The 60,633-nt window shown below is 56.3% G+C and overlaps 1 protein-coding gene across 1 annotated transcript; it reads left to right on the plus strand.

The window, feature by feature from the left end:
• The first annotated feature begins 8,068 nt into the window (after positions 1 to 8,068).
• Positions 8,069 to 31,515, plus strand: LOC131088499 (Krueppel-like factor 5). The gene is made up of 5 exons (XM_058032619.1): positions 8,069 to 8,212; positions 19,342 to 19,389; positions 23,170 to 24,073; positions 26,896 to 26,955; positions 31,337 to 31,515. The coding sequence occupies exons 1-5, from the start codon at positions 8,069 to 8,071 to the stop codon at positions 31,513 to 31,515; spliced, it is 1,335 nt and encodes a 444-aa protein (XP_057888602.1).
• The last annotated feature ends 29,118 nt before the right edge of the window (positions 31,516 to 60,633 follow it).

Below are 60,633 nucleotides of genomic sequence, written 5' to 3' on the forward strand. Positions count from 1 at the left end.
CAGCTCCCAGACTCCCTCTGAGCTGGTGGGGACGGGGGAACTGGTGTGAGGAAAGGCTGGGGGGCACTTCAGGGACCTGTGGTCCCTGAAAACAGCTCACAGCTGCTTGGGAAAGTGCTTTTCCTCCTTGCCACCCACCAGCCAGGTGTGGCCTGGGCAGAGCTTGTCCCTGGCCTGAGGTGGTTCCTGATGCCATGGCCTGAGGGAGAGTCTGGCTGGGCACAGGTGAAGTGCTGGCACTGCCCCTGGCACAGGTGAAGTGCTGGCACTGCCCCTGGGCACAGGTGAAGTGCTGGGACTGCTCCTGGGCACAGGTGAAGTGCTGGCACTGCCCCTGGGCACAGGTGAAGTGCTGGGACTGCTCCTGGGCACAGGTGAAGTGCTGGCACTGCCCCTGGCACAGGTGAAGTGCTGGCACTGCCCCTGGGCACAGGTGAAGTGCTGGCACTGCCCCTGGCACAGCCACCCACCCTGCAGGGCTGGGCTGCACAGCTGCCAGCTGGGCAATGCCTGTTCAAACCTACTGATGGCAAGAGGCACTGTAGGAATAGCATGGATTGGCCTGGTTGGGGTGGGGATGTCACCTCCCACAGGGGACAGGGACAAGGCAGAGCTGTTCAAGGCACTCTGTGTGCAGAGGATGGACCAAGGGGGTCCCAGTGTCCTGAGCTGGACGAGCAGGACTGCAGGAATGATCTTGAATGAACTTGTGCAGGATCTCCTGCTCCAGCTGGATCCCTCCATATCCCTTTGGGACCTGGTGGGATTCATCTGAGAATGCTCCAAGAGTTGCTGATGCCATCACAAAGCCTCTCTTGATGATTTTGAATGGTTTGGGACTCAAAGGGGTCCCAGCTGGCTGGAAACTGGGGACTGTTGTCCTGATTTTCCAGAAGGGCAAGAAGGAGGACCCTGGAACCCCCAGGGCTGTCAGTGTCACTTCAGTGCCCAGAAAAATCATGGAAAAGATGATTCTGGGAAGTATTGGAAGAAAACACAGTCATTGGTTCAGCTCCATGAGGGGAAAGTGCTGCTTGTCCAGCCTGATTTCCTGCCACAACAGGGTGTCTGTCCCACCTGGCTGAGCAAGGACAGCCAGGAGATGGAATCTTCTTGGACTCCAGCAAAGCTTTTGATCCTGACTCTCCCAGGGTCCTTCTGGACAAAATGTCCAGGCTGCAGCTGGATAAACGCATGGGATGGGCTCCTGGGTTGGGCACCGAGGATGGCACAGTGGGGTGACACCAGCCTGGCACCTATCATTGCTGGGGTGCCACAGGGCTCCAGCCCCATCCCAGTTCTCTTCATTGTCCTGATGAACAACCCAGATACAGGACTCTAAGGAGTACTAAGGAAAAAAATCTCTAAATTCTTCAACTGAAGCTTTTTGGGAATTTTGTATGAAAGATGTCCCCTTCCAGGGAGAAAAATTACAAAGAAAATGAAAAAATCCTACTTTTGGAGGATTTGGGAATTCTGTCACCTTTTGAAGAGCCTCGTGGCGCCACCTGGGCTCGGCCGAGGGTGGAGCTTCTGAAAGGGCCCGGCCAGGCCCCACCCACAGCACGGCCAGAGGGACCGAGGGACAACGGGGGGACAAACGGGACCCCCAACCCCACCCGGGACACGCGTGGGGCCCCCGGCATGAGGTGCCACGGGGACCCCCTGCCCAAACCGGCTCCTTGTCACCCCCGGGGCTCCCCTGTGGGCACCCTGGGGGTGTCACTGGGGGTGCTGTGGGCACGCTCAGCCAGAGCCCGGGGGTCCCTTAGGGGCACAGGGTGCTGGCAGTGTGTGTCAGGGTTTCCTCTGGGGGCACGGGGGGGCTCTCGGGAGGTGCCCTTTGGGGGACAGGGCGCTCTTTGGGGGTGCTGTCACCCTATGTGAAGGTTCAGGGTGGCACTTTGGGACGTTAGGCTCTGTGCTCGCCCTTTTTGGGGTGCTGGTAGGCAAAGCCATGCTCGGAGGGACCCTCCTCGTTCATTGCCCAGGTTGGTCCTGGGGTGCCCCCCGCTCCTGAGCACCCCCAGCGCCCCGCAGTCCGTGTGTGGGGCTGGGACCCCGGCGGTGCCTGGGGCTGCTGGGGCTGTCCCGGTGGGCGCTGCTCGCACCCCAAACCCGGCCGGGCGCTGCTGGCACCCGCTGGCAGCGCTCGGGCACCCGGTGGCGCCAGCGGCCCGCGCTGAGCCACGGCCGGAGGAGGAGCCGAGGGATCCCCGTGCTCCGGGAGCTTCCCCGAGCGCCCGGGGCCGCCGTGGCACCGCTGAGCCCCCGGTGCTTCCCCGGCACGGGTGAGGAGCCCCAAAAATGCCGTGGGAACGCTGCACCTCGGAGTTGTGCAAGCACGGGGACATCAAACCCTTCCCGTGCTCGGGCTGCAGCTGCCCCGCTCCGAGCGCCTTGGCAGGGATGCTGGCACAGGGGAATGGGGGACAGCCCCCAGGTCCCGGGAGGAGCTGCGGAGGTTTGGGGGTCACAAAGCGACAGCGGTGTGTGGGTCTTGCCACACAAGAGCAGGTGCCACCCACTCTCCAGGGCCTGGCCCCGCCATCCCGGGGGTCCGGGCTGTGCTTCCTTCCAGCCTCCTCTCCTGGGTGAGGCCCTGAGGGATTTTAATTGCTCTGAGCGGCCCCCCTTGAGATCCCCACCCACATCCCTGGGCCCGTTTAAGCTCAGCCTTAACAGGGGCCTCCAGCTGCTCCCTGTGCTGTGCTGGAGCTGTCTGAGCCCTGTTCACAGCCACTTTCCTCCCTGGCTGTCACCTTGACCTGCCTCATCCCTGTCACCTGGGCCTATCCTGCAGCGCATGCCCAGGGCAGGGTGACCCCCAGGGAGGGCTGTGCCACCCCTGTCTGGGCACAGATGGTCCCTGAGCCTCAGCAAAGACCTGTGGCATGAGGGGCACATCCAGCTCCACATCCCCTGGGAATTCTCCAGTGCCTGGGGTTGTGCCTGGTGGGAGCCCAGAAAACCCTCCTGGTTGTTTTCCAGGCTTGGCGAAGGTCCAAGGCTGAGTTTTGGGGGGAAAAAAAGGCCAATATCATTTTCCTTGCACCTCAGCCTCAGGCCCTTCCTCCTCACCTCCCTTCTCCTCTCTCAGGAACGCCTGGAGGAGCTGCTCCATCTCCCAGTGCTCCCCCACTGCCTGACTGGGGGTACTGGGGGCCTCCCCATCTCCTTTGGGCTCTTTCCCATCCCCTGCCTGCACTTTTCCATGGCTGGCAGAAGAATTTACTGGGGGTACTGGTGGGTACGGGGGCCTCCCCATCTCCTTTGGGCTCTTTCCCATCCCCTGCCTGCACTTTTCCATGGCTGGCAGAAGAATTTACTGGGGGTACTGGTGGGTACAGGGGCCTCCCCATCTCCTCTGAGCTCTTTCCCATCCCCTGCCTGCACTTTTCCATGGCTGGCAGAAGAATTTAGCAATCCCCAACTGCTTCCCTGCCGAAGGAGCAGTGACTGGGAGGGCTCTGCAGCCCTCAGGGGGGTCCTGCCGGCTGGTGGCCCCCCGTGTGACAGTGGGGTGGCGGTGCCCTGGCTCTGGGATCCCTGCGGACGGTTCCGTGTCCCTGTCCCTGTCGGGGGTGCCGGGGCCTCTCCGCCCGCCCGCCCGCCCGGCACTGCTCAGACTGGTTTAGCAAGTGGATGGGACGGGGCGGCCGCTTTTCCTTTGAAGGGCTCCCGGGAAGCATTTGATGGCTGCAAACCTCCCGAGGAGGAGAAAGGAAAAGACAAAAATAGGTGGTTTTGGGTTTCGCTGGGGGAGCGGGGGAGGCGCGGGGCTGCTCCGGCAGCTCTGCAGAGCTTTGTGTGCCGGCCGTGGGGACAGGAGAGCGGGGCCTGGCCACGGGAGCCCGCGGTGGCCTCGGCCCAGGGAGGCACAGCCAGAGCGGCCTGGTGATGTCCAGCACGGCCCCGACACAGGTGGGTGCTCCGGGGTGCCTGGGGGGGCTCGGGGCACAGCAGGGAGGGAGGAGCTGCTCCAAGAGGGAAAATGGGCCAGGGACCCCCAGGCAGGGCCGGGACCCTTCCCCAGCTCCCCTTCCTGAGTGGGACCTGAGTGGGGCTCTCGGGGGTCCCCTGGGATCCAGAGCCCAGTGCTGAGGTGTGAGGGTGGGACCTGAGTGGGTCACTCAGGGGTCCCCTGGGAGCCAGCCCAGTGCTGAGGTGTGAGGGTGGGCCCTGAGTGGGGCTCCCGGGGGTCCCCTGGGAGCCAGCCCAGTGCTGAAGTGTGAGGGTGGGACCTGAGTGGGGCTCTCGGGGGTCCCCTGGGAGCCAGCCCAGTGCTGAGGTGTGAGGGTGGGACCTGAGTGGGGGCTCTGAGGGATCCCTTGGGAGCCAGCCCAGTGCTGAGGTGTGAGGGTGGGACCTGAGTGGGGCTCTCGGGGGTCCCCTGGGAGCCAGCCCAGTGCTGAGGTGTGAGGGTGGGACCTGAGTGGGGGCTCTGAGGGATCCCTTGGGAGCCAGCCCAGTGCTGAGGTGTGAGGGTGGGACCTGAGTGGGGCTCTCGGGGGTCCCCTGGGAGCCAGCCCAGTGCTGAGGTGTGAGGGTGGGACCTGAGTGGGGGCTCTGAGGGATCCCTTGGGAGCCAGCCCAGTGCTGAGGTGTGAGGGTGGGACCTCAGTGGGGGCTCTTGGGGGTCCCCTGGGAGCCAGCCCAGTGCTGAGGTGTGAGGGTGGCTGTGGGGATGCTGGGGACAGGCTGGAGCGGCCTCTGCCTGGGCTCATTTGGGGAGTGGGAGCTGAGGTTTGCTTCCCAGCCTGATCCGGGTTTCCTCAAAATTCGGTGCTTTTCTTGCCTTTTAGCTCAAGTCCCTGTAATCCGGGGCTTCACCTGCCTCCCGATCTCTTGTGAGAGGAGGGAGGGCCTGGCTGTCCTTCCTCTCTATTCCCATGGACCCGGAGCGCCGGGTCCGGGGCTGGCTCCCAGTTCTCCCCTGGGTTGGGACCCCCTCTCAGCTCCATCCCTCCCTGCACAGGATCTCCCTTCCCAAACCCCCTCCTGCCTCTCGGTGTCGGCTTTTCAGAGGGGAATTCTGCGTGCGATGAGGGAGGAAACGTGAGCAAGGTGGGGAGGGAGCGCGTTGGTCACGGGGAGCCGCCCTTATCTCTGCGCCATCGCGGGCGGCACGTGGGGACACAACGGGAGCGGCGGCGCCCCGGGCAAAGGGCCGGGGCACGGAGGGACCCGAGGCCGCTCTCCCGGGGCACATAGGGGCTCTGCCTGCCTTGGGCCCGTCCCTGCAAGGAGGGGCAGCTCCGCCTGGGGAAATCGGGGATTGCTCCTGGGCAGGAGCAGCCTGCAGTGAGCCCTGCTCCTGGGATTCACCCGGCTGCGCGTGGGATGGAGAGAAAGGGAACACTTTTGGTTTTGTAATGGAATCATGGAATGGTTTGGGCTGACAGGACCTTAAAGCTCATCCCATCCCACCCCTGCCATGGCAGGGACACCTTCCACTGTCCCACCTAATCTTCTTCGACCAATTTTCAAGCCCATCCTTCCTAGGAATCCCACTAATCCTCATCTCAATAACATTCCCAGCTCTCTTACCACCCTCCCTAGACAATCGATGAATTACTTACCAGCTCTCAACCCTCCAGCTATGATTTATCAACCTAGTCACAAAACAATTAATATTACCCCTAGACAAAAAAGGACACAAATAAGTCCTAATTTTAACATCCCTCATAATCTTCCTGCTCCAAACCTCAATGTCCAGCCTGGCCTTGGGCACTGCCAGGGATGCAGGGGCAGCCACAGCTGCTCCGGGCACCCTCATCACCCTCACTACAAACTTCCTCCTGTCCCTGTGTGGTGCTGCAGTGCTGGTGACACATTCCCCTGTCCCTGGGAGCCCTGGTGAGAGTTCAGCAGCAACACAGCGTCCCTGGAAAACAAAACCCTGCAAGGCTGGGGCTGTTCCTGTGTTTGCTCTCCCAAGGGCTCACAAGTTCTGCTCTCTGGGATGCTCAGCCTCCCCAGCTGATGGTTTTGGTCCCTGGTGTGGGGTGGCAGCTGTGACACCAAACCTCTGCTGTGGGTCCTGCTCAGAGCGGTCACAGGTCCCTTGTGAGGGCCCTGGAGTGGCAGGAATGCCATGGATCAGGCACTGCCCTGCCCTGGCAGCACTGCACTGCTCTCCCTTTGCCCAGGGGGGCAGAGCAGCCTCGGCCCCCCCAGTTCCTTCCCCTGCTCCTGTGGTCCCCTGGAGCTGCTGGGGTGTCCCTAAGGTGGTGACAGCAGCATCCCTGCCTGGGTGGGATCCTGCCTGGGACACACAGGGGAATCTGGGGCTGATTTGGGATGGGTGAACACAGTGAGGGGGAGGATCCAGGCTCTTCCTTGGGGAGGGGCTCAGGACCATCAGAGCTGGATTATCTGGAGCAGAATGGCTTTTTTTTTTTTTTTTTTTTTTTTTTTTTTTTTTTTTCTCCCAGTAATTTCTATTCCCCTTATCTCTGGATCTTTACTCTCCTTCCTTTCCAGAAATGAAACCCAAACACAGTTGCCTGGTGTCTCCATAGAACCCTGTGCCCTCCTACCTGTCTGTGCTTTTCCAACTTTTGCTTTTATTTTCCTTCAGGGTTTGTCCCTTTTATTTTTGAACCTTCCCCTTTATTTTTGATCCTTCACTTTTTCTCCCTGGGAATGAGAAGTGTGAGCAAACAGGATTATCCTCTCAAAAGTAGTTTTGATGAAAAATTGACCCATTCATGCAAAAATGGCATTTTCTCATTGAAAAGTATCCATGTCTGTAAAAAACTGGAATATCCCCCTTGTTTCAGTGCAGGGGACTCAGTCTGGGGACAATGGCCCAGCTGGGGGTGTTCCAAGCCTTGGGGTTGGGGCTGATCCCTTCATCCTGGTGGTGCTGGAGCTGGCTGGGGCCTGTGGAAGGGCTCAGGGATTGGGTTTGGGATTGAATTCTGGAGTGCTGGAATTTCCTGAGTTCTCTGTGGGAGCAGGGCTGGTGCCAGAGTTTGGGATTGGGGATGCAATGCTGGGGTGTGGGATCGTGCTGAGCTCCGAGTGGGAGCACGGCTGGTGACAGAGCTCCTGGCCACCCACCTGGGGTTGGGATTGGGGTTAAATCCTGGGGTTTCCTGAGCACTCTGTTGGAGCATAGCTGGTGATGGAGCTTGGGTTTGTGTTGTAGTATGTTTTTTATTTGGCATGTTTACTGCGGCAGGTTTGGGATTGGCGATCGAATCCTGGAGTGCTGGAACTTCCTGAGCTCTGTGTGGGATCACGGCTAGTGACAGAGCTTGGGGTTGGGGATCAAATCCAGGGGTGTGGGATCGTCCTGAGTGCCTTGTGGGGTCATGGCTGGTGACAGAGCTTGGAGTCGGGATCGGGGATCAAATCCTGGGGTGTGGGATCATGGCTGGTGACAGAGCTCCTGGCTACCTGCTTGGGGTTCGGATTGGGATTGAATCCCGGAGTGTGAGATCTTCCTGAGCTCCCTGCCAGAGCATGGCTGGTGACAGAGCTTGACATTTCAGTCCTGGTGTGCTGTAGCTTCCCAAGCACGTTGTGGGGTCACGGCTGGTGACAGAGCTCCCGGCCACCTGCTCAGGGTTGGGATCGGGATTGAATCCCGGGGTGTGGGATCTTCCTGAGCTCTGTGTGGGGTCACGGCTGGTGACAGAGCTCCCGGCCACCCGTTCAGGGTTAGGATCGGGACTGAATCCCGGTGTGTGGGATCTTCCTGAGCTCCCTGCCGGAGCCCACCCGGTGCCAGAACTCCTGGGCTGTGTTCGGGGTGCTGCAGCTACCCGGGCTCGCTGCCGGGGCTCCCTCGCCCTTTTATGAGCGCTGTCCCGGCGGGGCCGGCGCCGGGAGCCTGATTGGCTCCGCATCACCGCCCGCTCCGGGGCCGCTTCCTCCTCCCGCGGCCAGGTAGAGCCTTCCCGCGGCCAGGTACAGCCTTCCCGGCCTCCCACCCGCGCAGCTCGCTCCGCCTCGCCTCAGGGGGTTCTTTCCCTTCCCCTCCCTTGTTTCTCCCCCTTTTTTCCCCCTTTCCCCGTTTCCCGGGCCTGGTTCCCTGTCCCGTGCGGGGCGCGGGGGGATGAGCAGCGGGCTGGTGGACGCGGCGGTGTTGGCACCGCTCAAACCCGTCAGCATGTCCGGGGAGCCCAGCGAGGACACCCCGGTCTTCGAGGACATCAAAGGCCCCTCACGGCCCCTGGAGACCCCTCCCGAACTGGCGCAGGTAAGCGCTGGGAGGGAAGGGGCCGCTCCCGCCCGCTTAGGTGCCGCCGGCTTTGGGCTCAATTCTGCTTTGTTTCTCCCGTCGTGGCTGCGACACCTCCGTGCCTCTGTGGGCTCCCGCTTCCCCCTGCGCTGGCTTTTCTCCTGGGCGTGTTGCGTTTCGTTCGGGAATTTTGGTTTGGGTTTTTTTTTGCCTTCAGAACTCCCCGGCAAAGTCCGTGTGGGCTTTGCTCCCGCTCCAGGGTTCAGTCCCTGTGCCCTGGGCTTGGCAGGCCAGGGGTGTCCAGGAGCTCTCCCACCCGGAAAGGTTTTGGGATCGGGATTGCTGTGCCTGCGTGTGCCGGACGGGACACGGGACCTTATTTTCGATTTTATTTGATTCTCTGTACTTTTCCACCTCCGCCGTGGGGAAGGAATGCTCCTCGAAATTCCCTGGCAGCATTCCCCCCAGATAAAGGCCGGGATGAGGCTTTGGGGTGTTCCCGCAGGCCCACCCCTCTCCTGGGCCCCGCTGCCCACCCCATGTGGGGGACCGGGCTCCGTGTGCTACCCCCAGAGCTCCGGCCTCCCTTCCTGCTGCCGGGCGGGTGCGGCAGGCCGGGCCCCACCCTGGAGCCGAGGTTTCCCCTTTTCCCGCTCCGTGGGGCGCGGGGTGCCCGGGGTAATGATTAACCCCAACCCCACGGCCCCAGCGCCATTTTGAGCGGGGCGGGGGCGCTCCGGGCCCGGCTCCGGGGCCACGCAGGGTCCCCCAACCCGCTGCTGCTCCTGCAGAGACCCCCGGGAGGCCACCCCAGCCTGGGTGGCACCAGGCAGGCTCGGGGCCATGTCCCCAGTGCCCCTGCTCTGCTCCCCACGTCACCGGAGTGCCCAGGGCCATTTTGGGGCTGTGCCCCGCAGAGGGAGGTGAAGGCCGTGGCTCCATCCCTGGATTTCCTGGAGCTCTGGGATCCACAGGGGCTGTCAGTGGTGCTTGTGGGTGTGGGGTCAAACAGGGAGCCATTCCTCCCTCCCCTGTGGGGTTTGGGGATCATCTGGATCAGAGCTGGGTGGTGGCTCTTGGAAAGCTGGGATTGTCCCCAGGGCCTTTCCTGGGGGTAAAAGCTGACAGCTCCCTCCAAACCCCCTCAAAATGGGTTTTGAGAGGGTGAGCTTGGCTTCTTGCCTTTTTCTGTCTGGGTGGGATGAGGCAGTGTGACTATGGCTGGCCATGAGCCACCTCTTGTTCCCCTCATGGAGCCACCCATGGCTGGGGACACCTTCACTCTACGCTATCCCTGCTGTGCTTCCAGCGGAAAGGTGAAATTTCTCCTCCCAGTTTGGTCCCAGATTGCTCTGGGGCAGTGGCAGCTCAGGGGTGGCCTTGGAGGTGTCACCCTTTGCCACTGACCCTCCTGTGTCCCTCCTGGGCGGTGGGATCCTGGCACAGCAGCTGCGGAGCTGGGCAGGTCCCATGGACGCCATGGATCCCCAAAGCCACGCAGGGAGCAGAGCTGTGCTGGGACACCCCGAGAGCCCCAGGCTGGACCCCACAGCCCCAGGCAGGAGATTCCGTGGCCTGGTCCCTTTCTCCCAGAGGCTGTGGTGCTGTGGGAGCCCTGCCTGGAGGCAGGAGGAGCTGGAAGCCGCAGGGCTGGAGAGCCTTTGCTCCAGAGGGTTTTTATCAGCTTGACAAGGCAGGTGCCAAAGGCTGTGACCTGTCAGGCTCCAGCTCGGGGCAGTTCCCGTGCTCTGGCTGCCTGAGCTTGGGAAGAGGCAGGAGCAAATTATCCCTGTGATTTCAAAGTCCCATTGCCATATATCCCCCTCAAATTGCTTTACAGGTGAGAGCTCTTGGCTGTTGAAAATTTTATTGGATCGGGCTCAGGATGGAAACAGATACTTTGTGGAATTTCCAATCAAATTTTCCTTTTCATTGGTTTTTCCAACCCAAAAAAAAAAAAAAAAAAAAAAAAAACCAACAGAGAAAAGAGGAGGGAAAAGGGCTAGTGAGAGTAAAGGATTATTTAATCCTGATTTGGGTCACATCAGCCAGAAAAAGCATTTTCTTCTTTAAATCTCCAGTGGCTGATGCTGGAGGGAATAATAACAATAATTAATAATAAAAGTAAGGATAAATAATAATAATAATAATAATAATAATAATAATAATAATAATAATAATAATAATAATAATAATATAGTAAAGCAAAAGTGATGTCCAGGGAACATTTCAGGAGAGGAGGAGCTCATCCCTTTGTGTGGCTATTGGGTGCCCTGGATGAGTGAGGGTCTTGGGGGATTTATCCTTGCTCCCACCTGGCTGCCACAGCATTCCTGGGCCCCTGGGGCTGCAGAAGCATCCCGGGATCACCCAGGACAGGAACTGGCTCCTCCAGGCTCCCCTGTGGCTGTGGGGAGGTGGCTCTGCCACCCGCTGTCCTTGAGGGTTTGGGAAGGCAGTCCCTGTGTCCCTGGCTCCAGCTGGGAATTCTGCTGTTGGAGGATCCAGAGCTGTTGAGAGAGGGCAGGATCTGCTGGGAAGAGACAGAAGGACAAACCCCTGACCCTGTCCCTCGGTCTAACCCCTTCCTGCCTGTGCCAGGCCCCAGGGCAGTTGTGCTGGGGCTGGTGAGCTCCCGGTGGGGTTGAGGCTGTGGTGGGAAACAAGGAAGATGCTGAGGAGTGTGGAAAGGGATTTTCCTTGGCTGCAGGCTGAGGAACAGCAGCAAAGGGCTCCCTCTGTGTGCCCTGATCCCAGTTCCTGCCCCATAGCACTTCCCCACCCTGTCCTTGGCTCTCTCTGGGCTGGGGGGGTGCTCAGGAGGAATAAAACATTTCCAGCATCTGGGGGGTGCTTGGACACATGAGATGGGATGAGGAAAGTGCTGTTCCCAGAGCTTTTCCTGGCACTTCACCTCCTCAGTGCTGGGATGGCACTGGCAGACCCTTCCAGCAGTGTGGATCAACTGTGGAACAGGGTGCCAGTGCTGTGCTGCTCCTCTGGCTTCATCTTGGCAGGGATTTTGCGCCTGGATCACAGGAGAAGCTGGATCCAGCATTTTTAGGAATGCTCCAGCTTTCAGGAGCTGTTTTAATCCTGCCCTGTCCCTCTGTCCCTGTCCCTTGTCATGAGTGTGGCTGTGGTGGCTTGAGGGTGGCTGTCCCTTGGAGCAGGGATGGCTTTTCCAGTGCCTGGGAACCAGGGTGGTGGGTCCTGGTCAGAGCCAGGAGAGTCCTGCCTCCCATAAATAAAGCTCCTTTACTTTTTAGGAGAGATGTTGGAGTGCCCAGCACAGCTCCCAGGGGATGATTCATTGCCTTGGAATCTCAGGAGCTGCAGGCGGGGAATAAATTTGGCTTTTCTGCAGGGAAAGGGGAGATGGCTGCTTTGGAATTTTGCTGTGGACCTGGAATGAGATGCCTAGGGGGAATTCCCTCCCTTGAGGATCCTCCTGGCTTTGGAGAAGGGTTCAGAAATTCCATGCAAAATCCATTTCCAAAGGGTGCTGGCTCCAGGGAGTGCAGGAATGGAGTGGCAGAGATGGGAAGGTAAATCTTGCCAAGGAGGAATGGGAACACCTGATCCCTGTGGCACGAGGATGGGTTTGGGAGCTGGTGGAGCCTTGCATGAGGGATCTCCAGAGGGAGAGATCCGATCCTTCCCTCTGTTTTGCTTCGGGATCAGCTGATCCCAGTGTTTTTGGGACCAGCCCATGGATTTGCAAGTCTGCTTGGCTTTGTGCCTGGCAGGTGTCTGCAGGGCCACAGGGAGCTGGGACAGATTCCCAGAAATGATCCATTTATCCCTCTGATTTTGCTGGAAGACCCTCAGGAGAATCCCCAGCCCAGGGTGTGCCAGGGGTTGGTCTCATGGCAGAGCAGCTCTGCAGGAAGCCCTGGGTAAAACCAGTGAGCCCAAACCCAGCACATGCCTGGCCTTCATCCACAATGTTCATTACTGGAGTTCTCTGGAGGCCCCAAACCCCTCTGAGCTCCCTGGGCAGGGGCAGGAGGGAGAGAGGGGCAGGATGGAAGGAACAGGATGGAAAGAGGGGCAGGAGGAGCACCAGGATGGAGGGAGCAGGATGGAAGGAGGGGAAGGATGGAAGGAACAGGATGGAAGGAGGGGCAGGAGGAGCACCAGGATGGAGGGAGCAGGATGGAAGGAAGGGAAGGATGGAGGGAGGAGCAGGATAGGAGGGGCAGGATGGAAGGAGCAGCAGGATGGAAGGAGAAGGATGGAAAGGGCAGCAGGATGGAAGGAACAGGATGGAAGGAGGGGAAGGATGGAAGGAGCAGCAGGATGGAAGGAACAGGATGGAAGGAGGGGAAGGATGGAAGGAGCAGCAGGATGGAAGGAACAGGATGGAAGGAACAGGATGGAAGGAGGGGAAGGATGGAAGGAGCAGCAGGATGGAAGGAGCAGCAGGATGGAAGGAACAGGATGGAAGGAGCGGCTCCACGGAACAGCTCAGCCCAACTGTGAGCCGCGGAGCTGCGGCTCTGTCCCGGTGGGACAAAGGCTGAGTGTTCTGCTTGGGAAGGGGACGAGGATTCCAGGTTCGTCCTCCTCCCCGCGACCTGCCATCCGCTCCGATTAGCTGGGAAAGCGCCTGGTGGTTGGCGTTTTGTCATTTTTGGAAAGCTGGGAAAGGAGGGAAGGAGCGGGGCGCTCCGGATTTCCCTCCAGCTCCTCCTGAGCGCTGTGCGGGAGGCAAATCCCGTCGGCCGAACCCGCTGCCCGGCTCTGGGGAATGCATTTCTGGCCCGTGCATCACCGCCCGGGAGCTTTCCCCCTCTCAAACCTGTTCGGTCACCTCCCGGCGCTGTTTTGTTCTCCTTCCCTGCTCCAGTGAGTTCTTTTATCCAACCCATCCACTGCAAATAATCGCACTTACGAGCGTCTTGTGAGCTCGATTACAGTGTTTGCTTTGCTCGTGCTCCATTGGCGAATTCCCGCAGTCACAGGGCCCGGCCGGGCTCCGGGGATTGGAGAGCTCGTGTTTACAATTCAGATGTTCTCAGAACTTGAGCTAGCATGAAAACCCTCCAAAAAAACCCCCACGGGCTGTTTACCACATCAAAGAGCTTCAGCCCCGTTCAAGCTCGGCTTGAAACTCAAACAAAGATTCTTTCATTGAGTTCAGAAATGCTGCGAGAATTCTTGGAAAATTATTGTTTTCTCAGCGTGATGGGGAGGGACCTTAAGTTCCCACCCAGAGCAGGATTTGTGAGTATTAAAATGCATTTCAGGACCTCGCTCCTGGTAGGATTTTCAGTGCAAGCAGGAGAAGGGAACGGCAAGGAATTCATTGCAGTGTAGCTGCTCTAAAAACACAGGTTTATCCCAAAAAGCAGGGTTTTATGCCAAAAAGCAGGGTTTTATCAATCCCTTATCAGATCCCTCACACCTGAGGTTATTTATCTCATGGATCTGAACCCTTCGTGGAGAGGCCAGGGGATGTGGATGTTCTCCAGCCCATCCAGCCATGGGGTTTTTTGTTGTGTATTTATTTACCCCAAATATTTTGATGTTGTCTCTACAAAATCGTAATTTTGCTGCTCCTCAGGGACATTTCAGGGAGCTAAACACAGGAATGGCTGGATATATTACAATTCCCCACAATGAGCAGGTTTGATCTTCTCTAAACTGTGGAAGAGCCCCAAATTTGTTGGGAAAATTAGGGTGACTCCCCAGCTGCTCATCCAAAACATTTCTGAATGCTTTGTTCTGGGCAGCTTCCAATATTTGGGGTTTTTGTGGTTCTGCGGTGTGGGAGGAGCTCAGCTCCATTAATTTGGGGTTTGCCATCCCCTCAGTCCTTGTGTTTCCCAGGGCTGGCAGTGCCCAGATTCCAAATGCTCCCTCTGGGGTTTCTCCAGGGCTCAGAGCTTCCCCTTGGAGCTGTTACTGGCCTGTGCCATAATGAGCTTCCCTTAATTAACAGCAACTGGGGATTCCTTTATACACAGGGAAAGTGTGGAAAGGGAGGGTTTGGATCCCTGGATCCAGGAGTGCCCTGGATCTGGAGGAAACTCCAGATTTCTGCTGCCACCACCACACCAGAAGCACAGAGGGCCCTGCTCATGGCAGGAGGTCAGTGAGGTGATGGTTGAGGTCCCTTCCAAGCAAAACCATTCCATGATTCCATGAAATACTCAGCACAGGGCATGTGGCAGGAGTGGATGTGCTCCAGTGTCCCCTCAGTCCCTGTTCTGGCAGATTTGGCTTGGAGGAAGGGTTGGCCCAACCCAAGGCAGCCTCGGGCTCTGTTTTGTTTCCCCAACTGCTCTGGGAGGAAACTGGGGCTGCAGGGATGGGGGGGATTTGCTGTCTGCACGTGAAACCTGACCTTGCCTGGGCTCTGCCCCGTGGTTTGCCTGGGAAGAACAGGATTTGTGGCCTCTTTGGTGGGATCTGGGTGCCAGGAGGGCTCCACAAGCCCGGGCAAGCAGCCAGTGACTCATTCCATTGTCAGCCCCTGGGAGCTGCCTCAGGGGCTGGGACAGGCAGAGTCAACCCCACCAGTTGGGGATGATCCTGGAGCCCCAAACCTCTCCCACAGCACCTTCAGGACCCAGGGCGGGGATGTGGAACTGGGGGCACTGGAAGGTCAAAGACAAACCCAGTGTCCTGTGGGCAGGAACAGGTGGATAAATCTGCCCAGGTAATCCTGGGGGTTGTGGCCTCCAGGAGTCAGGGAGAGGCAGTTCTGGGATGGACCTGAGTCCAGAAGGAGCAGCAGAGCTGCAGGGGGCCCCTGCTCCTGGCTAATTCCAAATCCAGAGCTGATTTGTGCCCGTGTAGCCCAGGGTTCCTTGAGTGTTTTGGCTGAGGCTGGAGCAGCTCCAAGCCTCTCGATCTTCCAGGAGTTGAAATGACATTAAATCATTTCATTTGTCCCAAAAACCCCTCCAAGGGGCTGTAGCAGCTCACACCAGGAATCAGCCCAGAGTGACCTCCAGGAGCTTTGATGGAAAACCTCCATTGCCTTCAGGGGCTTCACCTCAGCCTTTGCTGAGCAGGAGCAGCTCAGAAATCACGGAATGGGAATATCCTGAAAGCTGTGGAGCTCCAGCTCCCTTAAACCCTCATGTCCTCCCTTGCCACCCTTTGAGAGTTGTCCTCACACCGTGTACAGCAATGGGAGAGGGAGAGGCCATCCCTGATTCCCACCTCCCTTCCAGCTCCATCCAGGGCTGAGGTGGCTTTGGTGGTCCTGCAGAAGTGGGATCTACCCCAAAAATGTGGATCCGCCCCAAAGTCACCATGGGACCCCCATGGAACCCCCTCCACCCTCACATCTGGAGATGCTCCTGTGTCATTCCCTGCCCACTCCCTGTCTCCAAGGGTTTGTTATTTTTCACTCCATTTATGGCTCTGTTGTTTTTGGGAAGGTTTCTGCTTGCTGCTGGAGCCTGGCTGTTCCCAGCTGCTCCTCCTGCAGCCCCTTGACCTTGGAGTTGGATGAGGCTGTTTTCCCTGGCTCCCTTGGCCTGTGGGATTGTGGCATGATCCCGGTGATAAATTCCTGAGCTGGATTGTCTTTGAGGGAGCCTTTATCAGCTGCTGGAGGGAAGGAACTGCAAACACAGCCAGCAGCTCTGGGAGTGAGGCTGTCTGCATGGAGATTCCCAGCTTCCCTGGCTCTGGGAACTCATCATCTGCTCAGGGAGTTCCAACACGTGGGCAGGAAAGAGCACTGGGATAACCCTGCCCATCTCCTGGGCCAGCCATGGGCACAAACCTGGAGAATGAATGAAATTCCGTGAATGGTTTGGGAGCAGCACCTCATCAGGAGTGTTCTGAACACCCAGCTTGGGGCAGGATGGGGTCTGACATCTTTGTCTGGCAGGGACAGGAAGAGGGGAAATGTTTGGGGTGGATGATGTCAACCTTGGGCTTGGTCACCTTGGAGGTGTTTTCCAACCCAAATAATCCACAAATGCCTCGAGGGCAGCCCCTCACCCTGGAGTGCTCAGAGCCCATCCAGGGCCTCCCTGGGCCCAGCACATTCCCATGGGAGCTCAGATTCCATCTGGGACAGGCTTTGTTGTTTACAGCAGCCAAACGTTGGGCACTTGAAAGGAAGAGTCCCGGGGCTTTCTTTGCTAATCCCGTTTTACAGAGAGTTCCAGGAGACGTGAGGAACAAACAGAAAATAACGTCGATGCAGGTCGGTATCAAACCCAAATGATCAGAGGATCAAATATTTACCCAGGTCAATATTTAACCAGGAGACAATAAATGCTGATATTGAACCAAATCTGGATATAAATACAGGCTATTTATAAAGTGAGCCTGCAAAGGGGCACTGCCAGGGCCGTGCCAGGGGGTTGATTGATGATTATCCTGCCCATTGTTTGCTGATTCCCTTGGAGGCTGCAGTTTCGTGCAGGTGCACGGAGAGGAGGAGCCGGGGCTGGGTGGTGGCACCACGGCCGTTGTGCCACACCTGTGCCCAAGTCCCTCATGCTGGGACAGCCCCCCTTCCTGCTGGAGCCACCTCCTGCTGCTCCCCCATTGCTGGAACCCCCAGGTCAGGGAATCATCCAGTCAGGGACTGGTTTGTGCTGGGGGACATTGGAGATCACCCAGCCTGACACCTCCCACTGCCCCAGGCTGCTCCAAATCCCAGTGTCCAGCCTGGCCTTGGGCACTGCCAGGGATCCAGGGTGGGCACCTGTGCCAGGGCCTGCCCACCCTGCCAGGGAACAATTCCCAATTCCCAATATCCCATCCATCCCTGCCCTCTGGCACTGGGAGCCATTCCCTGTGTCCTGTCCCTCCATCCTTGTCCCCAGTCCCTCCCCAGCTCTCCTGGAGCCCCTTCAGGCCCTGGCAGGGCTCTGGGCTCTCCCTGGAGCTGCTCCTGTCCAGGTGAGCACCCCCAGCTCTGCCAGCCCGGCTCCAGAGGGGCTCCAGCCCTGCAGCAGCTCCGTGGCCTCCTCTGGATTTCCTCCAGCAGTTCCACATCCCTGTGATGCTGGGCCTCAGGGCTGGATGCTGTTGCCTGCCCAGCATGGACACAGGTGACATTTACCTTTTCCCTATCCCCAGAGCTCTTTGCAGCCCCACGCTGGGGTCTGGCTGTGAGCAGGAGCCTGGATCCAGCTGAGAGGGAATCTCCCAGCTGGGAGAAGGGCTGGGAGCTGTGCCCAGGCAGGAGTGGGCGCAGGGCTGTGAAACACCCCCATGTCCCCCCCCGTGCCACCCTCAGAGCTCTGGTGCCTGTTTAGCAAACACCGATTCCCCCCTGGTCCCCTGGCGCTGCCGGGAGGTGACAACACCTGATGTTCCTCCTGGGGCCGTTTGTCATTTATCACCTGCAGATTAGGAGGTGTTTGATCAGGGGACAGCCTGTCCCACCCCAGCCCCAGCCCAGCTCTCCGTGCTCGTGGTGAATCCGGGTTTATCTGGGGCCTGCCAAGAAGTGTTTGTGTTGGACTCTGCTTGAATCGATCTCTGTGCTGATAACAGCTCCCCCAGGCTGGGACACCTGATCCAGGGATAAATCCCAGGCTCCTGCAGGATTTCTGGGAACTGCCAGGGCTGGAGGGGCTCATGTCCACCCCTGTGAACCACTGGAAAATCCCCACTGGAGAGGTGGGATGGCACTGCTGTCTTCACTGAGCCACTGGTGTTACTGGGGCCGGGGGATTCACACCTGCAGCTCTCCCAGGGGCTGCTCCTGAGGTTATCCCATCCTCCAGGGAATTTTGGTCTCCAGGTTTGGGTGTGCTGAGTGTAACACTGCTGGTCCAGAGACACAGACTGCTGTCCTTTCTGGTGTGGACAAAGTGCTGCTTTGCGCCTTCTCCTCACTTTTATTTTGGTTTTCTTTCTCTGCCAAGTTGAGATGCTTCTCCAGAGTCAAACTTGGGTGACTTTGGGGGGGAAAACCCCCTGGAATTCAGTGCTTTGGCTGTGAGAAGAGTTTCTTGTTGGCTTTGCCTTCCTGAACAGCTGCAAATCAAAGAGGGTGGGTTTAGGTGGGGTTTTGGGAAGGAATTCCTGGCTGGGAGGGTGGGCAGGCCCTGGATCCCTGGCAGTGCCCAAGGCCAGGCTGGACAGGGCTTGGAGCAGCCTGGGACAGTGGAATGGAATGAGCCTTGAGGTCCCTTCCAGGTCAAGCCATTGTGGGGCTCTGTGATGGATCGCAGTCCCTCTGGCCTCCCAGAAGGTTTGTTGGTGTTTCCCCTTTCCCTGAGCTGCTAGTCCCTGACTCGTGGTGCTGCTGGAGCTGTGGCCATGCAGTCAGGGCTGTCTGGTGCCTCCTGCCCTCATCCTGGTCCCCAGGGATGGCCATGACTGTGAGGGACACTGGGCCCGTGACCCCACTGAGAACCTGCTGGCTCTTCATCTGCAAGGCTCTGAGGCCTTTCCCCATGAGCCCACATCACTGTGGGGATGAGCTGAGCACCCTGTGTATGGGATAAATTCAGTCCTGCCCAAAAAGAGCCAGGAAATGGCTCCTTCCTGCAGGGGAGCTGGGCTGAGCATCCCAGGTCACTGCTGTCCATAAGAGGGGACAGGCACAGGAGGTGGGGGCTCCAGCTCTGAGATCTGCAACTCTCCTGACAGTGAGCAGGAGAATGGTGTGGGATGAGAAGGAGCCCACAGGAGCCTGGCAAATACTGGTTTGGGATTTGGAGGAATCCCAGATATCTTCCCCTGTTCTTGGTGCTGGAGGGCTGTGGCCTGTTTGGGACACTGACCTTGGAGAAAGGATCTGGGTCTGAGGGATCTGGGAGAGGCAGGAGAAGGGAGAGGTGCAGGACATTTGTGAGCTCACTGTCATCTGAGTGGGGGTGATAAAGGGATCTAAGGTGCCGTGCCTCAGTCTCCTTGGAGAGCTTGGTACTTCCCATTTGTCTCTTCTTTCCAAAGAGTCTTCCCTGTTCCTCCTTGGACAGGCTCCAACCATGGTGGGCAACCATCAACACATGGTGGGCAACCACCAGCTGCTTCCATGGTGTGGGATGTGGGGTGGGAGGAGACACCATTGGCATGGGGGATACCTGGAGACCTGGGGGGCTCTTGGAGGCTCTGGGGGATGCTGGCCTCCTTGGCCAGGGGATTTGGGGGGTCTTTGGGGTGGCCAAGGCAAGGAGGACACCCCACTAACCCAGCCCTGCCTCCCACAGCTGCACCCCATGAGGATGGACCAGCGGATGCCACCGCTCATCCTGGAGGTGAGCAGCACCTTCCCTCATCCCTTCCCCTGCATCCTCCTGCTCCTGCTGGGAAGAGCAAACACAGGAGTCCCCAAGAGACCGAGCTGGGACATTCCCCACTCCCCGTTCCCACTCCCTCCTTCCATCCCTGCTTCCAGCTGGGACACATCCCTCCCTCTCTGCCAGTCCCCTGTGTGTGTGTCACTGTCACCTGCACGGGCTGTGGGACACAGGAGTGACAGCCAGGAGCACCTGAGTGCTTGAGTGGCACTTGGTCACCTCAGTTGTGCTGCTCTGAGCTGAGGACTTTGTAGGATCATGGAATTGTTTTATTTGGAGAAGCCCTCTCAGACCATCAGCTCCAACCATTCCCCAGCACTGCCAAGGCCACCACTGACCCATGTCCCCAAGTGTCACATCCACATGGCTGTTAAATCCCTCCAGCAATAGGGACTCTAGTCAGGGCCAGAAAATCTTTTTGGGGAAGATTTTCCCAATATCCATTCTGACCTCCCCTGGCCCAGCCTGAGGCCGTTCCCTCTCCTCCTGTCCCTGTTCCCTGGAGCACAGCCCGACCCCCCGGCTGTCCCCTCCTGTCAGGAGCTGTGCAGAGCCACAAGGGCCCCCTGAGCCTCCTTTGCTCCAGGTGAGCCCCTTCCCAGCTCCTCTCCAGCCTCAGCCCCTTCCCAGCTCCCTCAGCCCCTTCCCAGCTCCCTCAGCCCCTTCCCAGCTCCTCTCCAGCCTCAGCCCCTTCCCAGCTCCCCTGCCTGGTGACAGCCACTGCTGTCCCTTACCACCCCTTTCTCCAGGAGCCTGAAGGGGAATTGCTGTGGTTTTTGAAATGGAAAGAACAGGAAATGACAGTGCTCTGCAGGGAGGGGTGGTTCTGGAGGAAGGGAAGGTTGGGTGACACCACACGAGGGCCCTTCCAATTCAGGCCCTTGATGCCTGGTGAAGGCTGCCCTAGAACAGAGGTTAGGAGGACCTAAAGAATAAAGCAGGGATTTATAAAAAGGCCTCAATGGATCCACCTTGGGCAGCACAAGAGACCAGCCAGGGCTGCACCCAAGATGAACCAAAATGGTCACAAAAATCCCTGACTGCTCACGGGGTCTCTCATTTTGATCAGTTCTGCTCCATTTCCATGTTGCAGTTCATTGTCCAGTTCCAGCTTTAGCCCCTGCAGTCCCACCCTGCTTGTTTTCCTCTCTCCAGCCCACGGTGTTTGTGCTCTTGGATCTGAGATTTGGATCATTTGTCCTTGGTCCCCAGCTGAGGCAGGAATTGTTTTGTCTCCCTGCTCTGTGCACAGAGCTCACCATCCCCTCGTGTGAAGCCCTGATCCACACTATAAAGCAGCACAGAATCTGAAAAATAGAAAAGCTAAACCCTGAGGCATCACCCTCCATGGAAATTCGGCCCCTCCTTTAGTTTGGAAAGACCTTTTGAGCTCCACACTTTTCCCCATTTCTCTCCTGCCTGGTCACCTGGGCAGAAGGACCTTCCCTTGGGAACTGGAGGTGAGAAAGTGAAATGCCAGAGATAAGGGAAGTGTGAAGGAAATGGCAGCCAGCACTCAGCCTGCCCTGCTCCTGCCAAGTGGGGCCGTTCATGGCTCAGGAATGTGTGGCATCCTGAGCTGCCTCGGGCGAGCTGATTCCCAAGGGAACCTGGCCGTGCCAGCCCAAGTGCCAGGAGTGCCCAGGGCTGGGCTCCAGGGCTGGGCCGTGTTCTCCCGTGGCAGGAACCCGCCCAGCCCCAGCAGGGAGGGGTTGGAGCTCTCCATTGGTATGGAGTGGAGCTGCAGCTCTCCCAGTCCCTTCCCTTCCCTTCCCTTCCCTTCCCTTCCCTTCCCTTCCCTTCCCTTCCCTTCCCTTCCCTTCCCTTCCCTTCCCTTCCCTTCCCTTCCCTTCCCTTCCCTTCCCTTCCCTTCCCTTCCCTTCCCTTCCCTTCCCTTCCCTTCCCTTCCCTTCCCTTCCCTTCCCTTCCCTTCCCTTCCCTTCCCTTCCCTTCCCTTCCCTTCCCTTCCCTTCCCTTCCCTTCCCTTCCCTTCCCTTCCCTTCCCTTCCCTTCCCTTCCCTTCCCTTCCCTTCCCTTCCCTTGCCTCGGGGTAAAGAGAGAGGGCAGGCACCAGGGTCAGGGCCCAGGGAATGGCTAGAGCTGAGCCAGGTGGATATCAGGGAAAGGTTCCTTATCCAGAGGGTGCTGGACACTGACCAGGCTCCGCAGGGAATGGAGCTCCAGGAATGTTTGGTCAATCAGGGTGAGGTTGTTGGGGTGCCCTATGCAGGACCAGGGGCTGGACTGGATGATCCTTGTGGTTCCCTTCCAACTTGGGATATCCCATGAGTCCACAAGCAGCTTTAGGGTTCCTTCTCCAGAGGGGCTTTGGAGATTCCTTTAACCAGGACAGGAACTTGCAGCACCTCCATGTTTGATGAGCACAGCCATGTCATGGTTGATGCCCTTAGAGGTGTTTTCCACACGTGACAATTCCCTGGTCCTGCAGGATTCGCAGCAGGCTGTGTACACACAGCACCCTGCCCTGCCCTGCCCGGCCTCCCCGAGTGCCCAGGCTGCATTGGTGGCTGTCCCTGCCTGGGTGACAGCCAGCTCAGCCGTGTGCTGCCAGCAGAGCTCCCAGAGGTGCAAAGGCTCTGACTGAGCTCTTTCCCTGCAAAGGGCCAGGAATTCTCTTGGCTCCCACCCAGCTTTGTTAAGAGCCCTGAGGTGGCAGCAGGGCTGACTTTGGCCCATGGCACCGTGGTGACACAGTTCAGGGCTGGAAGTGGCTCAGGGCGTGGGCTGAGCTCAGCTCCCGCTCCTGGAGTGCACTCTGGGCTCTGCCAGGGAAACCTGGTCCTTTTCCAGCTGCTCTCCATGGGAATGAGGGCTGTGTCACTTGGGAACCACGCAGTGAAGGGTTGGAGCTCTGCACGAGAGCCATAGTGCTGGGCTCTGCAGCCATAGCGGGCAGAACCCGAGTCACCCAGTGCCAGAGGATGGATTTCCCCGAGGATTGCTCCATCAGGGTCCTGGGTTGTTGGGTCTGGATCCAGTGGGATGCCCCAGCAGGCAGGAACCAGGAGGCGGAAGGAGCCCTAAGGTTCTGGTAGCTTGGAGGAGCCAGGCTTGTAAAAACAGCTCTGTAAAACCAGAACTAACACAAAGGTTAGGCCACGGCTGAGTCACTGACCAAGTGAGGCAGGAAGGCAGGAACTGTTCCCATTTCAGGCTCAGAACATGCTGAATTAGTGGCAACATCACTTAGATTTCTAGGCCTGAGTTATTCCCCATTAATTAAAGGTATTGTCCTAGAATTCCCCAGTTCATTAAAGAGACTGCCCCAAAACAAAACACTCCTCAGGCTGCTGAGTTTAAAGGAGACCAGAGCCAGCATGTCCAGGCTGGGCTGCAGATCCAACATGCCTGAGGTGTGATCCTGGCTGGATTCATCCCATTCCTGGTTCTCGCTCCTGCTGCTTGCGTGGCCAAAGCTTTGTACCCAAAGCTCGCTTCCCTTTATCAGGTTTGATTTCTGTCCTACCTGCATCCTCTCCCGGCTGCCCGGTGTTATCAGGGAGATAGGGAGGGGGGAAGTGGGGCAGAGGACGCTGATTCAGCCCTGGGGAGTCTGGCTGAGTCAGACCCGGAGCTAAATCACCTCAGCTCAGTTCCTGGGCCGTCACCGCTGCTCCCTCCATTTCCTGATGGCTCAAACCCCCTGGGGACGTTTCCTCCCCCCTGCTGGCAGTCAGGGTCAGCGTTCCCAACCCCGTGTCGGTGTTTTTGCCGCAGGCACGCTCGGAGATGGACAAGTACCTGTCCAGCGAGGTGCCGTCCGTGCCCATGTTCCCGGACAAGAAGTACCGCCGGGAGAGCGCCTCGGTGGTGGACGAGTTCTTCTCCACAGAGAAACCCAGCTCAGCTCCCTACAGCGTGAACATCAACGTCATCCTGCCCGACACCACCCACCTGCGCACGGGGCTCTACCGGCCCCCCAAGCCCGTGGCCCCCTTCCCACAGATCAAATCCGAGCCCGGCACCGCCTTCTCCCAGCCCTGCTCGTCCTCCTCCGGCCCCACGCAGACCCTGCCCGACTTCACCAGCGTGTTCAGCATGCCCCAGTCGGTGGCGGTCAACAACATCTTCATCAAGCAGGAGATGCCTGCTGAGATCCCGCTGTCGGCCCACCCGCAGCAACCCCAGCTCTTCCAGCTGCCCCTGGGTGCTGCCAATGCTGACATTCGCACCCTGGCCTCCTCCTCCAGCAGCACCACGGCCATCAGCTGCCTCAGCGGGGTCACCATGTCCACGGGCTCGGTGGCCAGCGTGGCACACAGGCCCGTGCAGCCAGCGGGGCCCCTCAAGCAGTACCCGCATGTGGCCCAGGGACAGGGCAGCTTTGGGAACATCTCCGGGCAGTTCTACCCCGCCCCGGGGGTGACTCTGCCCCCCTCGCCCCCCAACTCGCAGCCTGGCAGCCCTGAGAACCAGCCCGAGCTCATCAACACCATCTCTCCGCCGCCCTCCTACGAGGCCACCTTCGGACTGAAGCTGGTGCAGTCGGCCCCGATGCCCCCGGGGCCCAACGGCGTCGGGGGCCTCTCCCAGGGCCACGTGGTGATGCAGCCCCCCAAGTACAACCGGCGCAACAACCCCGAGCTGGAGAAGAGGAGGATCCACCACTGTGACTACCCAGGTGTGCTCACGGCGCCTCTGGGGGCTCTGGGCACCCCAAGGATGGGTGGGAGCCTCCAGGGAGGATAATCTGAGATCCTTTTGGGGTGAAGCTGGGGATGGAGCCCCAGGAAAGTGGGAGGGAGTAGAAGAGGTTCATCCCACCAGCACGGTGTGGTTCCTGTTGTGTCCCCTTCCCTCTCCCTTTACACTCAGGCAAATGCGACTCAACAAAGCTCCTAAGGCAGGGATGCTCCTGGGAATCTGCACTTGGGAATCTGCAGTTGGGAATCTGGATTTGGGAGAATGCTCCTGGGAATCTGCACTTGGGAGAATGCTCCTGGGAATCTGTTCCTGAGCTGTTGCTTCTCTCTGGTCCTTCCCAACCCCGAGCAGCCACTGAAGCCACTCTGCCATTCCCATTCCCCCTTCCTTTCCCTCTCTCTCACAGTGGGTGGAAAACCAGCAAGGAATTCCCACCAGGAGCCGTGCTGGACTCTCTCTGAGAGTTCTGATCTTGCAAAGAGGCAATGAACTGAACATCCCTGTGCCTTCCTTCCATGGCTCCACGTGCTGCAGCAGGAGCTGTGCAAGGGCATTCATTGAGTGCTTTGGGTTGGAAGGGATGTTAAAAGGGATGTCATCCCACCTCCTGCCATGGACAGGGACACCTTCCTGTCCCAGCTTGCTCCAAGCCCTCCAGCTGGGGATCAGCCCAGAGCAGCTGTGGCTGCCCCTGGATCCCTGGGAGTGTCCCAGGCCAGGCTGGACAGGGCTTGGAGCACCCTGGGACTGTGGGAGGTGTCCCTGCCCAGGGCAGGGGGTGGAACTTGGGTGAGCTTTCCTTCCAACCCAAGCCAGTGTGGGATTCCATGGCACACACCAGGGAAGCAAATCCCATTGAGAGCCACTCCCGGGGCCAGGAGACACCTCCCATTTCCTGGGCTGATCCCCAGGGCTGAGCAGCGGTGGATTAGCAAACAGCTTTCCCGTGGGGGTGTGTGAATGAGGAAAGTCACTTCCTAACTGCCTCAGGGAGATTTACTGACCCTTTCCCTGGCATGGGAGTGGCTGAGGCAGCCCAGAGGCTTTGCCTGCTCCAGATCCCATCTCCAGCCACGGTGCCAGGAGCTGCATAAGAACAGGAGAGGTTGAGAGAGATCTTTCTGTGCTTACACCTTCCCACTCTCTGGCACCCTGTGGATCAGGGACTTTCTGAGCCACAAGCTGCCAGTGGTTGATGGTTTGTGCTGAATTTTTTATCTTCTGCTGGTATCAGACACACTCCTCGTGTCTGACTGCTCAGAGCGCATCCTGCAGGATTTGCACCAAGGCAAAGCTGCTTTTAGCAGGATTTTGGTCTGTAGTGCCAGAAAAAAAAATACCCCAATCTATGCTGAATAAATCCTGGGTCTGTACATGCAGAGATGGAGCAGAGATCCATGTGATCCCTCCCTCAGAGGTTCAGCTGGAGGTGACTCCAGTCAGGAATAATGGTGAGGGATTGTCACCAACCTGGCCTCTGTGAGGAATGAGGGGGCCTTGGAGACTTCACACCTGGTACCAGATGGATGTGGGAGAGCTGTTGGTCAAGCCCCATCCAGAACTTTCCAGGGCCTGAAGGGGCTCCAGGAGAGCTGCAGAGGGACTGGGGACAAGGATGGAGGGACAGGACACAGGGAATGGCTCCCAGTGCCAGAGGGCAGGGATGGATGGGATATTGGGAATTAGGAATTGTTCCCTGGCAGGGTGGGCAGGCCCTGGCACAGGGTGCCCAGAGCAGCTGGGGCTGCCCCTGGATCCCTGGCAGTGCCCAAGGCCAGGCTGGACACTGGGGCTGGAGCAGCCTGGGGATGGTGGGAGGTGTCCACACCCATGGAACGGGAAAAGCTTTGAGCTCCCTTCCAACCCAAACCATTCCTTCATTCTCTGATCTCTCTACCAAATGTGAGGGGCTGCCAAAGCTTCAGAGCCCCAAAAACAAACTGAATGGGGTCACCACCCTGTGTCCCTCCTGCCAAGGAGGAGAAAAGCAGCTCCTGGCCCACCTGAGCAGGACAGGACCAAGGGCTCATCCTGAGCAGGACAGGACCAGAGGCTCATCCTGAGCAGGAGGCTCCTCTGAGCTGGGTGGAAACCCTGGGATGAAAAATATCCCTGTGCTGCTTGTGCAGGTCATAAAAATGCAAATTCATATTTGAATGTCCTCATCAAAACACAAAGCAGCAGGGCCAGAAAAGGCAGCAGAGGCTTCCTTAAGCTTTTTCCAACTTAAACATCAGAGGAGTTAAACTGAGTCCTTTTGAGATACCTGCTGTTGGAACTGTTCCCCAGTCGTGGTGTTTCTGTTAAACACTGTCTTGATGAAACCTGTTCATGCTGGTCTTGTGAAAACACTTCCCCCTGGCTCTGCTCTGGGACCTGGAAGCCAAGCTGTGCCTGTCCCTGGCTGTTTCCTGCTTCCTGGAACATTGGTACCACGTCTGCTGGGCCAGGACTGTTACAAAACCCAGCCTTGCACAGTCCTGTCAGCTCTGAGTGGGGCCCAGAGAGACAGGGCAGCACAGAGCCAGGAGCGTGGGGGAATCAGGGCTTTTCATCCTGGTGCTGGAAGGGGGATTTGAACCTCTGTGCTTGGCTGTGCCCCCCTAATTCCCAGCACAATTCCCTTGGGAGAAGGTGTTAAAGTCTCTCTGCCTAAGAGAAAACGCTCCTTAGTTAGTGCTGAGCCCACGCCAGGCTTGTTTGCATGGCCCAGCTCTGTCTCTCCCCTCAAATATCAGAGTTTGTTTGAGCAAGGGCCCCTTTCTCACAGGGAAATTGTGCTTTTTTCTGTCCTTGCAGGTTGCTCAAAGGTTTACACCAAGAGCTCCCACCTGAAGGCACATCAGAGGACTCACACAGGTAAGAGCAGCTCCAGGAAATGTTGCCAGCCTCAGGTACCAAAGCCCCCTAAAAGGGCAAGGTTAGGTGGGATATGGGGAATTAGGAATTCCTGGCTGGGAGGATGGGCAGGCCCTGGCACAGGGTGCCCAGAGCAGCTGTGGCTGCCTCTGGATCCCTGGCAGTGCCCAAGGCCAGGCTGGACATTGGGGCTTGGAGCAGCCTGGGATGGTGGAAGTTACCATGGTGCAAGATGGGCTCTAAGGTCCCTCCCAACCTGATCTGTTCTTTGAATCTTTGATTTTTTTTCTCACTCTGAGCTCTTCCCCTGAGATGTCCCAAATCCTACCCGGGGCTGATGCTGCTGATCCTACAGGAAGGCTCCATAAGGCTTGTGCTGCACCTTTAGGATCTCTGAGGAGACCAGGGCATCTCTTCTGTCAAACCCCCACCCCAGGGCTCCCAGGGAGAGGGAGGAGCCCCTCGTGTCTCCCTGAGTTCCACTGCCTCTGAACCACCCAGGGAAGGGCTCCCAGTGCCCAGGGGATGGGCTGAGGGTGCCCCAGGGAGCCCAGCTGGGAGCAGCTCCCAGCACAGCTCCCTGGGCTGATCCCAGCTCTGTGACACTCTGCATTCAAGCTCTGGTGCCCTCATTAAGGCATTTATTATACCTGAAACATTATCAGATCCCCAGGTACTCCAGGAACCATCAGTGCCCTCATAAATCTCTTTTATAGGAGGGCTGATCTTTACTGAGAGCAATTAAGCCAGGCCCAGAGTTCACTTCTGGTTTTTATGAACAACGACCAAAGCCTGTTCTGTGGCTGGGAATTGCTCCTTGCTCTTGGCTCTGTTCCTTCCCCCCCTTATCAGCCCTTCAAACAAAGAATTTCATCTTGTGCCTGAGCCACGGTGGTTCTTTGGCAGGGGCTGGGCACAAGGGGCTGGAAAACAGCACAGAAAGGCTGGAAAAAAAGGAACAGGAAGGATGTTGTCCCAGAGATGGTAGCTGATAGGGGTTTATCACAGTCTGGAATCAGGCCTTTAAAAATAAATGAAATTAAATGTCTCTTGCCCCTTCTCTTGGGAGCTCTGTGCCCAGGACAGGATCCATGAGTTGGGTGCCTCCTTACCTATCACATACAAAGATGTACCCAGGAAAACCTGGGTGGGTTTGAAATCCAGGAAAACTCTGTGGTTTTCCAGGTTTCCCAGTAATCAGGCAGGAAATCCAGGTGGCTTTGCCTCCTGTCCTTTTCCTGCTGTTAGAGGGAAGGCTGGAGAGGTGAGGGAGGGTGTGAGCTGAGGAGTCAGGACCACTGGTGGTGGTGTGGGATGAGCAAAAAGCAGGGAATCCAATCCAGAACTTCCTACAGTCCTGGCCCAGATCTCTGCTTCCAATGATTCCAATGTTTTTAAGCTTGTGTTTTGCTTTGGAAGCCCTATCCTTGCTGAGGTGCTCACCACAGCTGCAAGAGCAAGGCTCACCCCAAATCCTGCCTCAGCTCCACCACCCAAAGGGTTAAAAACGTCCCTTCTCCTATTCCCTGCCTGACGAGCTGGTCTGGGAGCTCTTTCCTTGTGGTTTCCGTTGCCATGGCCAGGCTGTTTTCCTCTGCTGGAGCCACCATTCATTTCCTGGGTGCCATTGTGAGGTTAAACATCAACCCCCGGGGTGGGAATGCCACCCCGGATCCTTTGTTTGAGCCCGCCCTGCCGTGCTGTCCCGGGAGAGGCAGCCAGCTCCGGGGACAATGGGCAACCTTGGGATTCTGTCCTGGACATCCACCTGGCATTGTTTGAAAGCAAAGGGCTTGACCCAGCCAGGTGACCTGCAGGGGACAAGGTCTGGGCTGCAAGGGACAAATCCTGCCTTGGGGCAAATCCTTCTTTTGGAAAATCCTGCTTTTGGGAAAATCCTGCCATTTTGGGGCAAATCCTGCCTTTGGAAAATCCTACCTTGGGGCAAATCCTGCCATTTTGGGGCAAATCCTGCTTTTGGGAAAATCCTGCTTTGGGGAAAATCCTGCCTTTGGAAAATCCTACCTTGGGGAAAATCCAGCTTTTGGGAAAATCCTGCCTTTGGAAAATCCTACCTTGGGGCAAATCCTGCCATTTTGGGGCAAATCCTGCTTTTGGGAAAATCCTGCTTTGGGAAAATCCTGCCTTTGGAAAATCCTACCTTGGGGCAAATCCTGCCTTTGGGGCAAATCTTAACTTTGGGAAAATCCTACCTTGGGGAAAATCCAGCTTTTGGGAAAATCCTGCCTTTGGGAAAATCCTGCTTTGTGAAAATCCTGCCATTTTAGGGCAAATTCTGCTTTGGGGAAAATCCTACCTTGGGGCAAATCCTGCCTTTGGGAAAATCCTGCCTTTGGGAAAATCCTGCCATTTTGGGGCAAATCCTAACTTCGGGAAAATCCTGCTTTTGGGCAAATCCTGCTTTTGGGAAAATCCTGCTTTTGGGAAAATCCTGCCTTGGGGCAAATCCTGCTTTTGGGAAAATCCTGCCTTTGGGAAGATCCTGCTTTTGGGAAAATCCTACCTTGGGGCAAATCCCGCCTTCAGGATAACCCTGCCTTTGGGAAAATTCTGCTATTTTGGGGCAAATCCTGCCTTTGGGCAAATCTTGCCTTTGGGAAAATCTTACCTTTGTCTTGGCATGTCCCAAGTCCCATAAAACCCCCACCAACTCCTTGCAAATCCTCTGCAAATCCTGTGTTTACCTGAGCCATAAAAATCCCTCTCCCTTTCCTGTGGAGCAGCATCCAGGGGTTTTTGGAGGAGCAGGATGTGCTCGTGCTGCTCTGCCTCCTCCAGGTCCATGTATCCATGGTTTTGTGTTTTAGCCACTGCAGGCAGGGCACTGGAGACCTTGCTGTGGCTGATTTCATTTCCCTGGCCAAACGTGGCATTCCCAGCCCTGGAATTGTTCAAGGCCAGGTTGGATAGGGCTTGGATGTAGTGGAAGGTGGAACGTGGTCTAGTAGAACCTGGTCTGGGGAAGATGGGCTTTAAGGTCCATTCCAAGACAAGGCATTCCAAGATTCCCTGGCTCTGTGGAGCAGCCTGAGGGAGGAAGAGCTCCCTGGGAGCATGGAGAGGAAGGAATCTCTAGAAGTTACTGCAGGAATCCCTGGAAGTTGGCGGAACCTGGTCTGGGCAGGGTGGAACACGAAGGGCTTTACGATCCTTCCCAAGCTGAGCTGTTCCAGGATTCCCTGGTTCCATGGAGCAGCCTGTGGGAGGAAGGGCTCCCTGGAAGCACGGGAAGGTCTCCCTGGAAGGCTGGGGAGGCAGGAATCCCTGGAAGCACGGCAGGGCAGGGCGCACATGCCCGTGCACGCGTGCTGCGTGCGGACGTGCGCTCCCGCCGCCGCTGCGCCCGGCACTTGGCCCCGGGAAGGGTAAATATTTGAGGTCGGGAATGTCAGCACATTCCCTGAACTCTGCCTGCCTGTTGAGGCTGTTAAGAGCAGCACTAATATTTGAGAGCACCACGCCCTGCGTGGGGACAGGGCTGCAGCCAGGGCTCAGCCCCCTGGCCCGGCTGGAAGCGGCCGCGGCTTTTCCAGCGCAGTTCCCGGCTGGCTGGGAAAAGGTTCGTGCTTGAGTGGATTTCGGTTGGGAATGGGTGTGTTTGGGAGGGAGGGGGAGAGGGCACGGGGATGACATCACCTGAATGTGCTGAGGGAAACACAATGGGTTGTGTACAGAGCTGCTGGCAGGGGAACTCAGAGGTGTGGAGCATTAGGTCATGGAATCCTGGAATGGTTTGGCTTTGGGAGGGGTCTTTAAAGGCTGTCTGATCCTTTAGGGGTGTCTTCCACTAGACCAGGTTGCTCCAAACCCCATCCAACCAGGCCTTGAGCACCTCCAGGGATTGTGCACCCACCAACATTGGATGGCGGTTTCAAAAAATTTAGATTTTTCAGATTGAAATTTAGATTTACAGCCCTGTCTTCCTCCTGGTGCCTCCCACCACTCACAGCTTCCTTAGGAATTTCTGGCTTTTTATTAAAAAAAAAAAACCAAACAACCTAATTCACAAGTTATTTTTTGCCAGAAATGCTCCAAAATCCAGCAGGGACTTGAATAGCACCAGAAGGCAAAGTGGGAGGGGGTGAAGAGGGGCAGGACCTGGTTGGTGGTGCTAGGCTGAGCGCAGCCCTGGCAGTGCCAAGGAAATTGGGTGTCCCCCAGGGGCTTGGGGGTGTTTCTGGGAGGCTGGGCAGGGGGTGGCGAGGGACAAGCCCTGTGTGGTGCAGCTCAACCCACGCTCCCTCAGCGGGGCTGTGCACGCTGGGCGGCCCTGGCAGTGCCACTGAAGGGGGATCTCCGGAGGCCGGGGCGGTGTTTGGGGGGCTGGGCACACGTGTGACCTGTGGCTGTCCCTGGGCAGGTGAGAAGCCCTACAAGTGCACGTGGGAGGGCTGTGACTGGCGCTTCGCCCGCTCGGACGAGCTCACCCGGCACTACCGCAAGCACACGGGCGCCAAGCCCTTCAAGTGCCTGGCGTGCGGCCGCTGCTTCTCCCGCTCCGACCACCTGGCCCTGCACATGAAGAGGCACCAGAATTAGGAGCTGCCTCCCTTCCCGCTTCTCCGAGAGCAGCTCCAACTCTTCCCTTCTCCCAGGGAAGGATCTGTACATAGGAACGGCCCCGTGCCGCCGTGGCCCGGGCGGCAGCAGAGCCCTGCCAGCCCGGCCCCGACGTGTCTGGTCTTAGCAGAGACTGGAACCCCCAGCTCGCCTCAAACCAGCCCTGACTGCAGACTGAGCTCCTGATGAGGCTCCTGCTGGCACTGGGGTGCTGGAGCACGGATGCCCAAGGGCTTTCTTCTGGCAGTCCTGCTATCTGCTCATCACTCAGGAGCAACTTCTTGTCTCAAGGCCCTTTGGGATGGGTTTTGCCCCTTTGGTGAGGCCCAGGAGGATGTGACAGCTTGGCTGTGACAGCTTTCACTTGGACTCTCTAGGACTGTCCCATGGCATAGCCATGGATGTGATACTGTGTGACCATGGACGTGGCACCTTGTCCCATGGTGTGGTCATGGATGTGGCACGTGTCCCATGGCATAGCTGTGGATGTGATGCTGTCCCCATGGTGTGACCATGGATATGGCACTGTCCCACATGGTGTGACCATGGATGTGACACTGTCCCCCATGGTGTGACCATGGATGTGGCACTGATTCTGGGGTGTGACCATGGATGTGGCACCTGTCCCCCATGGTGTGACCATGCATGTGACACTGTCCCACATGGTGTGACCGTGGATGTGGCACTGGTGCCATTGTGTGACCACGGATGTGACCCTGTCCCACATGGTGTGACCATGGATATGACACTGTCCCCCATGGTGTGACCATGGATGTGGCACCAGAACAGGGGCCATGCCCAGGACTGTTGGCTGTGACAATCCCAGCCTCTGTGGGGGCACAGAAGAACAGACCTGTGACTAACTCATCCTTCAAACAAGGGGCAGCACAAAAGCAGGTGACAGAAGTGTCACCCGTGTCCCACTGAGCCATTCCTGGCAGCCAGCTTGGGACTGTGAGCACCTGCCCTGCCTGGCCAGGTTCTTGTGGTTGTGTCCTGAGCATTTCTGCATTTCTGCTTCCAAGAGGAATTTAAACTTTGGGTGTCTCTGGGAGGACCAGTGCGGGTTTGAAGCCACCCAGGGGACGGCAGCAGAGCCACTGCTGAAGGTCTGGTGTCCACCACCAGTGGTGCCCTTCTCCAAAATCTCACAAGGACTTGGTGGCTGCTGGTCCCACCAGGCCTGTGCTGTTGCCATTCCAGCAGATGGGGAAAAAAAAAAAAACAACAGGGAAAAAGGCATTTTGGAAACAAATTCCAATAAATCCTGCTGTTCAGAGTGGAATCACATGACTACCTCACAGGTTCACCTCCTCTGGCTCCCTAAGCTCCTTCCCCCTTCCCATGGGATGAACATCCCTGTTCTCCAAAGCCTTCCAGGGGTTAAATTTGGGCACAACAAGAGCCAGTTCCAAGACCAACTATGAGCATTGTAAATGAATCAGGACCAAATAATGGGTCTGCTGTGTCCAGCAGAACATTGATTTGTTCCCCACCCTCCTCCTCCTCCTCCTCTCTTGTTTCTTCACTGATAAATTTGGGTGACTCATGGATTGATGTGTGGGATGAGGGCCAGGCTGGACCATGGCATGGAATCAGTTGGAATTGGGAGGCCACTCCATGGCATGGAATCAGCTGGAACCTGGAGGCCACTCCATGGCATGGAATCAGCTGGAATTTGGAGGCCACTCCATGGCATGGAATCAGCTGGAATTTGGAGGCCACTCCATGGCATGGAATCAGCTGGAATTGGGAGGCCACTCCTCTCTGCTGCTGCCAGAGCCACTGCTGGGTTCCTGCTTGGCCTTTTCCTTGGCTAAACAGGAGCAATCCCATGGCTCTGTTTGACAGCAGAGGAGGGCAGGAAGGATTTGGGGTCCATGGTGTGTGTTGGCTTTGGGATGGAAGCTGCTCCAGCTCTGTGGTGACTCCTCCCTGTGGCTCCTCAGCCAGGGGGGGTGGGGTGGGAATGCACTGGGGAAAGGCCATGGAATTGCTGGATGGCTTTCCCAACAGTGGGAACAGTTTTCCAGCCCTCAGCACCAACCTCCACACTCCAGGATGGTTTTTTGGAGCATCTCTTGTGGTTGGACCTCTCCAGTGCAGGAGCCAAGCCCCAGGGCACAGGGTCCCCACGTGTGTCACCATCAGCCCCTTGTGGCCCTCTCTTCACTCCCTCTGCCTTTGGAGAAGGAAACCTCCTCTTCCCATCCCTAATTCCCCTCCTTCCCCACCCTGTGATGCTGATGGAGCCCCAAACCAGTTTGCTAAAACCCAGTACAAAGCCAAACCCACCAACAGGCAGCTTGAAATCCGAGGGGAATTGGACATAATTTTCCTGCTAATCTTGGGAATCTTTTTCCCTACAGCCTCTGCTTGTCCTCCCCTGGACTCTGTGTGTGTAAATATATAAATATATAAATATAATTTTTTTTCTATCTGATGAGGGGCAGAAGTGTTTTAGCACCCACGCACTGCTCTGTATGCAAACTCCTCACATGCAAATGCTTCTCTATGCAACGATTTTTTGTTTTTAAAAATGAAAACCACAGCAAATCCTCAACTCCTGTTCCTTTATTCTTCTGTGGACAGAGTGGACAGCTCTGGGTTTGTGTGAATGGCCAAGGGCAGCTGTTTTTGGGGAGAAAGCTGGGGAAAGGGAGTGGTGGAGCCACGTGGCTGTGACAAATGAAGATCCCTCCATCCCCAGTCCCCTGGGACATTTTGGAGATGTCCACCACTTTGCAAGGAGTGGATCAAACGCTGGAATGTGGGTGCCTTATCTCTGTTTGATAATGGGGAGAAAATCGCTGTAAATAGGCCAAAAATGCTGTGTGACTTCATGGGTTCTCCCAGGTGATCATTTATTATCCAAGATGAACACAATGGGGAAGAAATTGGGACCTGGAAAATGTGGGGGGGAAGATTTCTTTTCCTGGGATGCTGTGTTGGATACAGAACCCCTCTCCCCCACAGAAATCCCCCAGGAATATTGATCCAGCTCCTATTTTGTAATAAAATTTTATCACCTGCAGACCTGGTCTGGCTTCTGGTCCTTCCTGCTCCAAGAGCTTTACTTGCCTTTCCAGGCATAAGGAAAGGGGGAATAAAGCTTTTTTACTGGGATAATGGGTGTCCAGGCAGGGAAGGGTGCGAGCCTGGAGTTGTCCCTGTCCCAGTGCCATGAGAAGGGACAGGGGGGGCACAACCTTGTGTTTGATCCCCTCACCTTAATGTGCTCCCATTCTTTATCCTGAGGAGGGAAATGGGGCATCCACAGATCCTGGAAGGGGCTGGAGCAGAGCCAGGAGGGGGAGAGGGACAAGGCAGGGACAAGGCAGGGACAAGGCACCTGAACATTCCGTGAGCCCCTCCTGTCCTTGCTGTGCCCCAGGCCGTTCCCGGAGAAGTCACCAGGACAGTGAATATCGGGGATGTCAGGGATGTTTAGAGGGTGGCTGATTGCTTGAGAGCCTGAAGGGTCGTCCCAAAGTGGGGAAACCCCAGAGAGGGCCCCATGCAGAGGTGTCACACCTGGCTGAGGTCCCTCTGGGCCAGCTCCTCTCTGGAGCCTCCTCTTTGAGCTGTGCCAAACCTGGGACAGGGCTCAGATGGAAGTTCAGGCTCAGTTTGGGTCTCAGCAGAGCAGGATCCCAAACAGCCCTGCTCCCTTCCCCACCCCATGGCTGTCCCCCAGAGCAGGATCCCTACAATCCCTGCTCCCTTCCCACCCCATGGCTGTCCCCCAGAGCAGGATCCCTACAATCCCTGCTCCCTTCCCACCCCATGGCTGTCCCTCCCTGCAGTGTCCCCTGTCCCCGTCCCCTTTGTGTGATGGTGCAGCAGGGGCTGTAAGGGCTGGGCTGTGCACAGGCTGTTCCTGCCGGGCTGTCAAAGCTCCAGGAATGCCAAATCCCGCTGGTCAAGGACAGGAAGGGGAGCAGGGATGGGTACAATCCTGGGGGAAGCCTGGAGGAGGCCACACGGGGCACGGCCGGGAGGTGACAGCACCAACGGGAGGCTCCTCCCGGCTTCCTCCTTGGAATGCAGAAGGAATCGATGCTGATGGCACCACACCGTGCCCAGGGCATAGAAAACACAGGGAAGGAGGGTGGGGATGAAAACCCCCTGGGGGAGGCTCTGTCCCTCCTCTGCTGCCCGGTGATCCCAGAGAGAAGCTGGAGGGTCCAAGGTCCTGCTCAGTGCCACCCTGTCCCCAAGGTCTGCTGGGGGGACAAAACCCAGCCCAGCGGCCCTGGGGAGCTGGAAAGGCCCTGGAGATTCCCCTCCGGCCTGGCCGTGACTTTGAGGGTGGCTTTAATGATGAACTTTGCTGTCCCGACATCTCCCCCGGCAGCTGTGGGCTGTTCTGTGTGATGTGCCCGGGCTGTAAAGTTATTTATTGACTGGGGAAAACACAATTCCAGCGGGAAGGAGCGGCCGGGCGGGTTTCGGCAGAGGATGGTGGTGGCATCGGGACACACCACACCACACAAAGCCACCCCCGGCTGCCACCTGCGGGACAAATCCCGGCTCCCAACACCCTCCGGAAGGCCCGGGAGCGCCCCAGCAGGGCGGATTTTGGGGAAGGTGGCACAGAATGTTCCGTGACAGCGGCCACGAGCGCTGCCCTTCAAACCCTGCCCTTATCTCCCGTACCCCGAGGACCATCAACCCTCGAGCCTCCCTCCCGCTGCAGCCGAGCCATTAAAGTTAACCATTACCCAAAGCGAGTGTTTATTTGGGATAATCCAGCCCCGGGGGAAAGTGAGGGACGGGGGCAGGAAGGCTCTCGGCTCTTTTCTGCCAGATAGGGCCCGTCCTGCGGCGCTCAAGTGGTGCTTGAACAAGATGAATGCTCAAATAACACACGGTAAACAGCGCGGCCGGGAGAGCTCCGGACACCGGGACAGCCGGCATTCCCATTCCATGGGGACAGTCAGCATTCCTGCTCCTTGGGGACACTCGGCATTCCTGCTCCTTGGGGACACTCGGCATTCCTGCTCTTTGGGGACACTCGGCATTCTCAGCCCATGGAGACACTCCGGATTCCCATTTTCTAGGGACACTCAGCATTCCCATTCCATGGGGGCATTGAGCATTCCCATCCCTTGGAGACACTCAACATGCCCATTTTTTGGGGACATTCACCATTCCCATTCCATGGGGACATTCACCATTCCCATTCCTTGGAGACACTCAGCATTCCCATTCCATGGGGGCATTGAGCATTCCCATCCCTTGGAGACACTCAGCATTCCCATTTTTTGGGGACACTCATCATTCCCATCCCAAGGGCAGACTCCCTCTGTCATGGGGATTTTCGGTGCCCCCCGCCCTCAGAGGGCTTTGTCTCCTGCCAAAGATCTGTTCAAGCTTTCCCTGTTTTTTTGTTTGTTTGTTTGTTTTTTCTCACCTTTGGGGATAAATCCTCCTTTTCCCGATGACTTTCCCACTCTGTATCTCCAGCCCTGCTGTATCCCCGCCCTGCCCTGTTCCTGCTGCATCTACAGAGGCAGCAGTGGCAGCCAGGACAGGGAATCTCCCCATCCAGACCCTTCCCTGCCTCCTGGAGGGGCCTCATCCACCTTCAGCTCCAGGGCAGAGGGATCCCAAATCCCAGCCCTCCTCCACACTGTCCCACAGTAAAACTCCTTTTTTCCCCACTCCCAGAATTTCATTCCTCTCCCTGGAGGTGGGGAAGGGCAGGGACACCCCAAAGCTTTTCAGCACCGGGATCTGAGCCCAAAGGTGCCCCCAGCTCCGGGACAAACCCTTCCCCTCCCGGTGGTGCCTGCTCCCCCCTGGGCTCGGAGCATTCCCAGAGCGGGCCAGGCAGGAATCGAGCCCAGAGCCGTTCCCGGAGCCCTGGATCGCGTGCCGAGGGCTCACCTGAGCCTCACCTGAGCCCTTAATCCCCTAATCCGTCACCAAGGAGACCCAGCCTTACCTGGCCCGTGTGAGCAGAGGGGCCCCGCCAGGGAGAGCTGAATCCCTACCGTGCCAGGCCCCTTTTGGCTCATCCCAGGCCCCTTTGGGCTCATCCCAGGTTCCTTTGGGCTCATCCCAGGCCCCTTTGGGCCCATCCCAGGCCCATTTTGGCCCATCCCAGCTCCCTTTGGGCTCATCCCAGCCCCCTTTTGGCTCATCCCAGGCCCCTTTGGGCTCATCCCTGGTCCCTTTTGGCTCATCCCAGGCCCCTTTGGGCTCATCCCTGGTCCCTTTTGGCCCATCCCAGGCCCCTTTGGGCTCATCCCAGGCCCCTTTGGGCCCATCCCAGGTCCCTTTGGGCTCATCCCAGGCCCCTTTTGGCTCATCCCAGGCCCCTTTGGGCTCATCCCAGGCCCCTTTGGGCTCATCCCAGGCCCCTTTGGGCCCATCCCAGGCCCCTTTGGGCTCATCCCAGGCCCCTTTGGGCTCATCCCAGGCCCCTTTGGGCCCATCCCAGGTCCCTTTGGGCCCATCCCAGGCCCCTTTGGGCCCATCCCAGGTCCCTTTGGGCTCATCCCAGTTCCCTTTTGGCTCATCCCAGGCCCCTTTGGGCTCATCCCAGACCCCTTTTGGCCCATCCTAGGCCCCTTTTGGCCCATCCCAGGTCCCTTTGGGCCCATCCCAGACCCCTTTTGGCTCATCCCAGCTCCCTTTTGGCTCATCCCAGCTCCCTTTGGGCTCATTCCGGTGCTCCAGGGCTGCGGGGTGCAGCAGGGAACTCCCTCCTTGACACATTCCTGCCCCAGTTCCCCCAGTTCAGGCATCGGAGACCCCTGGGATTTACCCATCCCTGCTGTGGAGAGTCTGGTTCAAGCATGGCTTAAAGAAAGAGGCCATGAAGTCATACAGTTGAGAGAAAAGTAAAAGGTAGTTGTAAAGCAATTCCCAGGCTTGATTCTATAAACAATTAGGCTCTCTCAAGCACCATTTTATAAACAATAAGGTTCTCAGACAGTCTTCCCATAACAGGCAAAACACTCTGTCCTTGGGCTCTCTGGAAAAAGATAGCTACTCTGGGAACAGATATGGAAGTTTTGGGAACCTTTCATATCACAGTGAGAACGCTGGTCCTGTTTTCAATAAACAATCATAGGTATGGTAAAACAAAAGGAGGGGTTAGAGTTTTCTCTTTTAACCTATCAGGAGCTTGGATTTTGCAATATGCATGAAGTTAATTAACACTGTTACATAAAGTGGCTGATTGATCAATAAATCAAAGTCAATGCTGATCAACGACAAGGTGGGTTGGCTTCCTTCGCTTTCGACACCCTGCTCCCTGGGACTTACCCATCTCTGCCCCTCTGGGATTTACCCATCCCTGCCTCCCCGAGGGCACATTTGGGGACAATGGGGACCCCAAACTGCTGCTGGGGGACACTGGGGTGTGGCTGCTCTGCCCCGAGCCCACCGTGCATGGGTTGGAGAGACACGGGAGGGATGGGCACAAGCAAAGTGGGTAAAATTTCCATGAAAAATTCCCTTTCTGGCAGCAGGGAGAGCGTGAGGGCTCTAAGGCAGATGGAGAATTGTCCCAGTGCAGCTCAAATCTGTGCCAGGCCCCACAAAAACGGGGACAAATCCCGAGCTGGGGGGGATCAGAAGGCACAGGACATGGGAGTGGGGGATGTTGGTGTTCCTACAAACACCCGGAGGGGAATGTGGAGACCTGGATGGTGGCCGAGGGTCCCTGCGGGGCCAGCAGGGGACAGTCCAAGCACTCGTGTCACCCTGGTCACCCTCTGAGCACACTGTGAGTGGGAAGGTGAGGAGAGCAAAGGGTTTCTGTGGGAAAGGCTGAATTCCCGCTGGGATCATCCTTGCTGCTCCCTGGAGATCTCCTGGAGCAGAGCTCGGGGCTCTGGGGCGCTTCAGGGGTGTCCGTGGAGGCTCCATCGCCTCCCAGTGCCCTCCGGTCCGGCCGGGACCGAGTGACTCACGGCTCGGGGGGTCAGTGGGATTTTTCCAGCGCCGCCGCCACCGATCTGTGTCCGTGTCTGTGTCTGTGCCCGTGTCCGTGCCCGTGTCCGTGTCCGTGTCCGTGCCCGTGTCCATGTCCATGTCCGTGTCCGTGCCCGTGTCCGTGCCCGTGTCCGTGCCCGTGTCCATGTCCGTGTCCGTGCCCATGTCTGTGTCCGTGTCCGTGCCCGTGCCCGTGTCCTTGCCCATGTCCGTGCCCGTGTCTGTGTCCGTGTCCGTGTCCGTGCCCGTGTCTGTGTCCGTGTCCGTGCCCGTGTCTGTGCCCGTGTCTGTGTCTGTGTCCGTGTCCGTGTCCGTGTCCGTGTCCGTGCCCATGCCCGTGTCCGTGCCCGTGTCCGTGTCCATGTCCATGCCCGTGTCCGTGTCCGTGTCCGTGCCCGTGTCTGTGTCTGTGTCCGTGTCTGTGCCCGTGTCCGTGCCCGTGTCCATGTCCGTGTCCGTGTCCGTGCCCGTCCCTCCCGCAGCCCCCGGGAATCGTCCTGCCTGCCCCAAGCACAGCTGGGGACACCGGGAATGCGGGGACATCCCGCTCCGGGGACATCCATGAGCCGGGGACATCCCCACTTCTGGGACACCCCCGCTTCAGGACAGCCCTCACTCCAGGGACATCCCTGCTCCGTGGACATCTCTGTCCAGGGACATCCTCGGTCAAGGGACACCCCTGCTCCAGGACCATCCCTGCCCCAGGGGCATCCCTGATGCAGGGACATCCCTGCTTCAGGACAGCCCTCACTCCAGGGACATCCCTGTTCCAGGACCATTCCTGCTCCAGGACCATCCCCATCCCAGGGCTGTGATCTCTGGGAGCACGGCTGTTCCTGGGGATGTCACCTCCTTCACCTAGGACAGAGGCTCAGAGCACCCCAGTCTAGTGGGAGGTGTCCTTGCCCATGGCCTTTTTGAGGTCGCTTCCAACCCTCAAAATCCAGGATTCGTCAAACGATTTTCTCCAAAAAGCGATTCCGTGACTCTCTGATGGCTCAGGGGGAGCTGAAGCATCCGAGGGGGGGGACAATTCCTCCTTCCCACAGCTCCATCCAGCGCAGGGGTGAGCCAGACCTTCACCCGGATCCTGTGCTGTCCCAGAACTCCTATGGCTCAATCTCATGACTCTCCCAGCCCCATCCCATCCCATCCCATCCCATCCCATCCCATCCCATCCCATCCCATCCCATCCCATCCCATCCCATCCCATCCCATCCCATCCCATCCCATCCCATCCCCATCCCCTTCCCCATCCCCATCCCATCCCATCCCATCCCATCCCATCCCCATCCCATCCCATCCCATCCCATCCCATCCCATCCCATCCCATCCCATCCCATCCCATCCCATCCCATCCCATCCCTGTGACGGTGTTCACAGGGGTCTGAGGATGAGGGGAGAGATGAGGATCTGACTCCATGTTTCAGAAGGCTGATTTATTATTCTATGATCTATATTATATTAAAACTGTACTAAAAGAATAGAAGAAAGGATTTCATCAGAAGGCTGGCTGAGAATAGAAAAAGAAAGAATGAATAACAAAGGTTTGTGTCTGGGACAGAGAGTCCGAGCCAGCTGACTGTGATTGGCCATTGATTAGAAACAACCACACGAGACCAATCCCAGATGCACCTGTTGCATTCCACAGCAGCAGATAACCATTGTTTACATTTTGTTCCTGAGCCCTCCCAGCTTCTCAGGAGGAAAAATCCTAAGGAAAGGACTCTTCATAAAAGATGTCTGTGACACCATCCCATCGCATCCCATCCCAGCTGAATTTTGGCTCTCCCCCGCCGTTATCAGGAGTTTCTCAGCCCCAGATTCCCGGGAGCTGTCCCGGTTCCCCGCGGTTCGAACATCCCGGGATCGCCGTGCCAGGGCCGCGTGTGGCCGCTGTGGCTCTTGTGGCGCTCGTGGCTCGGGGATTTTGGGCGAGAAGGATTCGTGTGCTCGCTCGGCGCTGGGAGGAGCCTGCCCGGGGCTGGCCCTGCTGTGACTGCCCCGGCCCGTGCGGAACAGGGCCAGGATCCCTCGGGATGCGCCGTGCCGTGGCGCTGCTCCTCGGGCTGTCCCCGCTGAAAGCAGCACCGCATTCACTGGCACCGAGCCCGGGATAATCCATAATCCGAGCTGGGGCAGCTCTCAGACCTTTCCCCGTTCCCTGGCAGGGGAATGGATCCCGATTTTCCTTGGAGAAGATCTCCGGGGTGAGGAGGGAGGGTTTGTCACGCCCCTGTGCCAGCACCACCATCCCAATTCAGAGCAGGGATGTGGAACGGGATGATCCTTAACCCCTCCCATCCCAAACCAATCTCTGACCTTCCCGGTTTTTAAGGAAGGAGGAAATTTTGGAGACAGGTTCACATGTACCCCTCATCCTTCCCACCCCAGGGACACAAACTCTGCTCCCACCAAGCCATTGTTTTATTCTTGGATGGATAATAAAAAACCCCAATGCCCGGAGTGCAGGGGATGAGCTCCAACAAATTCCCAGTGGCAGGAACTCTCCCCTGCTGGTTTTCACTAACACTGAAATATTAAAGCAATCTGGTTTTTATTTGGGAATTTTTATTGGATTTGTCAGGCTCGGGAAGCCCCAGCGACAAACAAACCTGACAGAATCCTATTAGTCCCATTAATCACCATTAAGTGCTAATATCTGTGTTCTCCCTCCTTGCTGCTATTAATTAGCACAACCAGAGAGGGGCAGAGCTCCAGCCCCGGCTCTGGAGGAGCTCTCAGCATTCCTGGGAAGGGGCTGGGGCTGCTCCAAGCCAGAAAATCTCCCACCAGCACCAGCCTAAAACATTCTCCACTCTGGAAATCCATCGCCAGATTCCAGAGGCAGCACAGCCCCAGTGCTCTCCTTTCCTGCCTCCAAGGGCAGCTCCAGCAGCTGGAACAGAGCCTCCCTCTTCCCAGGATTTGCTCTGCTGCCTGCAAACCCTCTGCAGCCCCCAGGGTGGTTTGGGGTTGGGTTTTTTTGGGGTGTAGGGCTGGAATTCCCAGGTAGTTTTTCTCTCCGTGTGAGGACAGAGCTGTCCTGTTCCCACAATTGGCAGGACCCTGGGAACTTAATCAGCATGGATGGGGACATGGTGGCCTTGGCAGAGCTGGAGGAGAGGCTGCACTTGATGATCCCAGAGGCCTTTTCCAGCTTCAGTTGTGCCATGGATTTATGAGGTGCTTGAGAGGCTCTGAGCAGCTCCAGCTTTTCCCAGGAGAGGAGGCCCTGGAGGCTGCAGGGTGAGACATCAAAGCCTCCCCAAGCCTTCATCCCTGCAGGAGGGGGAGCAGGGAGGGCACAGGGAGCAGCAGCAGCAGCTGGGGTGACCTTTGCATCCTGGGCAGGGAAATGCCAGCCCCAACAGGAGGGATGGCATCCCAACCTTCCCTGTGCCAGCCCCACAGCAGGGATGGCATCCCAACCTTCCCTGTCCCTACCCCACAGCGGGGATGGCATCCAAACCTTCCTGTGCCAGCCCCAACAGGAGGGATGGCATCCAAACCTTCCTGTGCCAGCCCCAACAGGAGGGATGGCATCCCAACCTTCCCTGTGCCAGCCCCACAGCAGGGATGGCATCCCAACCTTCCCTGTCCCTACCCCACAGCAGGGATGGCATCCCAACCTTCCTGTGCCAGCCCCAACAGGAGGGATGACATCCCAATTTTCCCTGTGCCAGCCCCACAGGAGGGTTTCCATCCCAATTTTCCCTGTGCCAGCCCCACAGGAGGGTTTCCATCCCAGTTTTCCCTGTGCCAGCCCCACAGGAAGGTTTCCATCCCAATTTTCCCTGTGCCAGCCCCACAGGAGGGTTTCCATCCCAATTTTCCCTGTGCCAGCCCCACAGGAGGGTTTCCATCCCAATTTTCCCTGTGCAAGCCCCACAGGAGGGTTTCCATCCCAATTTTCCCTGTGCCAGCCCCACAGGAGGGTTTCCATCCCAGCCTTCCCTGGCTCCTGCTGCCTTGACCTGATCCCACTCTTGCCATGGTTTTGATTTATTTTTGCATTTGTGCAGAGGCAGAGAGCAATAAATAAATAAATAAATAAGCACATCAATCAATCAATAAATCACCTCCCACACCCAGCTCCTGCCAGCTCCACAGTGGGATGGAAATCAGCTCCATCCTTCCTGCTCCTCCTGCTTCTCCCTCTCCAGCCCATCCATCACTCCCTGCCCAGCCCAGGAGCAGGAGCTGTGGGGGCAGAGCCAGCCCCTCCTTCCTGCTGTCCTGCTGATCCCAGACACCCCTGGGCTGGCTGGGTGGGAGCTCTGGAGATGGAGAGGGATCCACACCCCTGGCAGTGCCCAAGGCCGGCTTGGATGGGGCTTGGAGCAGCCTGGGACAGTGGGAGGGGTCCCTGACCATGGCAGGGGGTGGGACTGGATGAGCTTTAAGGTCCCTTCAAACCTAAACCAGTCTGGAATAAAGCATAAAAATTTTATGGAGCTGCTGGAATAAATCCAGGAGAAGCCACAGAGCTGCTGCAGGGCTGGAGCCAGGCTGGGAGAGCTGGGGGTGCTCACCTGGAGAGGAGAAACTCCAGGGATAGATCAGAGCCAGAGGGCAGGGATGGATGGGATATTGGGAATTAGGAATTGTTCCCTGGCAGGGTGGGCAGGCCCTGGCACAGGGTGCCCAGAGCAGATGGGGCTGCCCCTGGATCCCTGGCAGTGCCCAAGGCCAGGCTGGACACTGGGGCTGGGAGCAACCTGGAGTAGGGGAAGGTGTCCCTGCCATGGCTGGGCTGGGATGGGATGAGCTTTCCTTCCCTTCCCACACAAACCATTCCAGGATCCAGCCCCAGAGGCTCCTGGCTCCAGCCCAGCCCTGGTGCAGCTCCCCAGAGCATTGGAACCTCCCCTCTCCTGCCACTGAGTCCCAGCCTTGTCACACTCCCCGGGCATTCATCACCCACAATCTGCAGAGTGCAGGGAAAAAACCGGGAAATGCCCCCCACCCCATGGTGGCTGGAGGGAAGTGGGATGTTGAAGATTGCAATGCAAGATGTTTTCCATTACCATCTGTATGGCACATTACCTTTGTCAAGTGGGCAGTTTGCCTTATCTCTCTCTTTGAGTGACCACATTCACACTTCCCTGGGAGGGGACATTGCTGATAACAGCTATTGAATGTCCCTGCATGGCTGATAAGAACTACAGCATCCCATTGGGAGATGGGAGCCCAGAGGGAGGAGCCAAGCATTCCTACCCAGATATAATCCAGAGGTTTTGAGACACCAGCACGGCTTCTCCACTGGATTCCCCAGAGGAACAGCAGCTGCCTCTCCTTCCACTGGATCTTCAGAGGAAGAATCCGTCCTTCTCTACAGGATCCCTGCTCCAGCAGAGCCATCCCTGACACTGCAGGAGGGCTGAGCCACAATTCCAATGGGACTGCTGCCAGCACCCTGACCCACAGGGTGTCAGGTTGGGTTCTGACTCTGCCAGTGTTGTTCTAGTGTGCTGCATTGTTTATTTTATCCTCTTATTTTTCCTTTCCCTATTAAAGAACTGTTATTTCCTGCTCCCATATTTTTTGCCTGAGAGCCCCTTAATTTAAAATTTACAGCAATTCAGAGGGGTGGGGAGGGTTTACATTCTCCATTTCAGGGGAGGCTCCTGCCTTCCTTAGCAGACTCCTGGCTTTCCAAACCAAGGCACGGGAGTGGGCAGGGAGCACACAGGGAGCAGAGCCTCTGCAGCCCGGGGCTCTCTGTGCCCCTCTGCACTGCAGCTCCGCGGGCATCGCACCAGACACCGCCCCGCCGTTATCTGATGGCTGTGGTCTGGAGGTTGCTCACCAACAGGTGCATCTTTGATTGGTTCCATGTGCACTGTTTTGCTTGATGCCCAATCATGGTCCAGGTGTGTCGAGGCTGTGAGCAGCCACAAGATTTTATTATTCATTCCCTTCTTTGGTAGCCTTCTGATGTCTCCTTTCTATTTCTTTAGTGTAGTTTTAGTATATAATTTTCAATATCATATAATGTAAATATGATATGATATAATATGATATGATATAACTATTAATATAATATAATATAACATAACATAATATAATGTAATATAATATAATATAATATAACGTAATATAATGTAATATAACGTAATGTAATGTAATGTAATGTAATATAATATAATATAATATAATATAATACAATATAATATAATATAATATTATGATATAATATAATATAATATAATATAATATAATATAATATAATATAATATAATATAACGTAATATAATGTAATATAACGTAATATAATGTAATATAACGTAATGTAATATAACGTAACGTAATGTAATGTAATATAATATAATATAATATAATATAATATAATATAATATAATATAATATAACGTAATATAATGTAATATAACTTAATGTAATATAACGTAATGTAATGTAATATAATATAATATAATATAATATAATATAATATAACGTAATATAATGTAATATAACGTAATGTAATATAACGTAATGTAATATAACGTAATGTAATATAATATAATATAATATAATATAATATAATATAATATAATATAATATAATATAATATAATATAATATAATATAATATAATATAATATAATATAATATAATATCCTTCTAAAACATGGAATCAAGATTCTCTTCTCTCACCTCATCCTGGGGACCCTCTAACACTCAAACCCCACCACACCCCTGGCTGTGCCCTCACCCCCGTGGATGGCTCCCGAAGGGAATTTGGGAATTCCCAACCAGCTCTGCTGGGCACAGTGCTGATTTGAGCAGGGTGTGGGAGATAGGATTATGAATTAGAGAAATACTGGCTGTGGGAAAGGTGATCCCGGGATAAATGAGGCAATATTTGCTGAGGGAAAGGCTTGGAATGTGCCCAAAGCTGCCAGAAACCCAGGAGAGGTGTGGGCACAGCCTGGGGTTAATTGGTGTTTCCTGGAGCTGTTAAATCCACAGAAATCCCTGTTGGGAGCTGGGCTGGGATTAGAGCTGCCCATTTTTAGGGGCCAGGGATGTGTCAGGCGTTTGTGGACTGATAAATCCCAGAGTTTTCCCTCTGGGTTAAAGGGACCCTGCCCAGATTCCCCCTCAGGATGGAGCCATCCAGGACTGTGGGTGTGGAAGGGAAGGTCCCTGCCCATGGGGGCTTTAGGGGCTCTCCCAGCCCTCACATTCTGGGATTCTGGGATTTTGGGATCACCAGGCTCTGGGGGTGTCCCAGGCTGAAGGACAGGGCAGCCTGAGCCACTTCCTGCAGGAACTCATCCTCATCCTTCAACAAACCCACCCCATTTTCCATCCTCCAAAAAGATCCTCAGAGCCAGACAGAGGGGAAAAAAGTCTGTCAGTGTTTCCACAGCAGAAATTGGGTTTTTGGGACTTTTTGCACGTCCAGAACAGGGAGGTTTTACTGTTTTGTGGGATGTCTGGGCACAGTGAGTGCTCCCCACACACAAATCCATCGTTTTGGGGCTCCCAGTGCATTCCTTGGAGCACAGTCCCCTCCCAGGGAAAGAGAGGAGCAGCAGACAGGAGAACATTGGGAAGAGTAAAATGAAGCTCTGGCAGTCAGGGATGCTCCTGATCCAGCTGCAGATGCATTTTGGATGAGCTGCTGGTTTATGGATGGGCTGGGGGGTGCTGGAGCCCTGGAGTGCGGGGAGGAGCAGCTCCAGGATGGATTTGAACATGGATCCCACAGTGTCCAATGGAGCAAATGATTGAATCCATCCCATCAATCTTTCAGTGCCACCATTCCTGCCTGGAAAATCAGAGTCTGCTCCCTGCCAGAGCAGCAGGGAGCAATCATCCTGTGCAATCCTGGGATGGCTCCTGCCTGAAGACAGCCAGAGCACGAGGAGCCTCTTTGTTGCCCAGCTGTGGGAGTTCCATCTGGAATTCGGGATGTGCAGGAGGCCACACCTCCCAAAAACTGGGCTGCACCCTGCAGGAGCAGCCAGCTCTTTCCCTGCTCACCCCCAGGCTGTGCAGGGAGCTGGGTCTGGGAAAATGGAAACAAATCCCACTGTGGAAGGAGATGGAGAAGAGCAGAATGTCCCTGATCCCACCTGGAATCAGCGGGGCTGGCTCTGAGCAGGGAGATGGAAATCCCTGCACTTGAGCTCCTTTGTTCACTGACACTTGGCACGGCCCCAGAAAGGAATGTTCCTGTTCCATGATCCCAAAGAAGGTCAGGAACTGTTCCCAGCCCGGGATGATGCATTCCCTGGGCAGGCAGAGCCCATCCATCAAGGCAGGAGTGTTATCCAGGCTTTGCTCTGCTTGGGAAGCTCCTCTGCACCCAGAACTGCTCCTTGTGCAAAAACCTTCCCAGGAGTGATGGCTCAACACCCAAAAAAGGGAGGGAAAATGATGGGTCTGGATCTGTTAATTTGGGAACAGCAATCACAGGGGCTGGACGGGAGCAGCAGGATTCCATGGGAACCCACTCCATCCTCCTGGGGAACATGGAGCTGCTCTCAGCCAGCTCCAGAGGCACTGGGAAATCCCTCCCTGCTCACACACAAACTATTCCAGGTGCCTGACCCCTTCTTCCACCAGGATAAAGTGGAAGAGGTGCTGGGAAGGCCCAGGGACCTTGGAGCATCTTCTGGCGTGGATGGAGCTGTGCAGAGTCTGCAGGGATCCCGAGGTCTGAGCTGGACACATCCCCCAAGGAACCCCTCCAGGGAGCCCTGTCCTGCTGCCAACACTCTCTGGGCCCTCACAGAATCACAGAATTCACAGAATCACATGGTTGGAAGAGACCTTCGAGATCATCGAGTCCATCCCAGCCCCAACCCCTCACCCAACCCTGGCACCCAGTGCCACATCCAGGCCTTGTTAAACACACCCAGGGATGGGGACTGCACCACCTCCCTGGGCAGAACATTCCAGAACTTTATCACCTGTCTGTAAAAACCTTTTCCTGCTATCCAGCCTGCATTTCCCTTGGCACAGCTCGAGGCTGTGTGCTCTGGTTGTGTCAGTTCCTGCAGACAGAGCCCAGCCCCAGCTGAGCACAGGCACCTTTCAGGAGCTGTGCAGAGCCATGGGGGCACCCCTGAGTCTCCTTTTCTGCAGGCTGAGCACCCCCAGCTCCCTCAGGGGCTCCTCTCAGGGGATGGAAAGGGAGGCTTTGGGCAGCCTGGGGACAGCTGAGCTATTCCCGAGCACAGCCAGAGCCTCCTCCCGTGGCAGGAATGGGAATTCTGCCTCAGGCACAGCTGTGAGCAGGGAAGCAGGGACAGGATCTCTGGGATGCGGGATTGTGTCAACACTTCATCCCTAACTCGTGTTCATTAGGGAAAGGCAGAGATTCCAGGCTGCTCCCACACCTTCCCCATCCCCCTGCTCAGGGTGCAGCGGAGTCACCCAGGGATCTTCTCCCACATCTCCCCATCCGTCAGCACCTGGGGCTCTCTGGCATGGGCAGAGGGTGAGGGACATCCGTGTGCCACCCCTGCTGCCCTGCTCAGCCAGCACGGAGCCGGGAATGCTGCTCAGGAGCTCGGGGATGTGCAGCTCCTGTCCCAGCTGCTGCCGGGAGCTGTTTGTCTGCGGCTCCGGAAACCGTGAAATCTGAGATGGCAGCTGGACACGGAGCAGCAGGAGAGAATGGCCCCCTTCCCTTCCCTTCCCTTCCCTTCCCTTCCCTTCCCTTCCCTTCCCTTCCCTTCCCTTCCCTTCCCTTCCCTTCCCTTCCCTTCCCTTCCCTTCCCTTCCCTTCCCTTCCCTTCCCTTCCCTTCCCTTCCCTTCCCTTCCCTTCCCTTCCCTTCCCTTCCCTTCCCTTCCCTTCCCTTCCCTTCCCTTCCCTTCCCTTCCCTTCCCTTCCCTTCCCTTCCCTTCCCTTCCCTTCCCTTCCCTTCCCTTCCCTTCCCTTCCCTCAGGCTTTTCTTCTTCAGGAGCAGAATCCTGGGTGGAGGGATTATTTCAGGGAATGTGAATGTGGCATCTCCCCTCTTCAAGCCCTCCTTAGGAACAAGGATGCAGAGCAGCAGCCACGGGAGGTTTAGGTTTTTCCCTGGCTGTTGTGGGTTTTTCCTGTAGTCCCTGGATCCTCCTCTTCTCCAGGCTGAACAATCTCAGCACTCTGGTTCTGTCTCCACAGGACCCCAGAGCCCTGCCAGGGCCTGAAGGGGCTCCAGGAGAGCTGGGGAGGGACTGGGGACAAGGATGGAGGGACAGGACACAGGGAATGGCTCCCAGTGCCAGAGGGCAGGGATGGATGGGATATTGGGAATTGGGAATTGTTCCCAGGCAGGGTGGGCAGGCCCTGGCACAGGTGCCCACCCTGGATCCCTGGCAGTGTCCAAGGCCAGGCTGGGCACTGGGACACTGGGAGGTGTCCCTGCCATGGCAGGGGTGGGAAAGGGATGAGCTCCAAAGCCCCTCCCAGCCCAAACCATTCCCTGACCCCATGACATCCCACCTCTGCCCCATGGGGAGATGGATCCTGTCTTCTGGAGCCCAAATATTCCCAGTGCCCCCTGCAGATCCTTCCACTGTCCCCAGTGTGACAAACCAGGGCAGCTCTCAGGGCACAGCAGAGCTCTGGAATACTTGCAGGGAATGCTTCCCATGGATGTCCCCGAGGTTTGTCTGCTCTGAAGGGCACCTATGGAGCTGATAAAGGATTGAATAGAGGAATTTTATCTCTCCTGATAAAGTTCCCAGCTGGGCTCAACGTTCTGGCAATTCCTTGTGTCCTTCCCACACTGTGACTTTCCCAAAAACCTTTTGGTGGTGACACTTTTGGCTTTTTCATCCCAAATTCTTGTGCCCTGTCCCACTGCCCTGGATGGTGGCACGGCCCACACGGCCCCATTGCTGCCCCACACCTCCAGACACCCCAATCCCAAATCCACCCTCCCAGCTGTGCTCCCAGGGGCTGGGACTCTGTGGTTCCATCTGCCAGGTCCATGCCAATCTCTGGAATATCAGCTTTGTCCCCACCCTGTCAGTTTTGTCTCTGTCTGTTGCTCCTGAAATAAACCCCGACCTTTTTTTTCTCCTGAAAACCCTCTCTGTGCCTTTTCCCTCCTGCCCGGAGGATTCTCTGTGGGGCTCCTCTCCTGTTCCTGCTCCCACCATCTGCTCTGTGCCCTTGCCAGGGCAGCTTCCTGCTGGATCCTGGCTCTGGATCCTTCCCTGGCACACTCAGGGCTCCTCCTTCAGCACCCCAGCTCAGACATTCCCTGGTCCTACATCTTCCATCAGTGTTTGTTTTGCAAAATGTTGGGATATTTCCTCGTTTATCTTAAAAAAAAAAAACCAAAACACAACCAAAAAAAAAAAAAAAAAACCAAAAAAACAAACCCCCCCCCCCCAAAAAAAAACCCCAAAAAACCCAAAACCAAAAAAAAAAAAAACCAATAAAATTATTTCCATTTCCCAGGAGACTGAAATTCCCTCTTTTCTTCCCCTTTGAGTCCCGTGGTTTCAGGGATAATCCAGAGTTTGATGGGATATTTTGGGAGCTGCTTCAGACTCCTGGTCCCAGTTTTCCTGCCAAACAGAGAGTTCTTTATCACTTTTGCCTGGATTTTGATTTTTCTTGGCTTGTGGGATGAGTTTCCTCCTTGGGAGCTTCCCCCTGAGCTGATTTCTGATGCTGAAAACACCCTGGCAAGTTTTCCATGGCTGCTCCAGAAATGCTTCCTCATCTTCTGAGCAAGCGTTATTTAATTACTCTGCAGTGGGGCTGTTCCTGCATTTTGATGGCAGCCAGATCCCTCTGCACCTCCTCATCCTGATTTTCCTGTTTTTTTTTTTTCCTGTGGGAGATGTGGAATTGCTGCAGAATTGCACAGCAATGAGCAGGAAAACAATCAGGTCTAACCAGGATCTGGGGTCTCTGTATTTCCTCTGCAGGGATTTTTCCAGCAAGGAAACCCCTGAGGAGCAGCCATGGGAAGCTTTGGGATGTGGCTCCAAGGCTGGTGCCCCAGTGAGGCCTTTCCCACAGGGAAATGGGGACAGCAAGGAGCAGGAATGAGGGAAGAGCAGGAAACCCTCTGGGGAAGCAAAGGGAAGCTTTGGCCTTGGCCTGGAGAGGCAAATCCCAGGAAAACAGGGCTGCTGAGCACTAATGAAAAACCTTGGAAAAGCCACCAAACCAGCTTCATTTCCCTGCAGATTTCAGCAGGGAGCTGATGGGGGTTCATTATAGCCCATAATAAGTTTTCCTTATGTAGGCAAAGCCCCAGTGGATTTTCAGGGTGTTAATAAAGCAGGAATGAAGTGATCCAGCCCCTTCCATGCAGACAACAAATCCCTCTCTCCCCTGTCCTGATGAGCTCCATTCATCATTCCCAGGGCTGCTGGAGCCACAGGGACCCTGCTCCTGCTGGGCTTCCCCTCCTGCTGCAGATGCTGCTGAGAACTTGGGAATATTCTGGAAATTTCTGTTCCCCGTCCATTTCCATGGCCCAGTTTGGGCTCAGTGGGTTCTCCTTCCCCACCTCGGAGCCTTTTCCTGCCCATCTGGATCACATCCAGGTTTTTCCCTTTACCACAAAGTTCTGCCCTGATTTAGAGTTCCCAGAAAAATCCATTGACCCTGATGTTCATCTCCCAGTAATTGGAAAAGAGACATAAATCAAACTAATTGCAGAGGAGTTAAAAATGGCTTTGTTTGCTGTAGCTCAGGCTGCAGCCTCCCTCCGGGAGAGCAATGGGATCAATGAAACCCCCGGATGTGTTAAAGCAGAGCAGGGATCCTTTCCTCCTCCTGGCTGATCCCATTCTCTCTCTGGACATGAGAATAAACAGTTCCGAGGTGCTGGAACATTCCAGGGATTCCCTCCTAAACCATTCCTGCTCTGGCTGTGGCTCGGGTGACACCGTGGAGAGGGATCCTGGAATGGAAAGGGATCTTAAAGCTCATCCCATTCCTCCCCTGCCATGGCAGGGACACCTCCCACTGTCCCAGGGTGTCCCAGTGCCCAGCCTGGCCTTGGGCACTGCCAGGGATCCAGGGTGGGCACCTGTGCCAGGGCCTGCCCACCCTGCCAGGGAACAATTCCCAATTCCCGGAGCCATTCCCTGTGTCCTGTCCCTCCATCCTTGTCCCCAGTCCCTCCCCAGCTCTCCTGGAGCCCCTTCAGGCCCTGGCAGGGCTCTGGGCTCTCCCTGGAGCTGCTCCTGTCCAGGTGAGCACCCCCAGCTCCGCCAGCCTGGACCCAAACAACCCCAATTGTTCCTCTGTCACCTCCATCCCCTCCCACCCTGCTGCCCTGGGCTGATTCCAGGAGCCAGGAAGAAACATCCCTGAGGAAGAGTCTGAGGGGTGTAAAACGCCCTGAACCCAAAATTGCTCCCCCCAAGCCCCAGCCCCAACTTTTCCTTTCGAGGATGGATTTTCCTGCTGGCAGCTGGAGATTCCTGGAGCCTGGAGAAGGGACAGGAATCCACAGGCAGCCCTAAACCAGAGATAAGAGATAAGAAGCAGGCTGAGGTTTGGCTCTGATGCAGCTGTTTGGAAACAGGGATATTTATCCAGGGGGATCCTTGGGCAAGATCAGAATCCCTCTTCCTATTCCATGTGCCCGTGCCTCCCCTCCCTGGAGCTGCTCCAGCCTTTCCTGCCGGTTTAAAATAAAATCTAATCCATTCCCAATCCCCGCCGCGGGCCATTAGGGCTCCCTGAGCATGGTTATCACCGCGCTTGGCTGGCAGAGCATCCCCAGGGATTTAACCCCTGCCGGGCTGGGCAGGAGCATCCCGGGAACAGCTGTGCCCAGAGCTGAGAGCCCCAGGGATGTCCTGTCCCCTCTCTCAGAGCTGCCATGAGCAAAGAGGCTGCAAATGTGCTGCTTGAAGGGAGGTTTTGTCCTGAAATGCCCGAAAAAGAAGGAAAAATTGGGTTTTATTCCAGTTGGAAACGAAGAGCTCCTAAAGGGAGCAGAGGGGATTTGGGGGGATTTCTCCTAAACCAGCAGATTGGGAAGCTCAAATTCAGATCAGGAAGAAGCAAAAAAATTTCCGTTTTCTTGCATGAAAATTCCACCAAATCCAAATACTTCACAGCCAAGTGAGGCAACCGCTTCTCTCCCCATGGAATATCCCAATTCCTTTGTGGGAACCTGTGCCAGGAGCTCTGAGCTGCAGGGACATCACAGCTTGGAATCCACGGGTGATGCCAGAGGGCAGCAGCTGAGGCCATGCTTGGAAAGCAAAACCCCTCCAGCTTTCCTGCAGGGATTTGGTTGGAAGAGGTTTTTTTTTCCCCCCACAAATCCCAAGGGAAATAAAATCCTTCTTGTTTCCTTTGCTGGACAATTCCTGCTCATTATTGTTTGGGCCATGTTTAAATTATTCTGTCTGCAGCAGCCGATGGCATTTGCTGCGTGCCTTGCAATGTTCCAGGTAATTAATTGGTGTTTAATTAATTAAGGAATAATGACATTCAATTAAGGGAACACTGTCACTGGGTAATTAATGGCTTCCTGCTGCTCCAGGAAAGCCGAGGTGTTTGTGGGGAATCAATCCAGGGGGAAGTGAGGGGTTCACTCCCCTGGGGAGGAGCTGTGTCCTGGGGATCTCCCAGGACCAAATTCATGGAAGGAAGCTTTGAACAGACCTGTCAGGAGCTGCTCCCAACCCTTCAGCAGTGGGAAACACAAAGGGAAATCTCTGGGAAGGAGGAAAAGACACCCTTTGTTGCCAGCACCACACACAGCAACAATTCCAGGGCTGTGCTCAGGGGCAGTCAGGCTCTGCCTAAACTCAGGATTCCTCTCCTGATGTCCAGGATCAAAGCCCGGCGTCAAATGGGGCTCTGTGTCCTCTTGGCTATGGAACAGAACACTGGAAAAAAAGAGGAATTTCCTGGGATGTGAAGGTGAATGAGAATAAATTCCCCAAATCAGAGGGAACCGAGCCCTGTTCTGAGTGAAGAAGGACAAATATTGAAGGATGAACCTGAAGGATAAACAGGAAGGATAAACAGGAAGGAGTCACTTCCCAGCTGCTCCTGCCTGAGGATGAGCCCTGGATGTGCTGGCTGTGACCATTCCAGGCACGTCTGGCAGCACCTGGAGGGATTGAATGGCACAGGGCCCTGAGGAGAGGCAGCCTGAGGGATCCTGCTGCTCCTGGAGAGCAGAGGATCATCCAAGAAAGATTCCAAACTATTCCACAGCTTCTCTCCAAGTGCCAGTTGTGGTGGCTGGTGCCCAGTTAAGGATTTGTTAATTTAATTTTTGTTGCATTTTTGAGAGTGTGCAGCTCTCAGATGGTAAAATGCTTTTGAGTGCAGCATTTGTCCCCCTCAGGCACCATGGGCACCATCCAGGAAGGAATGAGAAGGAATTCCAGGGCCTTCTGCCAGGAGCACCCTCCTCCTCCATGCCCAAATCCAGCCTGCCCTGCAGAGCTGCCCCTTGCAGCTGGAGGCTGGTGCAGGCAGGGAGAGCCTGGAGCGTGTCCTTGGGTGGGGGAAGCTGCAATTCCCAAATCCTGAGGAGAACAGGGCTGCCTGCAGGTGCCAGATCCAGCCAGGAATGTTTGCCAGCTCCTTCTGGCACCAGCAGTGCCTCTGCAGCTCGTTCTGCTGAGGAGCCTCCAGAGAGCCATGGACAGATTCCAGCTCTGACTGCAGTCCTGGCTCAGCCCTTCCCCTGCTCCCTGAGCTCCTGTCTGCCTGTCTCCCGGGAATTTGGGATCCTGTGCAGGGAATGGTGTGGGATTAGAGCCTTTTCCTGGCTGCCAGCTCTGCCCACTGCAGGGCAGCTCACACTGCAGGGCTCTCCATGTCCCTGTGAACACTTCCCTGAAACATTTCCCCAAAATATTTCCCTAAAAACTTCCGAAAACACTTCCCCAAACATTTCTCCAAACACTTCCTTAAACATTTCCCTACACATTTCCCCAAACACTTTACTGACCTGGCTCCACATAAAAGGAATAAAAATGTGGATCTGGTCTCCCCTGTCACAGACACCTTTTATGAAAAATCCTTTCCTTGGGATTTTTCCTCCTGAGAAGCTGGGAGGCCTCAGGAACAAAATGTAACCAATGGTTATCTGCTGCTGTGGAATGCAACAGGTGCATCTGGGATTGGTCTCATGTGGTTGTTTCTAATTAATGGCCAATCACAGTCAGCTGGCTCGGACTCTCTGAGAGTTACAAGTTTTTGTTATCATTCTTTTTTTTGCTATTCTTAGCTAGCTTCCTGATGAAATCCTTTCTTCTATTCTTTTAGTATAGTTTTAATATAATATATATCATAAAATAATAAATCAAGGCTTCTGAAACATTGAGTCAGATCCTCATCTCTTCCTTCATCCTCAGACCCCTGTGAACACTGTCACAGTCTCCCCTTCCACAGCCCCAAAACCCAAGCAATTCAGGGAACTCAATCTCCCAGCCACTTGCAGGGCTCTGAGGAGCCCAATTCCCACCTCTGCCCCAAAGCCATGAGGAGACTGGAGCTCATTTCGGACACCAACTCGATTTTATTGTTTGAAATGCCAGGGAAACTCAGTCTCAGAAATGTGGGGATTTCTGCTGGTGCTGAACACCACCCTGGACATCCTTCCTTGTCCTACCCCGTCCAGTTGTGCCTGTGCCCCTGAGGCCGTGGAGCATCCCCTCCATGGCCATGGTGAGGACAGGCCTGTGACCCTTTCAACATCGGCATGGGCTCCACAAGCCACCTCTGCTCCTTGCTTTGGGAGCCACTGCTGGGCCAGCCACCCTCCAGCCTGGAGAGATCATTCCTGGATGGGAGCAGGCTCTGCTCTCACAGCTGGTACTTCCTCAGCAGCTCGCTCTGCCACTGCCGCTTCTTGTTGGGAAAGGCAGCCGGGATCCTGATCCTGCGGAACTCCTCGATGCACTTGCCCAGCTCCGACTGCAGGGCCTGGCGCTCCTCGCTGCTGCCCGTGGTGGTGACAGTGGTGGCCCTGGTGGTGGCCGTGGTGGCTGTGGTGGTGGCAGTGGTGGTGGACATGGAGGTGGCTGTGGTGCTGGCTGTGGTGCTGGCCATGCTGCTGGCTGGGCTGGCTGTGGTGGTGGCAGTGATGGTGGCAGTGGCCTTGCCCGTGGTGGTGGCAGTGGTGGCCCTGTTGGCCATGGTGGTGGCAGTGGCCGTTGCCATGGTGGCCTCCAGGCCGTTGTCCCTGAGCGCGGCCCGGTCACTGCCCCGCCGCTGCTTCAGCTCCTGCAGCCTCCCCAGGGAGCTGCCCAAGTCCAGGGTGCTGGGCCGGGCTGGGCTTTCCTCGGGGGCTTCAGGCCACGGCGGGGACCCGCTGGGGCTGGGCTGGTTCCCCTCAGGCTCGGCGGCCCTGCCCGGGCTGGGCTCGCTCCCCTCAGGCTCGGCGGCCTTGCCCGAGCTGGGCTCGCTCCCCTCAGGCTCGGCGGCCTTGCCCGAGCTGGGCTCGCTCCCCTCAGGCTCGGCGGCCCTGCCCGGGCTGGGCTCGCTCCCCTCAGGCTCGGCGGCCCTGCCCGGGCCGGGCTCCTCGGATCCCGCGGCATTCCCGGGCTCAGGCGGCTCCTGCCTCCTCCCGGGGCTCTCCCTCGGCTCCGCAGCGTCCTTGGGGGCTGCGAGGGAAAGCAGAGAGGAGTGTGAGGAGCGAGACATGAGGGACCTGCTGGGAATTCTTCTAAAAATACACCCGGTGGCAGAGATACAAAACAAGCAATGAACTATTCCTATTTAAAATCCCCCACCCTCCACTTTGACCCCTGTACAGAAGCGGAAAATGTCAAGGGGGATCTTCTTTTTCCTTGAAGACTTTTGTAAGGACAGAGTTGGAATTTTCCCTCCCCTTTTCCTTCCTCTTATTTTTTCCCCCATTTTGACATTTGCTGAGCAGCTCCAGCTCTGCAGTTGCTGGAGGTGGAAGCAGGAATGTCATCTATCAGCGAGCAGAACCCTTGAAGGATGGATTTTCTTTGGCAAATCTCTCCAGGAAGTTATAGGAATGAATCTTTGCCCCAAATTCTTTGAGTGATGGGATGAAGCCTCAAAGCTGCTTTAATCATCTTATCTGTGAACCTGGGAGCTGCTTTTGGGAAACGTGGAGCTGAGGCTGGGGAATTTAAGCACCTAAATTCCCAGGAGGAGCCTCTGGCTGAGCCGGAGAATGAATTCAAATCCATCAGTTCCTCTCCAGCATCTCAGCTCCCAGAGCATCCCATGACTGTGGCTGCTTCAGGATAACATTTATTTTCCAAAGTTTTCCATTTTACGTCCCATTATTCCTGTCTGAGGCACTGTTCAGGTCACCAGACTGAGAGCAAATCCAGGTTTCCAGGGAATTCCTCCTGAATATTCCTCCTATCCCACCAGCCTGATGTCCTTTGGGTGGTCTGGCAGGGCTGGTGCCAGGCTACAAACTCACATCCCTGCAGTTTCCCTGCTCCTAATCTCAGAATCTTGGAATTATTTGCGTGGGAGGGGACCTTAAAGACCACTCAGTGCCACCCCTGGCCTGGCAGGGACACCTCCCACTGTCCCAGGGTGTCCCAATGTCCAGCCTGGCCTTGGGCACTGCCAGGGATCCAGAGTGGGCACCCTGTGCCAGGGCCTGCCCACCCTGCCAGGGAACAATTCCCAATTCCCAATATCCCATCCATCCCTGCCCTCTGGCACTGGGAGCCATTCCCTGTGTCCTGTCCCTCCATCCTTGTCCCCAGTCCCTCTGCAGCTCTCCTGGAGCCCTTCAGGCCCTGGCAGGGCTCTGGGCTCTCCCTGGAGCTGCTGCTGTCCAGGTGAGCACCCCCAGCTCTGCCAGCCCGGCTCCAGAGGGGCTCAAGCCCTGCAGCAGCTCCGTGGTCTCCTCTTTCCTGTAGCTTTGGACATTTTATTTTCCTCCTCTGTTTATCCTTCCTCACATTTGAGCCCCTCTGGCATTAAGGGGGGGTGACCCCTGGGTGAGCCAAGGACACCCCACAACCCTGAGTGTCCCTCCAGCTGCTGGCCTGGGAAAAGGAACCAGCCTGGCTGATCTGTCTGATCTTTTCTCCCACAGATTTTCCTTCCCCGGTGCCTCTTGTGCTTTAGAGCTCCAATTAAATTCAGCAGCGACACTTCCGAGCAGCCCCGCGGAGCCGCTGGGATCCTGCTGGGGGCAATTACCGGCTCCTGCCGCGGCTCTGGGGGGAGCACACAGCCTGTCCCCACCCCGGGGGGAGCACACAGTGTCCCCACACTGTCCCCACCCCGGGGGGAGCACACAGTGTCCCCACATTGTCCTCACACTGTCCCCACCCCGCAGCTCTGGGACAGAGTTTTGTTATTCCCGAGGCTGCAGCAGGGCCAGGGATGGGCAGCTGGCTTTGCTGCTCTCCCACGCTGCCTCCATCCCCAGGGATGTTGGATGGGGGGCATGGATGGAGGGGAATAGGACGTTCCTGGGTGATCCCAAATGAGGGATCTTAAAATTCTCTCCAGCTTCTTAAACTTGGGTGATGTGGGCCAAAAAAAGAGGGATAGGAGTTTCCAAATGAGCTGGAAGAGCAGGTTGGGTTTGGGAAGTGTGGGGAGGGGGTACCAGGGTGCATCCAGAGCATCCCCAGGGTGTATCCTCACCATCCCAGCGCCCAATCCACACCAGCTGCTCCTGTGCCAGCAACTGGATCCTGTCAATCTCAGGGTTTGACTCTGCACAAATTGTTCTGGTTTATGGGATTAATCCAGCTGGGAAGAGCACTGGCAGCTTCCTGTGCAGCTGGGCCAATGTGCTCTGGTACCCAGCCCTGGCACAGTGCCCTGGCAGTGCCAGTGGTGCCAGCTGGATCCCCAGGGAATCCTGATCCATTGGCAGGAGGCACCAAGCTCAGGTGCAGAGAGTTGTTGGAGCCCCAAACTTGTGACACAGGTGGCAGAAAACCCAGCTTGACTCTCGCTGGGTTCTCCTTTTGTAATTCATTCCTGCTGTTGGAAAAGCTCAGCAAGAAGCTGGGAAAAAAGAAAAAAAAATTCCAAACAGCAAAAGGCACCTCCTGAAAGACCTTGGAGCCCTGGGAAGGAAGGGCCTTCCTGGGAAGGAAAATCTGGAATAATCCAGATTTTTTTCCATCACACAGGAGCTTCCAGGGGGAGGCAAGGTGGGGTCAGGGATTTCAGGGATTTTTGTGAGGGCTGGGGTTCCTTGGAGGGGAGCTGCAGCTCCCTGGGCTATAGCAGAGCTGGGCACTGGTACCTGCTGGCGTTGGCTCCGTGTGTTCCAGGGATTGTCCACTCCCTGCAGTGTCCCGTGGTGGGCAGGAGCTCTGCTGCCCTGTTCCTCCCAGGTTCTCTGTGAGAAAAGGATTGGGAATTGCATAAATTATGGAGATGTGCTCACAAACATCACCCTGTGGGTATGGAGGAGCTCACAATTCCATCTTTTTTAGGAATCTTGGTGGCCTGGAATGATGTGGGTTGGCAGGGACCTTAAAGCTCATCCAATTCCACCCCTGCCATGGCAGGGACACCTCCCACCATCCCAGGCTGCTCCAGCCCCAGTGTCCAGCCTGGGCTTGGGCACTGCCAGGGATCCAGGGGCAGCCCCAGCTGCTCAGGGAATGTGTGCATGTTTGACTTTGCAGGATCTCGGTCCATGTAGGGATAATGTGATTGCAGGAAATGCCCTGGAGATCCTTCATCTAAATTAAATCAGTGTTTGCTGAGTGCTTGTGGATATCCACAGGCTGCAGGAACGGCTGGAATGTGGGAATGCCTCCAGCCTGGAATGGAGGCTGCATTGCCTCATCCCTGGCAGTGTCCCAGGCCGGGCTGGACGGGCCTGGAGCAGCCTGGGACAGTGGAAGGGGTCCCTGCCCATGGCAGGGGGGATTAGGTCACCTTTAAAGTCCCTTCCAACCCAAGCCAGTCTGGGATTCTGTTCCATGACTCCTGAGCATGGGATGCTGCACGATTCCGACCTTTTTAGCCTCTAAATCCGCGTGTCTGTCGGGACTGACAGATGGAGATCTAACTCCAGCCACCTTTTATTATCCAGGATTTCAATCCCTTGGAGCTGGAACAAACCCGTCCAAGGGTTTTGTGCCTTTAATTCCCGGCCAGCTCCCGCCGGGATCTAAATCAGCCCTGGCCACTCCACCCCCTGAGCGAGCCGATATCCATCAGCACCTAATTACTGTTCCCGTTCATCCCACGGCGCCTTTCATCTCCAA

The sequence above is a fragment of the Melospiza georgiana genome, chromosome 12 (genome assembly GCF_028018845.1).
Source record: "Melospiza georgiana isolate bMelGeo1 chromosome 12, bMelGeo1.pri, whole genome shotgun sequence".
In the NCBI taxonomy this organism is placed as follows: domain Eukaryota; kingdom Metazoa; phylum Chordata; class Aves; order Passeriformes; family Passerellidae; genus Melospiza; species Melospiza georgiana.

Excerpts from the sequence above, each read along its gene's own strand:
- LOC131088499 (XM_058032619.1), top strand. The coding sequence starts at position 8,069 with ATGAGCAGCGGGCTGGTGGACGCGGCGGTGTTGGCACCGCTCAAACCC. Across the intron at positions 8,213-19,341 it reads CCCCTCCCGAACTGGCGCAG|CTGCACCCCATGAGGATGGA; the intron begins GTAAGCGCTGGG and ends TGCCTCCCACAG. Across the intron at positions 26,956-31,336 it reads ACATCAGAGGACTCACACAG|GTGAGAAGCCCTACAAGTGC; the intron begins GTAAGAGCAGCT and ends GTCCCTGGGCAG.